This window comes from Hemicordylus capensis, chromosome 4 (genome assembly GCF_027244095.1).
Source record: "Hemicordylus capensis ecotype Gifberg chromosome 4, rHemCap1.1.pri, whole genome shotgun sequence".
Classification (NCBI taxonomy): Eukaryota; Metazoa; Chordata; class Lepidosauria; order Squamata; family Cordylidae; genus Hemicordylus; species Hemicordylus capensis.
Genome location: NC_069660.1, coordinates 147,219,381 through 147,291,469, shown reverse-complemented (window position 1 = coordinate 147,291,469; position 72,089 = coordinate 147,219,381). Strand labels below are relative to the sequence as shown.

Sequence of the window (72,089 nt, the reverse complement as noted above, 5' to 3'; positions counted from 1 at the left end):
GGGGATATTCCTCTGGGGGGTGGGGGCCTCCTTGTAGTAGGTGATTCGATCATTAGAGGTATAGAGAGAGGGGTTTGTGAGAGAGGGGCGTGTTGACTGCACAGTGACTTGCCTGCTTGGTGCGAAGGTTGCGGACATCAAGCAGTGTCTAGGTAGGCTCTTAGGCAGTGCTGGGGAGGAGACAGTTGTCGTGGTGCATGTTGGCACCAACGATGTGAGGAAATGTAGTCAGGAGGTCCTGGAAGCCAAATTTAGGCTGATAGGTAGCGTATTGAAGTCCAGGACCCCCAAGGTAGCATTCTCACAAATGCTACCTCTTCCACGCGCAGGTACAGTGAGACAGGCAAAGCTGAGGGGTTTCAATGCATGGATGAGACGTTGGTGCCGGGAGGAAGGGTTTAGATGTGTTAGGCACTGGGATACATTTTGGGGCAAGCAAGGCCTGTACAAAAGGGATGGGCTGCACTTGAACCAAGATGGAACCAGACTGCTGGTGCTTAAAATCAAAAAGGTTGCAGAGGAGCATTTAAAATGATGCCTGGGGAACAGCCGATGGGAGCTGGGCAGTATCCCGTTTGGCAAAAGCCATCATTTAAAGTGCGAGGGTGCAAAGGATTCAGATAAAACAGAAGGGGACAGAGCAGTACCGCATAAAGAGCAGATGGGAGACTGTGCCAGCTGGTCAAAGAGTCAAAAGATAGATAGCATACATCAGGTGAGAGATTCAGCATATAGGTGCTTATATGCCAGTGCCAGAAGCCTCCGAGCCAAAATGGGTGAGCTGGAGTGCTTGGTGGCTAACACAGAAATAGATATAGTGGGCATAACAGAAACATGGTGGAACAGTGAGAACCAGCGGGACACTGTTATCCCTGGGTATAAACTCTATAGAAAGGACAGGGAGGGGCATCTTGGAAGTGGAGTAGCACTGTATGTTAAAGAAGGCATAGAATCTAACAAGCTAGAAAACCTAGGTGGACTGGAGTCCTCCACAGAAACCCTGTGGGTGACAGTACAAGGCCTGAAAGGGAACGTGCTACTGGGGAAGTGCTATCACTCTCCTGATCAAAACGCTGACAGTGACTGGGAGCTGCAGCAGGAAATCAGGGAGGCATCAAGGAGAGGCAGGGCTGTAATCATGGGTGACTTCAATTACCCACACATAGACTGGGTAAATTCACAGTCAGGACATGACAAAGAGGTCAAATGTCTAGATACACTAAATGACTGTGCCCTAGAACAGCTGGTCTTGGAACCGACCAGAGAGAAGGCAACCTTGGATTTAATTCTGAGTGGCACCCAGGACCTGGTGCGTGATGTCAGTGTCATCGACCCTTTAGGGAACAGTTACCATAGTGCCATCAAATTCAGCATACATGTGGGGGAGAGAATCACCAAGGAAGTCATTTTGACAGACATTTTGAATTTCAGAAGAGGAAACTTTACTAAAATGAGGAGTATGGTGAAAAGGAAGCTGAAAGGGAAAATCAGGAGAGTCACTTCGCTCCAGAGTGCATGGAGTTTACTCAAAACCACAATACTAGAAGCCCAGTTAGATTGTATACCCAAAAAGAGGAAAGGTACCACTAATTCCAAGAAGATGCCAGCATGGCTAACGGGTACTGTCAAGGAAGCCATAAAAGGGAAGAAGACTTCCTTCCAAAATCAGAAGGCCTGTCCAAATGAAGAGAACAGAAAGGAACACAAACTCTGGCAAAAGAAATGCAAGGCAACAATAAAGGAGGCGAAAAGAGAGTTTGAGGAACATTTATCTAAAAGCATCAAGGGGAATAACAAAAACATCTTTAAATACACCAGAAGCAGGAAACTTGCCAGGGAGGCAGTTGGACCATTAGACAATGAGGGAGTGAAAGGGATTATTAAAGAGGATATGGAGGTTGCAGAGAAGCTAAATGAGTTCTTTGCATCCATCTTCATGGCAGAGGATACTGAGCATATACCTGTTCCTGAACCAGGCTTTTCGGGGATGGCGGCTAAAGAACTGAGCCAGATAGAAGTGACGAGAGATGATGTTCTAAACTGTCTGGAAAAACTGAAAACTAACAAATCACCAGGGCCAGATGGTATCCATCCAAGAATCCTCAAAGAACTCAAATGTGAAATTGCCCACCTCCTTGCTAAAATATTTAACTTATCCCTGCAATCAGGTTCTGTACCAGAGGACTGGAGAGTAGCAAATGTAACACCAATTTTCAAGAAGGGATCCAGGGGCAATCCGGGAAATTACAGGCCGATTAGCTTAACATCAGTTCCAGGCAAATTGATGGAAAGCAACCTCAAGGATAAAATTGTAAAGCATATAGAAGAACAGGCCCTGCTGGGAGTGAACCAGCATGGGTTCCGCAAAGGTAAATCTTGCCTCGCCAACCTTTTGGAGTTCTTTGAGAGTGTCAGAAAGTGTGTGGATCAAGGTTATCCAGTTGACATTGTATACCTGGACTTCCAAAAAGCTTTTGACAGAGTTCCTCATCAATGACTCCTGAGGAAACTTAGCAGTCATGGGATAAGGGGACAAGTACATGTGTGGATTGCTAACTGGTTGAAAGACAGGAAACAGAGGGTAGGTATAAATGGAGAGTTTTCACAATGGAGGGAAGTAAGAAGTGGGGTCCCCCAGGGATCTGTACTGGGACCGGTGCTTTTTAATTTATACATAAATGATCTAGAAGCAGGGGTAAGCAGCGAGGTGGCCAAATAGGCAGATGATACAAAACTCTTTCTGGTAGTGAAATCCATAACTGATTGTGAAGATCTCCAAAAGGATCTCTCCAAACTGGGTAAGTGGGCGACAAAGTGGCAAATGTGGTTCAGTGTTGGCAAGTGTAAAGTGATGCACATTGGGACGAAGGACCCCAACTTCAAGTATATGCTGATGGGAACTGAGCTGTCGGTGACTGACCAGGAGAGGGATCTTGGGGCCGTAGTGGACAGCTTGTTGAAAGTGTCGACTCAATGTGCGGCAGCTGTGAAAAAGGCCAATTCCATTCTAGGGAACATTAGGAAGCGGATTAAAAATAAAACTGCTAATAATATAATGCCCTTATACAAAACTATGGTGTGGCCACACTTGGAGTAATGCATAAAATTCTGGTCACCACATCTAAAAAAGGACATTGTGGAACTGGAAAAGGTGCAGGTGAGGGCAACCAAGATGATCAAGGGCCTAGAGCACCTTTCTTATGAGGCTAGGCTACAACATCTGGGGCTATTTAGTTTAGAAAAAAGATGACTGCGGGGAGACATGATAGAGGTCTATAAAATCATGCATGGTGTGGAGAAAGTGGATAGAGAGAAATTCTTCTCCCTCTCCCATAACACTAGAACCAGGGGTCATCCCATGAAACTGATTGCCAGGAAATCTAGGACCAGCAAACAGAAGTACTTTTTCACACAACGCATAATCAACTTGTGGAATTCTCTGCCACGAGATATGGTAACAGCCAACAACCTGGATGGCTTTAAGAGGGGTTTGGATAATTTCATGAAGGAGAGGTCCATTGACCTCAAGTGCATAGTCGGAGGGCTCTAGGCCACCTCTAGCCTTGGAGGCGGGGTGCCTCTGTATACCTGTTGTGGGGGAGTAACAGCAGGAGAGAGGGCATGCCCTCAACTCCTGTCTGTCGCTTCCAGCGGCATCTGGTGGGCCACTGTGCGAAGCGGGATGCTGGACTAGATGGGCCTTGGGCCTGATCTAGCAGGGCTGTTCTTGTGTTCTTATGTACCTTCCCCCAGACGATCACACCCACTCACAAGACCTGAGCTGCCGGGAGCAGCATGGAGCAACAGAGTCCGGCATTTGCTTTCCTAGCCTCCACATATCCCACAAACACAGTACCTTGTGGGGGTTCCTCCATCCAATGGGTGCTCTAGGTGGCCATCTCTGTGTCTCCTTGGCTCCATGGAGCCCAGGAGACACACAAGTCCAGAGCCAGGTTAAGCCCTTGCTCCTTTAACATTGGCTAAGAGGCTCGGGAGAGGAGTTAGGCTGGGTGGGAGCACTGGGAACTGCATGGACTAGGCTGCTCATGAGAACAGCCTCACTCTGTGCCTTTCTTTGATGATATTTCCTCTCATAGGTTAGACAACAATTCAGATGAGCCATTCCCCACATGATAAAGGCACATGCTGAGAGGACGTCATGACACGGGGGAAAGATTTCAGGACAGGCATACTGATGGTGTGTCCCCATCCTTAATTGTGTGGACTTGTTCAATTGGGGGGAGTATCATCCAAACCAACCCTCTGTCACCTCAGGAATCCTTGATTGAAGCACAGCAAATTACAGCATATAAACATTACAATAATACATGCATACATACTTACATACATACATACCTAACCAAGTTACAATGATTAGCAAACCAGTGCTTTGAGAGAAAACTATTTGTGATTTCAGGGAGCAGTAATTTGTTTATGCTTGGTTTTTTGGGTGCCTTCTTTATCAAGGGCCTGGTGCAGTCCATATGCGCATTACATCACGCGCATGGGGCATGGCTCAGGCTCTATAGGAGCCCAGAGAGCCAACTCCTTCCTCCCATGCCTCCCTCCCATGCCTGGGATGCCAAGAGCCCGGGCGAACTCTTTGCAGGTTATTTCAGGCAGCTCTGACTGCCCAATAGAATGTATTTCCCTTCTTCTCCCTCTCTGGAGGGAGAGAAAAGGGAAGACGTCCTGATAGGGAGCCGACCCTGTCTGAAATGAAGAGCTGAGAGCCCGTTCTGGCTTTCGGCAGCCCAGGACACGCCCCTTTACACATGACAAGGCATATGACAAGGGGGTGTAGCCTGGGCTGCCGAGAGCTGGAACGGGCTCTCTCAGCTCTTCATTTCAGGCAGGGTAAGCTGCCTAACAGCATGTCTTCCCTTTTCTCTCCCTCCAGAGAGGGAGAAGAAGGGAAATACATTATACTGGGTAATCAGAGCTGCCTGAAATAACCGGCAAAGGGTTCTCCTGGGCTCTCGGCGGCCCGGGCGTGGGAGGGGGGAGTTCGCTCTGGGCTCCTATGCAGCCCGAGCCACGGCCTTTCCCCATTGGCGGCCTGGGTTCTTTGAACCCTTTTGCCCAATGGTGGCTCCAACCCTGCTACCCAGTGCATATAGAATTGGCTGCCACAAAATGTGGTGGTGGCTACTAGCTCAGATGGCTTAAAAGCGGATTAGACAAATTCATGGAGGACAAGTCTATTAATGGCTGTTTGTTTTGATGACCATCGTAGAGGTCCAAAATGTCCCATTGGAGACCAGCGGGAGGCCGGAAAGGGGAGGAGGCTGCTGCAGACCCCTCCACAGCTGCATCAGTACCCTTCCAAGTCCCAGAGGTGATAAGTCTGCTATTTTAAAAAAATGTCCCTGGCACCCCCAAACAGGCCCTGAACTGGCTCAATTCGAGCCAGGCCAGGCTCCTCATTTGGGGTGCCAAAACCAAACATATCTGGTTCGGTTTCAGCCCAGTTTGGACTCAAACGTAACCGGACAATCCGGTTTTGTGTGCACCCCTATTTCCAGGTTCAGAGGCAGGATGCCTCTATATATCAGTTTGTTTATTTATTTATTTATTTATTTTTGCATTTTTATACTGCCTTTCGTTAAAAAGATAACCCCAAGGCGGTTTACAAAAGTTAAAAACATACAATAAAAACACAATAAAAACATCATGCTAAAAGTATAAAAACATATAAAAACAGGCATAAAACAATACAACAGATAAAAACATCCAGAAGCAGCAGTAAAAACGATTATGTAAAAGCCTGGGTAAAAAGCCAAGTCTTTACAAGCTTTCTAAAAGCCGTGATGGAGTCCGAGGAACGAATGGCCACTGGGAGAGCATTCCAGAGTCTGGGGGCAGCAACAGAGAAGGCCCTGTCCCGAGTGCACGACAGCCGGGCCTCTCTCATTGTCGGCACCCAGAGCAGGGCCCCTTCAGATGTCCTCGTCAGGCGGGCAGCAACCCTTGGGTGCAGGCGGTCCCTCAAATACCCCGGGCCCAAACCGTTTAGGGCTTTAAAGGTCAAAACCAGCACCTTGAATTGGACCCGGAAATGAACCGATAGCCAGTGCAGCTCTTTCAAAATGGGGATGATATGTTCCCAACGGGCAGCTCCAGATAAAACCCTCGCTGCCGCGTTTTGCACTAGCTGCAGTTTCCGGATATTCTTCAAGGGCAGCCCCACGTAGAGCGCGTTACAGTAATCCAGCCGTGACGTGACTAAGGCGTGGGTAACCGTGGCCAGATCTGCCTTCTCGAGAAAGGGACGCAGCTGGCGCACCAGCCGAAGCCATGCAAAGGCACCCCTGGCCACCGCCTCCACCTGAGCCTCCAAAAGCAGAGCCGGGTCCAGTAGTACCCCCAAGCTGCGTACTTGCTCCTTCAAGGGGAGTGCAACGCCATCCAGAACCAGTAAAATCTCCTCATCCCGATTGGCTCTCCTACTGACCAACAGTACCTCCGTCTTATCCAGATTCAATTTCAGTGTATTAGCCCACATCCAACCCATCACGGCCTCCAGCCTCCGATTCAGGACATCCACCGCCTCCCTAGGATCAGATGACAAGGAGAGATAGAGCTGAGTGTCATCCGCATATTGCTGACAACTCAGTCCAAGCCTCCGGATGACTTCTCCCAGCGGCTTCATGTCGATGTTAAACAGCATGGAGAACAAGACCGATCCCTGCGGGACCCCACAGGCCAACGGCCACGGGGCCGAGCAGTAATCCCCCAGCACCACCTTCTGGACCCTCCCCCCAAGAAAGGACCGGAACCACTGCAACGCAGTGCCTCCGATTCCCATACTCGCTGGGAAGTTGCTGGGAAGCAACAGCAGGAGAGGGCTGTTTGCCTACATGTTAACTTCTGGGCTTCCCAAAGGCATCAGGTCACTCACTGCTGGAAACAGGATACTGGACTAGCTGGACCTTTGGCCTGCTCCAGCAAGGACTTTCTTGTTTTCTTCACCAGCCACGGAGCTGGTAGGGGTGGCAGGAATCAGGGTCTGCCCAGCCCCCAGAAGTCCCAGAATGCCCTGTGTGGGCTTGCTGTTGCCTCCCAGTCGGGGATCTACTCATAAGACGCAGCAGTGTGGAGCTCCACCATGGTGACTCACGATCAACTAAATGAGGTTAGCGGAGCGCTCTCTCTGCTAACCTCGTTTAGGGGGGGGCAATTAAGTGGGCTAACTGCCAGGAGCTGCACAACTCCCAACAGTTCACACACACGGGGGAAACTGGGCTGGGCTCCCTTAGCCTGGTTTCCTCCATGCGTGTGAATAGCCTAATTGTATTATCCACAGATCCTGATTCATAGGACAAAATTCAATAATATTATTGGAACTCAAACATTTAGTGCTCTTAAAAGTTAAAAAGATTCACTAGCCCAGTGTTTCTTCTATATTATTGACTTTGTTTAAATAATATAAATTACACCACATTGAGGGCCAGCGATATATTTAGCATTATGTACTCGGCTGTGGTTGAAATCACTGACAGTACATTTTAAAGTACTTAGCACCCAGGAACAATTATATATAATAGCATGAAATTATGACTATTTTTTTAACCTAACTCTATCAGGCATCGGGGTTAGGATTGGGTGGTGGGTTTTTTGGTTTTTGGTTTTTTTTTTAAATTAGGGTTTCTTTAATTTTTTTGCAATTTGCTGTATTCATTTTAATTCAAATGAATCTGATGCACTTGTTCAAAATAACAACCAGCCAGCAACCAAAAACATAAAAATCTTGATTTTCTATACTGTTAACCCCTTACAGACTGCTACCAGTAATGTATGCTTCACAGTCAAGATGCCTTGCATTTGAGAAACCTACTTAGAGCAGAGTGAGTTTGCTTTCATATCACAAAATAGTTAAGGAATGAAGAAAGGGGGAATGTTGGGGGGGGGAATGCATTTACATTTGCATGTAAAATGCAAATCAAGGGCATAACTCCTGCCCATTAGACAGCTGCTAATGGAAGGGCACTCCATACGAGTTACTGAACCTTCCCATCATCCACCAGGCTCATAATCTACTCAATGTGCGTGGAGTGGGGCAGAAAAGATTCTTCCTGTGACCCCTGCTAACTTGGCAAAAAGGCACCTTTTACCATGGTGATTCTCTTTATTTAGCAGGGGGAGAGTAACTGGCCCTATCCACCCCCAGCACAGTACTTCCAGTGACTGTTGCTGGTGTGTATCTCATGTTTCTTTTTAGACTGTGAGCCCTTTGGGGACAGAGTTCCATCTTATTTATTTATTATTTCTCTGTGTAAACCGCCCTGAGCCATTTTTGGAGGGGTGGTATAGAAATCGAATAAACAAACAACCAAGACTGCCAATTCATTGGCCCAGTGCAAATTACACCCCCCCCCCGCATGCGCTGCATCTGCAGCAGGAAGGAGAAATGATCTCAGCAGTTCTTTAACTTTCAGTCACCTTCCTCTAGCCTTGTCTTCTCATTTCATTGAACTACTCCCTCTTCCCTGTCTTTCCTGCTTCCTTTGGCATGATCCTTTCTCAAGTCCCTGCATCCTGCCTCTATTCTACAGCTCTGGGTTTGTTCATTTTTACCTTAGTTTTTTTACCTAACTGCCTTCCCATCTTTAGAATCCAAGTATAGCAGGCAGTCATTGCAAGAGCCTTCATCCTCACCAGTTCCGCGGCACAACATCCCTTAGCATTTAACGATACAGATTGCCATTCTGTTTTTGCTGGATCCTCTTGGGTTCTCGATTAAGAGGAGAAGAAAAGAAGTATGTTATTTTGTTGATTAATATATCCCTTAGATAATTACCCAAGAATCTTCATTAGAAATGTGCCAATGTAGCTTTAACTATGGTGCCCTCAAAGTCCTGAGCAACACCTGCTTAGATCTCAGCCTTTGAGTCCAAGGAGGAAGGTGGAGGAGGGGATTTTTAAGCCAAAATTTTAAATGCCCCAAAATTAACATATAAATAGGAGCAGATGTTGCTTTCATAAAGGTTCTTAGTAACAAAAATGGCAGTCCCACACACTTGTGGAGAAGGCTTCTTTCTGGGATAATACCTTTTCTCCTTACCATGTTGTGGATGATTTGTACTACACCAGGGGTTATTCAGTATATATCTTATCAGCGCAGTCTGTCATTTTCTTTTCCTAGTTATTTTTGCTCCCTAAGTGTGAGCACTACCTTCTCTAGGGTCTGCTATGATCTAGAGTCACTTGACAGCATATTCCCATGTATTACAGCTCATTTTCAAATGCCAAATGGTTGAATTACAGCCTGCTAAGTGCAATTGGCTTTCTCTTGGTTCAGATTTTTTTTTCTTTAACAATACTCTGTTTCTGAATTAATGTCTTAGGACAGTGCTGGGAAATCAAGATATTCTTGCAGGTCTCTCTCTCTTTTAAAAAATCATGTTCATAGCCCCCAGTTCTATAGGGCCTGGTTCTCACAATAACTGTGATCCTAGTTAAAGAGCTGACCAGGATTGCTCAGACTGTGGAAGAGCTGGTTGTGAGCGTGCAGGTTTCCTGAGCAACTGTGGTCAAACTGCTGTGGTTTGACTGCATTTAATCAGGATAGATAACCAACATGTTGTGCTAGCACAAAGATGTTTCAAAAACTAGTTCCGCTAAATTGGGAGCTACCATTCCAGACTACTGTTGTGCTTTCACAGCAGGGTGCACTTGTGCAACCAAATGCAGAAGTGGACACCCTCATCTTATTCTGCTCTCATCATGCAAGTACAACTTTGGCATCCCTGCAGTCTTGTGTGTGCAACTTTGTTTGTTGTGTTAGCATAGCAGTATTCTGGAAGTCAGTCCCTGAGTATAGAGGGAAGACAACGTTTTCTTTTTAGCAAGTGAGGTCAACAGATCTAGTGATGCAAGTCACAACAGCAGGGGCTTTTACACACAGAAGGTTTTACCGCAAATTTATGGGGAGGCTTTACTGCAAACTTGAAGTTGTCCCTAAAAACGGACACAAATGGTGGATTTTTTTTTTTTTTTTTGCCCTAGATATAAATCAGGTTACACTCGAATGCATAATGAAAAACCTGAAATGTTTGTGAACTGCTGCCCGATAACTCGCAGGGACTTCAGGGTAAATCTAGTCAATATGTGAATGTACCCCTTCCATTCCGGAGGAGATGCAAGTTAAAGGGCTTCAAAAGCCCCGTGTGAAAAGCTTCCAGGTATATAAGGCTGGGACTAAATCACCCCTCCAGTTTTTCAGCCCCATTTACAGGTTATGGAACTTGAAGGGCATTTCAGAGATTTTCAGGTGCATATGTAAGATTTTTGGAAGCGGCAAGTGAAACTCACTAGCAATCCTCCCAGTTCCAGCCAACATTGCCCTCTCAGAATGTTCCTAAATACCCCCCCCCCTTTCTGGAAGCTGCCTTGCACCCACATGAGCAGATAGTTCAGTTTTTTGTATGATTTAAGGGCTGATTTGTACAATATGGCCCAATCAGTATCAGGACTGCAATGGCAGGAAAAAATAAAACCATCTCTCCCCCTCCCCCTGCTTTGCTACAGATCTGATCTAGATCAGGTACAGTCCAGTTGCTATTTACCAAATAAAACATAAGATGCACAACTGTTATGCATACAATAAAGGTCCTGTCCCTGAACTGAGGTCCCTAGTGGTGAAAACCCATGAAAATATATTGAAGCTGTCTTACACTACATCAGGCCATTGGACTATATATTTTCTACTCTGACTGACAACAGCTTCCCAAGCTCTCAGCAAAAGCAGCCTCCCCGTCTGCTTGCCCCAGTCTTCTACTTAAGCAACTGCCTTTGGGAGCTTCTGCATGCAGTATGATCTTTCACCATACACAGGCAATTCCTGTTCACAGAGGGATCTCATAGGGTCCAACAGTGCCCTGTTCTCCCTGCTCCTACCCCAGTTTCTCACACACAGACCGTTGGGCATGGGAGGCCAGTGCATGCTTCTCCACCTGATATACCCTCTCTGCTGAATCAGATGGTGTGCTATGGATGTATCACTTGACTGAGTGGAAGGGATGAACTATATGAGGATATTAGACACACACACACACACACACACACACACACACACACACACACCCCTAGTGCACAGCCAGAATGCATGCCAGGAGGGTGGGGGGAAAGAGGGCACTTGTGTTTCTTTTTAGATTGCTGTGCCAGCATGGGAAAGGATTGCATCCTGTCTTGTGTTTTCTACTCAGAAATATGCCTTTACTAAAAGAATGAAGGTACGCTTTGATGGGAGAGCAGCGAGGAAAATGTAGGAGCCGGGTGGGGGATGGGGGAGGGGGGATTTGAAGGAAGTTAAGCACCTTGCTTTTGTCTACAGTGGACAGAAAAAGAATATCAGCTCCTATACAGACAGGCTGAAATGGGCGGGGCGGGGGGGCAGACAGCAAAGCTTCACTCATGAAGCCCAAAAGATTTACTCTTCATGAATAACTGACCAGAATGAGGAGCGATAATGCAATTAATTAAGGATGGAAGCAGCAGCAAACCTTCCTTCCATCTTACATTAAAGCGATGCCATTTATAATTGCTTCAGCAGCTCTGTACTGTAACCATTCTTTTTCGCATGAAAGGAAACAACATTAAAGACTTTTGTTTTGCGGTGTGATCTTGCCAAGTGTTGACTGTTGCATCACATGTAAACAGAATGCACAATGGATTCAATATGTCTCTTTGCCTCTAATTGTGACCCAAAACCAGCTCAATATTTTTCCGTATTAATGTTCGTTCTTTATTAATGAGGGATGAAGCAGTGTTGCTGTTCCTGCTGACAAGACGTACACCTCTGCAGGGTATTTTTGGGGTCGTGTTTTTCTCTCTAGAAAACAGGCAGATAAATAAATAAAGATGCAAGCATAAGCCAAAGATAATGAAAAGAGAATAGGAAGCAGAGTGGAAACTCCAGTTGTGAAACCCAGTTGAATATTATTTCTTTTAATCTTGATGAAAAACACAGAGGCACATACAATGTGTGAGGAAAGGCAGTGAAGAAAGATCACACTGTTAATTAAAATGCAGAACCTTCTGTTGTTTGCCAATGACATATTGCCCTCGGGTAAAAACTTTAGCTTGCTCCATGAGGACCACATTATGTAACTACAATGAGTGGGAGTTCTGTAAAGCTCAATCTTCCATGAAGAAAATTAAAAGTACACCTCAAAGCCTGATTAACCCTTAGTCACACTGTGTGCTGTACTACAAAAGGGTAACTAGTTAAAAGAGAAGGGGGGGGAGAGTGGGTGGGGAGGGAGAGGGGGATGGAGAGGGAGGGAGAGGGAGAGTACAAATACAAGAGTATTTATATACCGCTTTTCAACCAAAGTTCCCAAAGTGGTTTACATACAGAGAGGGAGAAGGGGGGAGAAATATATTATGTATATTACGTAGCACCATCTTGCTACATAAGCGGAAGACCAGATGAGTGGTGGTCAACAGGGTGGGAGTAGGGATGTGCAAAAAATTTTGGGCACAGATCGATCTGTGTCCGAAATGAGCAATTTCGGGTGATTCAGGGCCGAACCGAATCAACCTCAATGTCCCTCGATATTTTTCGGGGCTGAAAAATTCGGGTGAATCGGCTCATAACCGATTTTGGGGGATTTTTTGAAGTTTTAGTGACTTTGGGGCATTTCGGGGGCATAGAATGGGATCTGGGCAAAAATAGTGGGTTGGGGTGGTAGTGCCTAATGGGTGCAGGCTACCACTCCAATTTCAGGGGGATAGGGCAAAGGGCTGATTTTTGGGAAATTTCTGAATTTTTCGTGTCTTTGGGGCAGATTGGGGCAGAAAGTGGGGCCTGGGGCAGAATAGTGGGGTGGGGTAGTAGTGCCTAATGGGTGGAGGCTACCACCCCAATTTAAGGGGTATTGGACAAAGGGCTGATTTTTTGGGAATTTTTGAAGTTTTTGTGTCTTTGGGGCCAGAAAGTGTATCTGCCCCAAAAGGGTGGGGTGGGGTGGTAGTGCCTAATGGGTGGAGGCTACCACCCCAATTTCAGGGGGATTGGGCAGAGGGCTGATTTTTTTGGAATTTTTGAAATTTTGGTGTCTTTGGGGCAGATTGGGGGCAAAAGTGGATCTGCCCCGAAAGAGTGGGGTGGGCTGGTAGATAGTGCCTAATGGGTGGAGGCTACCACCCACCCCCAATTTCAGAGTGATTAGGCAAAGGGCTGGATTTTGGTGAATTTCTGAGTTTTTTCTTCATAAGGTGCAGTGTACTAGATTGATATTCATAGTAAATGAGAGTGTGAAAAAGTGAAAGTGGGGTCATGAGAGTTCTTTAATTGAAAAAAATCTCATTTTCTATCATTGAATGAGAATTCACACCTCAGAAAATAAGGGAATAACATCGCTTCAGAAAAACTTCTGAGGTGTGAATTCTCATTCAATGATAGCAAATGAGATTTTTTTTCACCCCACTCTTTTGGGGCAGATCCACTTTCTGCCCCCAATCTGCCCCAAAGACACCAAAACTTCAAAAATTCCCAAAAAATCAGCCCTCTGCCCAATCCCCCTGAAATTGGGGTGGTAGCCTCCACCCATTAGGCACTACCACTCCACCCCACCCTTTTGGGGCAGATACACTTTCTGCCCCCAAACTGCCCCAAAGACACAAAAACTTCAAAAATTCCCCCCAAATCACCCCTTTGTCCAATACCCCTTAAATTGGGGTGGTAGCCTCCACCCATTAGGCACTACCACCCCACCCCACTCTTTTTGCCCAGATCCCATGCTATGCCCCTGAACTGCCCCAAAGTCACTAAAACTTCAAAAATTCCCCAAAAATCAGCCCTTTGCCCAATCCCCCTGAAATTGGGGTGGTAGCTTCCACCCATTGGCCACTACCACCCCACCCCAAAATTTTGCCCCTGGGCCCTTCCCCCCAATCGATTCAGATTCAGATTCAGATTAAATCCGAATCTGAACCGAATCAAGGGTGATTCGGGTGGCCCATATTTGGGCACAAAACAGAACAGGGGTGATTCAGTTCGGGTCCTGAACCGAATCTCCAAAAATCTGAATTGCACACCCCTAGGTGGGAGTGTAGAGAGGATAGGGAGGGTGAGAAGATGGTTGAGTGAGAGGATGGTGGAGAGGATGGTGCAATTAAGCAGCCAGTGTTTGGGAGGAGCAGACACAGTCAGGCAGATAGAAAGGATAGAATATCCCTATCCCCATTTGTGTGTGTGTATTCCTATGAATGCTCTTCTAGAAAAAACGTAGCAGTTGCTGACATAAGGAAAATTACTCAAAGTAGTCCCATTGAAATTAAAAGGACAATTTAGGCCAGGCTTACTTTGAATAATTTTCCTAATCACATAGGCCTATAACAATAGTGTGGCATTGAATATTTCATTTGATTATTATTTGCTGCTTTGAGTGTCCATAACTGGGATAGAAATCTGAAATATACATAATAAGAAAAAGAATAATAAGCCTGTATAGCACAGTTTTCATGCATGGCCAAAGCTCATCACAACATGATCACACAGAAGCTCTTACAATAGTCCTGTAAAATAAATTAATATCTCTGATAGTTGAGAATGTGGATGATCGGCAAGCTATAGTAATTAAAGTCAAGGAGCACAGTGAAAAAATGGGACTATGACTAAATGTAAAGACTAAAGTAATGACAACAGATACAGCAACAAGCCTCAGAATTGATAGTGAAGAAATTGAAGTGGTAGATAGCTTCTGTCTTTTAGGATCGACCATCAACAGTAAAGGATCCAGCAGTCAAGAAATATGGGGCAAACTAGCACTTGGTAGGGTTGCAATGAAGGCCTTGGAAACGATATTTAGATGCCATGACATGTCTATACCTACAAAGTTTAGAATAGTTTGGACAGTGGTTTTTCCTGTGACACTCTATGGATGCAAAAGCTGGACTTTGAAGAAGCAAGATAGAAAAAGTATTGATGCTTTTGAACTTTGGTGCTGGAGAAGACTTTTGAGGATACCATGGACAGCCAGGAAAACAAACAAATGGATCAAATGGAACAAATCAATCCAGAATTGTCACTCAAGGCACAAATGACCAGGCTCAAACTATCATACTTCAGACACATTATGCGAAACCCTAGCCCCCTTGAGAAGCCAATAATGCTGGGAAAAGGAAAGAGAAGAAGACGACCAGCAGCCAGGTGGATGGACTCAATTACGGCAGCAATGAATGCACCACTGAGAGACATAAAAGGCCAAGTTGAAGACAGATCATCAACATGGGTGGAGTGAAATGAAGATAATTCATTTCTCATCATTGCTGGGGCCTGAAATTGAGATTTAAATCTTTGTTAACCAGAGTTTAGAACTGTAACATGAGATCTGTTTGCAATACCAAGGTTCTACTACTGAATATATTAAGCAGGATATTAATATTATTAATAATGGTTCTGTACACCGTTTTTTCAACAAAAGGGGCCTCAAAGCTGTTACAGAGCAAATAATTTCCATTCAAGGGGACTCACAATCTAAAAAGAAAGACATAGGAGACACCAACAATGGCCAGGGGGATAAATGCTCTACAAGAATGAATAGGGACAGTTGTTCTCTCCTTGCTAAATATAAGCAAAGTACCACTTTATAATTGTCTCTTTACTCAATTAGCAGAGGCATAGTCATATAGTCAGTTTGTCCACATGAACATCTGGGGATGAGTAGAAGGGCAGGAGTGCTTCTATTCAATGGTAGGACCAAAACCTCTGTTTGTGTTTGCAAACCCAGCACCCAGATGATTGAGGCAGCAGCCATCTGCAGAACAGAAATTGGGAGCTCGGTCCCCCCCCCCCAAAGGAGGAGGAGGAGGAGGGTCTTTCCTTCCTACCTACGTTTAGATCTGGATAGAGAAACAGAGTTATGCTTCTGTGAACACCTTGGGTTGGAGGAATTCCTGTGGGTCCACGCAGTCATGGATTTCAGATCATACTGCCTCCCACCCTCATTTTGCTAGTCATGAGAACAGCCCTGTATACTAGGCCTGTACAGATTCGGATTCAAAAATTCATATTTCATCCAGAATTGCCCAAAATCTGTAAAAAAAAATAAAAAAATCAGTAAAGTTCCACCCCTATGTGGAGGAATCTGCCCTTTGCTTTCATGAAAAGGGGTAGCAGCATGCTCCTTTTACTCTCCCACTTATATATCCTGAATGGATGACTATACAGTTATGGAATCTGGCATGTGTGAAGTCCACATTGGCATGACTCTGTGTTGTTTTTTCAAGGCAATGCATAACACCTCTGATTTGTTGGAAATATTTGGGGAGGGTTAAATAAAAGGGCTAAAACTGACTTTTTTCATGCCAGAACTTTACAAAAAGTTCTAGAACTGAAGCCTTCCCTAGGACTATCATTCATTCATTCATTCATTCATTCAACACATTTCTATACCGCCCAAAATGCAAGTCTCCACCATGTGGAGGAAAAGGGAAATTACTTTGATTTTATATTCATTTTTGTCTTCCCCATTGCAGAAGCACACAGCCAGTGAAAATGAAAGTACTTTGAATGTTTCTGTTTTTGTGGTTAGAAATAATTTCTCACTTTCCATTCTAGCCATTAAGGGATTCAAAGGTGTGAAGTCCTTTTAATCGCCTTTAAAAGGCTTGCCTGTCCCTGCAATGGAAAAGAAAAAAATTAATATAAAATCAAAGGGATGTCCTTTTCCCTCCACTTATGGTCTATGGTCTATGGAAGGACTTCAGATCCAGAACTTTTTGTAAAGTTCTGACTTGAAACAAGACAGATTTCATCATTTTTAGCCATTTTATTCACCAAAATCCACCTAAAATGAGAGGAGTGACTAAAAATTACACGGAGTCCTTCCAATGTGGACTTCATGTCTGTCAGATTTCATAACTGTGTGCCCATCCTTTCCAGAAATATAAAAGGAGGGGGAAAGGCATGCAGTTACACCTTTTCATGAAAGCAAAGGACAGATTCTTCCACATGGTATTGGAATGATGGTCCAAGGAGGGTCTTTATTTTCAGCAGTTTTTCTAAATTTCTGGCTTGAAACAAGCACCCCCACCCCTGGAAGCTGCCAGACCAGGCTGTACGTTTAATTTAAGAAAAACAAAAACAAACAACCCTTATAGACACCATCCCCTTCAAGCCGGGCATGAACCAGGCCCGGTTCAGGTCTGGATCAATTTGAACCAAACTGGGTTTCCTGGTTCCATGCATACCCCTAAAAATAAGAGCTTGTCCATCTCTGATTGCTTTTTAAAAGACCCTTAAGACACACCTCTCAGGCTTTAATTAAAATTAATTTTAAATGATTTAATTGTTTAATTCTGTGAAATCATTTTGTTCTATTCTTTGAACTGTTTGTAATTGTTTTGTTCTGTGAATGTGTTTTAATTATTTGTTTTTATTTTTATATTGTAACTTGAATTGTGTACACTGCCGATAGATAGATAGATAGATAGATAGATAGATAGATAGATAGATGGATGGATATGGTGGTATAGAAATATGAAATAAATAAATAAGGCAAATAAATAATATGGGTCCCATCTAATTTGAATTAGCCTTTCTTATCTATACAGATGTAAAGACCTTCTTTCATTAATGAGAAGCCATTAGAACAATATAGCCATACAGATGGATAGTGTGGATTGAGTAAATTAAAAGAATACTTCCTCCCCAAAATTGATAAGAGAGCAGGAGGGCTAATTTAGATACCTTAAATTGCCATCATGGGAGAAAAAAAATAAAAGGAAATAAAAGGAAATCTTTGTCAAGGGAGTGACTAAAAACAATATGAAGTTCTTTAAGTGTGTAAAAGCGAAGTGATAAAAGATTGAAGGCTGAGGTAATTAGCTCACTGAGGGACTGGGAGGAAACCTAATACCAAAGGAACAGGATAAAAGGAGAGGAATTAAATTAGTTTTCCACCCCCACTGCAATTCATGAAGGAAATCTGAAGTGAAATGCCATAAATAAATGGAAACACATTTTCCAGAGGCTGAGGAGCGAAAATGAAAGTGCATCACCCCTGAACAAGCTTAAAATCACTAAAGCTGAAGATCAAGATTCAGGCCTTTAGGTTTCTCTCCCTTAATATTGGAAAGGAGCAGCAGAAGAAATGCCTAATAGATTTCTCCCCCAAGTTGTTCCCCCATCTTTTTTTTATGCAGACATCATACTGGGAAAATGAAGAGAAAGGACATCACTTTCACTACAGAGTAAAGAACCAGGCAGTTTGGAATGGCAGAGATTTATTTCAACGCAGCTTGAAAAATAATTTTGTGTATGTGTTACTGTAGATATGTGTGTGCGTGTATATATGGGGTTACACTCCCCCAGAAGGAACAGGTACGCAGCTTGGGAGTGGTCTTGGATCCAGGCCTCACCCTGGTATCTCAGGTGGAGGCTATGGCCAGGAGCGCTTTCTATCAGCTTTGGTTGACTCGACAGCTGCGTCCATTCCTCGAAGAGAATGATTAGGAATGTGCACGGACCAGTTCGGAGGCCATTCTAAAGGCCTCCAGACCGGTCCAGTCATGGGGTGGTTTTGGTTCGGGTGGGGAGTTTGCGGGGTTCCATTAAGGGCGGGGGGGGGGCTTTACTTACCCCTCCCGCGCTTTCCACACACTGCCGCCGTAATTATTGAAAAAATTGCTCCTCCGATGGCTGTTCTGATAAAAAAATGGCTGCCCCCTTGAAGCCCTGGCCCCCTCCCGCCCCCTTAAATCTCGCCCCAGGCCCTTAAATCTCGCCCCGATAACTCTTGAGAAGCGGGCGGGCGGTGCGGAGATGTCCTCCCGCCCCCTTCCCTGCTAGGCTGCAAAAGACTTTAGGAAGGCTTCTGCGTGCGCACGCGCAGAAGCCTTCCTAAAGTCTTTTGCAGCCTAGCAGGGAAGGGGGCGGGAGGACATCTCCCTGCCGCCCGTTTCCCTGCCGGTCTGCAAAAGTACTTTTACTTTTGCAAAGAACTTTAGGAAGTTACTTTTGCAAAGAACTTTAGAAAGACTTTAGGAAGCCTTCCTAAAGTCTTTTGCAGCCTAGCAGGGAAGGGGGCGGGAGGACATCTCCCCGCCGCCCGCCCGCTTCTCAAGAGTTATCGGGGTGAGATTTAAGGGCCCGGGGTGAGATTTAAGGGGGTGGGAGGGGGCTTCAAGGCAGCAGCAGGGGGGCAGGGCTTCAAGGGGGCAGCCATTTTTTTTATCGGAACAGCCATTGGAGGAGCAATTTTTTCAATAATTACGGCGGCAGTGTGGGGAAAGCGCGGGAGGGGTAAGTAAAGCCCCCCCGCCCTTAATGGAACCCCCCACCCCAGTGCCGGACCGCAGCTCCACGGTTCCGTGCACACCCCTAAGAATGATCTCAAAACAGTGGTGCATCAGCTGGTAACCTCCAGGCTCGACTACTGCAGTGCGCTCTATTTGGGGCTGGCTTTGTACGTAGTTCGGAAGCTTCAGTTAGTTCAAAATGCGGCAGCCAGATTGGTCTCTGCGGTAACCTGGAGAAACCATATTATGCCTGTTCTAAAGCAGCTGCACTGGCTGCCAATATGTTTCCGGGCAAAATACAAAGTGTTGGTTATTACCTTTAAAGCTTTGAACGGCTTGGGTCCGGGTTACCTTAGAGAGCACCTTCTTCAGTATGATCCCCATCACTCATTGAGGTCATCTGCAGAAGTCCATCTCCAGTTACCACCAGTACATCTGGTGGTGACTCAGAACCAGGCCTTTTCTGTAGCTGCTCCTGGTCTATGGAATGCACTCCTGCCAGATATCTGCAGTTTAGGCTCGCTGACGGCCTTTAGGAGAGCCTTAAAAACTTATTTGTTTGGCCTGGCCTTCCAAGGTTTGTAATGTTTTGTTGTTTTAAAAAAGTTTTTTAATTGGTTTTAAATTGTTTTAATTGTTTTTGAATTGTTTTTATATTGTTTTTAGCACTGTGTTTTGAATTGTGTGTTTTTATGTCTTTTTCAAGTTGTTTTACACTGCCCAGAGCCTCTGGATGGGGCAGTTTATAAATGAAATAAATAGATAGATAGATAGATAGATAGATAGATAGATAGAATACTATATATCAACTAAAGCAATAAATATTTGGTTTACAGGATAATTATGGGTGTGGAAGCTCCAAATGTGCTCCGAAACATGAGGAGATTAGATGGCCCATTATGTTCACACCATGGGGGCATGAAACCTGATGTCCTGTCTGAAATATTATACTGGCTTACAAAATCATAATCATGGAAACACAATTTGGCTAGGTCCTCCATGCTCCAATCCACTACCTAGGCTACAGCATCTGGGGCTCTTTACCTTGGAAAAGAGGCGACTAAAGGGAAACATGATTGAAGTGTATAAAATTATGCATGGAGTGAAGAGGGTAGATAGAGAGAAATTTTTCTCCTTCTCTCACAACACTAGAAACAGGAGTCAACCCATAAAACTGAAGGTTGGGAAATTTAGGATGGACAAAAGGAAGTACTTTTTCACATAGCTCATAATTAATCTATGGAATTCTTTGCTATGGTATGTGGTGATGGCCACCAGCTTGGATGGCTTTAAAAGGGACCTAGGCAGATTCATGGTGGACAGATCTATCCATGGCTACTAATCTGGTGGCTGTGGGCCATCTCCAGCCTCAGAGGCATGATGCCTCTCAATATGCAGGGAAGCAACAGCAGGAGAGAGGGCATGCACATACCTCTTGCCCGTGGGTTCCCCAGAGGCATCTGGTGGCCACTGTGTGAAACAGGATGCTGGACCAGATGGGCCTTGTGCCTCATCCAGCAGGGTGTTCTTATGTTCTTATGTACCTGTGTAGTCTGAAGGCAATAGAAAAATCTTCAGATTAGTGTGACAGCAATGTTTAAGAAGATTTTGGTAGCATGTCCCTCTGGCCATATGGTGAGTGCTATTACCAATGCAGCCCATACAGTTAGTTGGGTGGAGGGCGACCAGGTGAAATAACATGACAGAATGTTGTTTTACCCTCCCACCCATAATATACAGGCATCCCTTGCCTGTACAATACACACACACACACACACACACACACACACTCTGGCTGGCATCCAAACTAACAAAGTACATGCACAGTATGCTGCATTCCAGACTAAAACAGTGCAGGTGCTCACATGGGCAATATTTGCCTGTCCCCCTTTTCCTCTTAAATGTTTAGTGCCATCCAAAAATATGTCCCTAAGGGCTGCACAACCCTTAGGACTAGACACACCAGATAATATTGTGGCGATAATGAACCCATCACAGTGAATGATTGTCCATATTTAACAAATTTAAAAGGTGCAACCCTAACTTGAAAAATAGGAATCTTTAGCAAGGAGGAGCAGGTACAAGGTGATCTGTGCTATAGGCATTTATAGGCTGTATATAGGTCCATTTAATTATTTAGAGCAATCATCACTATGTATCATTATTATTTATTTACACAGTCAGACAGGTGTTATTGACTGGTTTGTTTTATCCAGACATCGAGTCCTTCCCAAGGACCTGGGATGGCTGGATTTTATTGTCAATGTTTTTTCTGTTGTTATAGATATCGTCGCAGAATATAGGCTGTTCCCAGTAAAGTTGTTTTTTGTAATTGGCTGATGGTGATTTCTGTGGCCCCTATGGTGTTGAGGTGCTATTCAAGGTCTATTATTATTATTATTATTATTATTATTATTATTATTATTATTATTATCTGACCCTGCACAGAGCATCTGTGTGCTCTTTGGGGCCGGCGGTTACCTCCCCGCCACACACACCTTCTGCCCCAATCTCCGCTTCCTAACCACGGCCGGCCCATGCCGGGCCCAGCCGCCTCTCCTCCCCACTGCCACTTCTGCCCCCCCAACTTTCTTTCCCTCTTCCTGGGCCTTGCTTCTATGGCTGGGCTGGGCCTGCCACTGCCTCTGGCCTCTGGGAGTGGCCCGCCATGGCAACCAATCCTCCTGGGTGCGCTTCAGCCAATCAGGTGCCTCCGCCGTCCAGCCAATCAGCTGGGTGCTGGGACACACATTCCAAGGCACACCCAGGAGAATTAATAATATAGATTATTATTATTATTTATTTGATTTCTATACCGCCCTTCCAGAAATGGCTCAGTGCGGTTTACACAGAGAAATAACCAATAAATTGTTATTATAAATTGTATTATAATATTTAAATTATTATATATTATTATAAAATAAATTGTTGAACCAGTAACCTAGTAGGCCTGTTCATGAACACAAAAGTCGAGATTGAGTCCAACCCAATCTAATTCAACCCTGCAAATGTTGGTTTGGGATCCTTTGGACCATTCTGGATTTAAGGGTTGGAATTTGGATTGGATTCAGGATTGGGGTCAGGATCGGATCAACCTTAAGACATGTTTTTAAAGTAACCAGTATACTCACTGGGAACCTGGAAGAACCTAACACCAGAGAGTCGCTGGGGAAGTGATGTTATATCAGAGAATCTAAGGCAAGGTAATGTAACATCAGAAAATTAGAGGAGAAACTCAGAAATTGGCCACTTGTGAATCAAAATGGACTAAAAAAATTTACAAAGCATTTTAAAAAGGAGATATGCACAGGCCAGGAGGCAGGCAAGCAGGCGGGCAGATAGAAGGCAGGAGATGGGTTTCCCCCGCCGCCAGCCGCAATTGCTAAAAACACTCAAAGAATAGACTTTCTCGCCACCATTTGGAGCTCTGGAAGGCTCTGTTTCTTCCTGAAAAGGGTTGGAAAGCTCCAATCCAAACTCGGCTGTGGAAGTTCATGTTCAGACTCTCTCCGAACCCCCTCTGATCTGAGTAAAATCAGACCATTTCCAATTTTACTGACCAGAATTTGCACAGGCCTATAAGCTTATACTAAGCAGGTTATACTTCAAAAACTCTTGCATGTTTCATTTTGGAAATTCAGTAGGATTTCTTGGCACCTCTTTGTGTGTATCCTCCCCCCTTCAATTTATGAGACTGCTGGCCACAGGAAGTGTTTAATTAAGGTGTTTTAGAAAATTGCTGACAGCACAAATTCTACATGAGTAGCAAAGTGTGCACAGCCATTTTCAATAAATTCTTTATTTGCAGTCCAGCAGTGGGCCTCTCCCCTTCTCTTTCTCAACAATGGCTCAGAACATTGTGCTACCCTGCTGCATTATTTCCCCTGCGTCTACTTTCATTTCTGTTTATCAAGACAACAACACTCCTGTGTACTGTCTTTTCACTGTTTTGCGGAACTGCTGTACAAATATCTGTAGCCTGCAGAGGATCTTGGTGTAAGATGTGAATTAACGCCTGCCCATCTGTGTCAGGCTTTTCTTACTCTAGAAGAAAATCAAACATGGATTGTGTGCACCATCTCTCTTTTCCTCTTAGGAGCAGTAACAGTAACTGAGCTTACACTAACAATGACTACCAGTTGACTTCTGTTTATACTTCAGGATATCCATGAAATCACTTTGTGCGGAGGATGTCAAAATATATGAACAAGCCCCAAGTGTAGTTGGTTCTTAGAAGGGAACTCGAAATGTTTTGCATATCCTTATTGATGCTATCATGGTTGAAATGCATTTAGAATGCCACAAAGGTGCCTCTTTGTTCTGCTAATTGAGCAAAGAGCCACCTTTCAAAGTGGTGATCTGAAAGCCACTGGCCCTATTCAGCCCCAGCACAGCATCCCACCAATGGCTGTTCCAGGGTTCTTCCTTGTGTGTCTTTTTAGATTGTGAGCCCATTGGGGACAGGGAGCAATCATCTTATTATTTTCTATGTAACCCACTTTAAGAACTGTTGTATAGTAGCAATTGTAGTATTCTTCCCATGTAATTACTCTATCATAACAACTATCTACCTAATTTTGTACCAGGTGTTGTCTGATCCTGCTTAAGCACATCTGGTGGGAAAGAAGAAGGAGGAGGTGGAGACACAAGAGCTGAGGTTGATGGGAGCTGCAGTTCAACATCAGCTGGATCTCCAAGTTTGCCTATCACTGCTCTAGACCCAGGGGCATAGCTATAACTGAACGAAAGGGTTCAAAGAACACGGGCCCCCAGCTCCTGAGGGCCCTCCAGCTCCATCCCTCCCTATTTTCTTCATTATCTCCCTCATTCTGAGGGGCCGCCAGAGAGAGGGATGAACACGGGCCCCCTCTCCCCTAGCTACGCCCCTGTCTAGACCTCTTTATCAGAATTTATGCATATCAGTGCTGGGCCATAGGCTGCCAAGCCAACTTGAGTGACTACAGGATCAAGGGCTAGCACTGGTCTATGGGATGCCCAAAAGTTAGTCTCAACCAGACTCATTCTCAGAGAAACCCCCAGGTCTGATTGGAAGAACCTATAGCTAGGCAAGGTCAGAGGGAAGCCATAGGCTATTTGGGAGGAGAGCCATATTGGAACTGGATAAGGATAGTATGGCTCCTTTCACTTTTCACTCTTCAGACCTCTGCCATTAGGAGGTTTACCCCAAGGGGCACCCCATATGCAATCCAGAAGGTTCATGGCTGGAATCCCAGCTGATCCTGACAATGCCACAAGCTATTCTTGGACATTCTCATCCTTTTTCTCTGCTTCTGAAATATTCTCCATGAAGATTTCTAATCTCCTTTGCACACCCAATTCCCCTCATCATTCATTTTCTGTGCATTACTTGTTCACTTTCTTTTCCCAAAGCAGTAACAATTACTGTGACAGTCATTATTTTTCTTCACCAGTTACAAACTTTAAATCCTGCCAAGAGGATGAACTTCAATTCTGCTACCTACAACAAGTTTAACACTAATTAAACTTCAAAATATCCTATGTATATTTAATTGCATGAAGCTTTCTCGATCTCCAGCAGCCTGCCCTGGATTAATTTACATAATATCTATGTTACGTTAAGAAAATATGTATTGTCAGCAGGAAACAAGCTTTAATGGGAAGAATGTCTTTCTTTTTCTTTTTCTGAAGTATTGCATCTTGTATATATTCTTTCAGATAAGGCTATGAAATGATAATGGTTATTTCAAATACAAACTGCGGTGTAAAAATGTGCATAGCAAAGGAAACTTAAAATAGCAACCAACCAGTTCTCAAGGGTCTGTCTGTAGTGTCTCCTTACAGTCTTCTGTACAAAATTCAAGAAACTGGTTTTAATTTGTAAAGGCTTTAGTAACTTGGCTCCAATCAATCCTAGGACATTGGTTTTCCAACTTTCAACCTCCAGGGCACTATTTCCACATCAGCTCATCTTCCAAGGTATCCTTTATGTCTGCTTTGGGATTGCAGTGCATTGTTGAGGATTCTGTGACATGTCTAGGGTGCAACACCATGTGGGGGACCCTTAATAAGCCTGTTTGACTTCCCTGTTGCCCTGCTTGAATGGAGGTTGTGATCAATAGCCATAATAGTCTTTTTCATTTCCCCCCACTTTCAATATTGCCAAAAGACACTTTTAAGGTGTGTGTTATTAGCTGCTCACAATATTTTGTCTCTCCCCACCTCTCCACAAGTCCTGAATGTTTTAACCAAGTATATGTGGGGGTTTTGTCCAACGTTGTGTGCAAAAGCCCACTAGACTGGTTTTCAGACTTGAGGGAACTGTGCAGTTCCTGAGCTAACCCACAAGACACAGTTCAAGGAAGTGCCTGAGACCTGATAACAAAATATCTGAGTAATTCCTGAGCCTGTGTGAGGAAAAGCTTCATGACCCAGCTGAACAAAAACTCAGGCAGAGTTGTGACATATGGTCTGTAAGCCTTCCTCATAGCCCACATGACTGGTAACCTCAGTCTAGCCTATCCTACAATCATAGGGTTGATTTCCAGCCCACTGGTCCTCTTCCCATGTATGTTTGGACTCCACTCCATCATACATAGTCAGTGATGTGCACGCTCTACTCAGAGACCAGTATATGGCTGCATTCATATGTAAAGTGGAATGCAGCCATATACAGGGTTCTGCTCCCCACCCCACCCCGCTCTCCTGACCAAATTCAGATGTAATGGAGAGCACTCTTTCTGCAGTCAATCATGGCCAGAGAGAGGAAGGAGCTTACTCCCTCAACTCTGATTGAAGGCAATACAGTTTGCAGTTCCAAATTTAGAAGCTTCACAGGCTGCTTTGAACCTTGGGTTGGGACAACAAAACTCACTACAACTGAGGGTTCAGGTTGGAGTTACAAAAACAAAACTTTGGGTCAGTTGCCTTGCAGAACTGGAGTTTCCTGCATTCAGACATAACGGCAGGACAACCTCTGGCCCCTTAGGCTCTGGTTTCATGTTACATGCGAATTCAGCCCTGTCTAAGCAAACTGTACAATTTTTCTTTGGAAATCGTCAGTACCACCATATCCATAAAGAGAGAAAATATGGCCATGAGTCATCTGTATTTTGAATGTATATGACCCATCTCATTTTATAGATTGTGGGGATTGGAGTCTGAATTTTGATGTTAAGGTACTATCAAAGGCTACTTTTTGTGGGAAATAGCTTGTATTGCAATAGATACAGTAGCACCTATTCCTATATACATGTGTTGGTACCTTTTTAATGAGTCCTTATGTGCATTGAACATTTTTCATTACAGCAGCTCTTAGCAAGCTGCTGTGTTACCATGATGACAATGCAATCACTATCTAGGATAACCAGGACTTACTACATGAGGTGGCTTCCATTTTAGTACTTTTGGCTGTCCCAACAATCTTTAAGTAGCATATCGCTTATTAAGTCATAATTCTTTCAATAACATTCTATTCTTCTGTCATGACTATTGTAGTCACTTCCATTACTTATTAGTGGCATATCATCTTAATAATTATTGTTGATTCTTTCAACATTGCCATAAGCAAGTAAATGTCTAAGTTTATTAGGATATGGCTTTTAAAGCCATTTGGTTCTCATATGCTCATTTCATTCATGATGTTCAAAAGAATCAAGTAGCATTTGTTTCTGCTGTAGAAAGCCACTAAAGTCTACACACATATTTGGACTGATACGTATTGATAGACTCTGTTGTCATGATACTAGATTATACAAATCCATTATTTATTTTCCCAGAATATAAATGTTGTCATACTATGTTTGTTTGGGATGTGTTAACACTTGTAGTGTTCTTTATCCAGACACTGTGAAAACAACCCTTTCCAGAATGTTGTAAGCTACGTCTTCTGTCTCCCAAAATGTTACCAATCAAATGAAGATGTCTTGGAATTCCTTGCGTTTGTTCATTAAATCAAAACACAGTGGGTGGCACCAACTATACCAGCCCTAACACAAGAGAACGCCCACCCTGACATCACTGAAAGATATACTGACACACTGTTGGGGCATCCTTCAATCATGTGAGAAGACCATTAATCTGAATTGCCCGTCTACACATGCTCCAAAACCCTGTTCAAACAAGAAATATAATATTTCCAGTAAAGGCATGCAGTCCCAATAATGTTTTCTTGATCACAGCTGGAAGGGTTGCAAAATCTAGGGATGTGCACAAACTGAGGATGTGCGCTAACTGAGGTTCATGCACTGGTTTGGCACTGCGGGGAGAGAAGCAGCGAGTGGGAGAGCCAGCGTGGTGTAGATGTGTAAGGTACAGTGCACCTTACACATCAATGTGTAAGGACTTGCTCTCCTCTTTTCTAAAGATCCCACTCACCACTCCCCTTCCTGTAGCACCAAACCAGTGCACAAACCTTGATTCGTCCACATGCCTAGCAAAATCAAATCCAAGAGTTTCCTGGTTTTTCCATTCAGATTGTCAAGAGAAGCACTTGGTTCATGCCAGGAAAATATGCTAATAGAATAATGATAACATCGGTATAACCAGATAAATGCAGTGCCACTGTGTCATCCTTCTGAAAAAAATGCATGTGAAATATGGGTCAAGATAAGATTCATCTGCATAGAGGGGCTTTGCCATCCAAAAACCTATTTTATCCCAGTCAGACCCTCTTGAGGCAAAACAAGCACCCTCTGGGCACTGCAGGGTATTGTTTGGACATATTATAGGCAGGGGCGTAACTACCATTAGGCAAGGGGAGGCGGCTGCCTGGGGGCCCCCATGCCTCGAGCCCCCCCCCCAAGGCAAGTCACATGTGAAGTGAGTGTGTGTGTATCAGCAAGGGGCCCATTTTAAAATTTTGTCTCTGGGCCCACTCCAGCCTCATTACGCCCCTGATTATAGGCATAGGATCTTTTCCTCTTTTCTACATAGCTTTTATTGTCTTACATAATCTACTATAAACATTATAATACAGAGGTATGGTATAGAAGACTCTTCTTTTAAAAGAAGAAAAAGGTTTACATTGAAAAGGCTTGCATCAAAAGAACAACTTGCCATCACAAAAAAGGCTTGCATCAAAATAAATGCAAAAAATGCAAAATAAATGATTAAAAAGATCTTATTTAAGAATAAACAATAATAATAAACAATCAAGACTCAAAAACCTTTTCTTTCTTTTGATCTGAAATGATACTTGGAACAATATTTTGGCCCCAAAAGGCTAAAGGGCTATTCCCACAACACGAGCTGCCTGGGATAACTGAGATAGCTTGTGTTGTCTGGAGAGCTGGGAGCCCTGTGCTCCCAGCTGCTCCAGGTGAGGCTAGCTCAATACTTCTAACTGGCTTTTTACCTAGGTGCAATGAACCATGGTTCATCTGGGCAATCACTGCTGGGTAGAAGGCTTCCCCTTGGCCTGCCACCATCTTGGTCAGCAAGCCAGGGGGGAGGAGTTGCCACACGATGAGCAGCTGCTGCACTGCTGGTGCACTCTGGGATATGGGAGGACTTCCTCCTGCAAATTCCAGCTTCGTCCTCTGCATGCTGCTGCTCTTGTGGGTGCATGGCATGGTGGAGGCAAAGATGGCCACCACTCATCTACCAGGGACAGCAGGTGAGGTCCTGCCTTCCCCACAGCCTTCCCAAGCAGCAGCTGGAGATCATCTACACAACTTCTAACTCTAGATTGCATACAAAAGATTATTCTTTAGCTCTTCCTGGCATTTCAAAAAGCATACCGAAAAAGGAGGAGTATAATTCAAAGCTGTTGTTTCTAGCGGTATAAGAGACTGGAGGCCCTTTCACATAGGTACACATCTGTATACAGGTTACAGTCATTCACATGTTATGCCGAATGCAGGTACAGAAGTACACTTCCTGTCTGTACCATGCAATTGAAGAGTGTGTATCCAAGTTGACTTTTAAAATGAGCACATGTACACTCATTCATACAAGCATGTGTATGAGTGTACAGTCATCTGTACACTCGTACAGCATGATGTCTGAACTGGGCTTGATTCCATCCTGAACTGGTGACTAGTTCATTCTGCTTCTTTTATATTTTAAAGTTCATTTCTTCAGCGAGCCCTAGGTTGGCCGTTAGTTTGCCCCGTCAGCTTATGATTAAAGTCTCTCTGTGTGTGCTCTGGAGCACTTCACCTAAATGGAGTATTTTCTTTCCACCTGCTCCTTCCCGTTTCAAAACAATCCATTTAGTTTATGGTATTAGTCCTTAAGATATTCCTCCCAGTGGAGACAGAATTATTGTTTTGGTTATTTACGTTCTTTCTCCTCATTAAGATCAGACCGGTCTATTATCAATGGCATGTAGGCACAGAGGATATTCTGTTTAGCTTCCAAGCAATTCCAGCACAAAACTGGCTCCTCTCATGACAAGTAGGAAGGCCAGATTGGTCCAGAGTTGCATTTTTCCACAACACATGCAAAGTCATATTTGATTCAACTTCTTTCTGATTTGAGCAAAACGGTTCGAGTAAGATTGTTCTCTAATTTCATAATACTTCTAATCCTTTGAAAAATACTGTTCCCTCCCTTCCAGAATAGTCAACACTTTGTGTTGCCAGACACTTATGACAGCAGTCATTTATTGACATCATTGTTCGTGAACTCAGGGGAAAAAAATCACAGGTAGTCTACTAATTAGACCTTTAACAATGTAGACAGCAGCAATACCACATACATCCCTTTCAGATTTCCTGACAATTTTTTTCCGTGATGACATCATTCGTTTAATATCCATTCATTATTTTGTGAAAAATGCACATTGCGCATTCAGAAACAGGCCATTTCACCATTCCTCTAATAGTAGCCATGATATCTATAATGTAAGCTCCTACAAATGACACTAGAGGAAAATCTGTGACAGTTCAATCTGAAAGCCTGTCTGTGATACAATGAATGAGCAGGTATTTGGATTGAACAGTTCTTGTCATCTGTCAGCATGAACCAAGTTTAAAGGAACTGGCCCTAATGGATAGTATGTTGTGTTCTTTCCACCCACAGCCCTTTTATTTCATAGCTATAGTTCTCTACCTACAAACATGGCAACATTGTCTATTTCCTTCTCCCAAAGACAAGTAAAAGCAGCTGATTAAGATTACATTCAGACAGTGGCATAGGAAGCCGCCAGCAGGGGTGAAACCTGCCGGAGGTGGAACCTATTTGTGTTGATATAGGGACACATGCTAGTGCACATACGCCCAAACTACACCCCTGCATCTGACACCAGATGCAGGGGGTGTGACCAGGCACAGGAATGCCTGCCACCACTGAGCCCAGTTTCTGTGGTGCTTCAGCCAGTGCTGGGAGTTCAGCATGGCTGGGAGGGACTCTCTCTGCCTAAAAAGAAAGAGAGATGTGATTCCAGTCAGGCAGGGACCCCAGTGCTGGCTGACGCACCTCATGAATGGGGCTGAATGGTCCTGTTCCTGCATCTGGCCATGCCCCCCACATCTGATGTTGACATAGGGGTATGGTTAGGGCACGTGTGTGCTAGCACGCACACCTACATCAACACAAAGAGGAGCCTCCACTGGCAGGATGCACCCAGGAATGAGAAGTTGATGAAGGAAGGAGACACATTCTGAAATGACAACGCTAGCCATGTTCTGCGTCCGTAGCTACTTTAATGAGGATCTCAGAGGAGAATACCGGAGCTTTGTCTGGATTACAGTAATTTGTGCATGTGAGGCTAACTTGCTAAAAAGCAATAGTTTTACAGCGGGGATTTGAATTTTATAGGCACTCCTTTCTCTATATTGTTTATGTCATGTTGTTTCCCAGAAAATGTATTGGTGCATTTGCGCTGAAGTCTGCTGCTGTTCTGTAACTGCTCCTTAGGGGTAGAGGTGGATTGTTAACATTGTTTACCAAGAACCTCATTATTTCTCAGAAACAGGATAACAGAAAGAAATACAAGGCCTGGTGATGTGTGTGTGTATGCTTAAGGGACAGGTAAAAACCTGAACTGGGATCACCTTGGGTGTGGATTAGTATGAAGCATCTTTTGTTATAGATTTTGGAGAGAGTGATCTGAATGCAGAGGCGGAGCCACCATTGTGCAACCAGGTTCAAAGAACCCAGGCTGCCATTCTGGTGGATCCGTCCCTGCATCCCACAGACACGCCCCCAGGTCTGATGTAAGATGCAGGGGTGTGGGCAGACAAGGAAATGGGGCCACTCCACCCTGTTCATGAGATGCTTCAGTCAGCTAGGGATGTGCAGAACATTCCACGGTCAGAACATTCCAATTTGAAACAGGCTGTTTCAAGTGTACCGAGCTTAGAACAGAACACCTTTCTCCTGGTATGGCCCGTTTCGAGTCAGAACATTCCAAGCATTACGAGCACCATTTTTTAATCCAACATGGCGTTCTTCTGGATGTTCTTCTGGACATTCTTCTGGACATTCTCCGCACATGCACAATGGCCATTTGTGTGGTCAGCACCATCGTACAAATGGCCACCATGCGTATGTGCTGAGGCCAGAAAATTGCCATTTTGATCCAAAATGGTGCTCAGAATGTTCTGACATGGAACAGGGTCATTCCGTCAGAACAACTGGCTTGACTGGTTCTGATGGAATGTTCCATGGATTTAGCGTTCCATTCCGCGCTTGGAATGAAACGCTAAATCCATTTTGTGCACATCCCTGCGGATAGTGCTGTGTTTCCAGCCTGACTGGAAGTGTGTCTCTCTGCTTTTTGCTCCTGTATTTAGATTAATCTCTCCAAAATCTATAACATAAGGTGATTCATACTAATTTACACCCAAGGTGACCCCAGTTCAGGTTTTTACCTGTCCTATAAGCATACAAACACAACAAAAGACCTTGCATTTCTTTCTGTTATCCTGTTTCCAAGAAATAATGAGGCTCTTGGTAAACAATGTTAACAATCCACCCCTACCCCTAAGGAACAATTACAGAACAGCAGCAGACTTAAGCACAAATGCACCAATACATTTTCTGGGAAACAAAATGAGACAAACATTATTGAGAAAGGAAATAGTTAAAGTGCCTATAAAATTCAAATCCCCACAGTAAAACTATTGCTTTTTAGCAAGTTAGCCTCTCATGTACGAATTACTGTAATCCAGACAAAGCTCAGGTATTTTCGACTGAGATCCTAATTAAAGTAGCAACGGAAACAGAACACTGACAGTGTTGTCATTTCAGAACGAGTCTCATTTCTAGTAGCTGCTTCTTCTCTTTCTGGTATATAGTTTTCTTATTTAGCCAAGAAAATAGCTTGGTTCAGATGATCCATTTTCATCCACTCCTTTGATTACACTAGCCATGTGGGCTAAACTATACGTTGCTTTAAAAAAAAAGAGCCGTGAGGGCCCCAGTCTGGTGTGGACTGTGAGTGGAGTGAAGATATAATTATTTGCCCTCATCATGGTTTTTATCAAGATGCCCCCTCCTCCCCATGCCTGCTATTTGCCCTCTAGAAGGAAACTGCCAGTAGCATCAGTGGGAAATTTCCCCACTTGACATATACTTCACCTTTGTCTGAATTATAGTAACTCATGGTATACAGGTGAAACTTGGAAAATTAGAATATCATGCAAAAGTCCATTAATTTCAGTAATGCAAATTAAAAGGTGAAACTGATATATGAGACAGATGCATTACATGCAAAGCGAGATAAGTCAAGCCTTAATTTGTTATAATTGTGATGATCATGGCGTACAGCTCATGAAAACCCCAAATCCACAATCTCAGAAAATTAGAATATTACATGGAACCAAGAAGACAAGGATTGAAGAATAGAACAATATCGGACCTCTGAAAAGTATAAGCATGCATATGTATTCAGTACTTGGTTTGGGCCCCTTTTGCAGCAATTACTGCCTCAATGCGGCGTGGCATGGATGCTATCAGCCTGTGGCACTGATGAGGTATTATGGAAGACCAGGATGCTTCATTAGCGGCCTTCAGCAATTCTGCATTGTTTGGTCTCATGTCTCTCATCCTTCTCTTGGCAATGCCCCATAGATTCTCTATGGGGTCAGGTCAGGCGATTTTGCTGGCCAGTCAAGCACAATACACTGTATACTTTTCAGAGGTCCGATATTGTTCTATTCTTCAATCCTTGTCTTCTTGGTTCCATGTAATATTCTAATTTTCTGAGATTGTGGATTTGGGGTTTTCATGAGCTGTACGCCATGATCATCACAATTATAACAAATTAAGGCTTGACTTATCTCGCTTTGCATGTAATGCGTCTGTCTCATATATCAGTTTCACCTTTTAATTTGCATTACTGAAATTAATGGACTTTTGCACGATATTCTAATTTTTCGAGTTTCACCTGTATTTTAAAAAGAAAGGTTAAGCCTTTCAGTGCTAATGATTGGCTTAGCGTCATGTTTAATGTGAACCTTAACGTATTTATTTCTTCATTCATTCTATATGGCACAGAAGAGCTTTCAGTCTCTTTTTGTAGCCATGTGTTTGTAATGCAGTCAGTCTTTTTCTGGATAGGGGTAGGCACAAACAGTTCAGAATGAACCAATTCACCATGAACCAGGTTGGTTCATCTGGTTCAATTATATACTGGCAGAGGAGCCAATGGGGCAAAGCTACCATTGGTAGCTCAGGAAAGGCGGCCAGTCCATTGGCAGTGCAACCCCCTGATCTGAGGCTGAGGAGGAGCAGGAGGAAGTCATTCTGTTTGTTCCTTGGCCTTCTCAGCTCTGGACTGAGGGTGATGGTGGTGATGGCCCCAGCAGGAATCATCATCCCTAGTACACTACCAAACTGATTCAGGACCAAGATCAGCGTTGTGTGGGACCACTTTGAGCTCCACCTAGGTGACCTGACACATGCTGCCTGTACTCACTGCAGGGCTCAGGTAAGCAGGGGCAAGGACTCTAAGCATCTTGGGATGTCGGTGATGCACCTGCAACTGCATCATCCAGGGATCCTTGCTCCTGCTGGCAGCATAGGCTGCCTGGTGTGCCCTTGACTAGCAACAGCAAGGCACATGCTTCTGCTCTCAACCAGGGGATGCTGCCAGTTGCACAGTGGGTGCAATTGGTGGCCAAGCAGCCTGGTTGACCAGAGTCTCATCCCATTGGAGAGATGATGGCTCTTGACAACCAGCCATTCCAGGTGGTGAAGAACATTGGCTTCTGCTGGCCACTCTGACTACTCGCGCCCATCTACATTCCCTCAGACACCACTTTCAGCAGGCGGGTCATGCCTTCCCTGTACCAGGTGTGCAGGGAGGTTGTGTCAGGGCTGCTGGGGTCAGCAGGGCCTGACACAAACATGTGTCAGGCCCTTTGTGTCCAGGCCTAACACAAAGGGCCTGAGGGTGAGTGACTCACAGTTACTCACAAAACCCAGGTGGGCTGTGCTGCAAGTGAAGCCAATGGAAACTGACCACATGGCAGATGAGCTGTCAGTCGTCATCAAACACCAGCTAGAGGAATGGCTGCCTAGGCAGCCAAACCTTCACTGAGGGTTCCTGGTCACTGACAATGGTGCCAACATGTTGAGGGCAGCCCATCAGCTGAAGTTTATGTCTATCTGCTGTATGGTGCACACTCTGCATTTGGCTGTAATGGATGTGCTTAACCTTAAGGAGACTAAGGCCAGGCAATGTCAAGACCTCCTTCCTGAAGGCCCTGTTGCTGCCATCGCTGTTCTTGTGGAGAAGTGCTGCAAGATAGTAGCCCACTTTCACGGGAGCAAAAAGGCTAGGCATATGCTCAAGGAGAGGTGTTCCTGATCCCTTGGGATATTCTAGCCCCATGGAACTCCACCTTTCTTTTGCTCCTGCACCTGCAGGAGCAAGAGGTGGCCATCCACATCCTGACAAGGAGGTGTGGCTTGGGAGTGTGCAAGCTGTCCAATGCAGACTGAAAGCTCATTTCCAAGACTGTCTTGACACTCAAGCTAGTCCTTGTTGCCACAAGCCACTTGTGTTCCAAGACGGCAACACTAAGCCAGGGTTTGCCCGCTGCTCTTTTCCTGGAGAAGACGATGGGTAACCTTGCTGACCACTGGAGAAGCACATACCCTGGCAGGTCGTCTGAGGGCGGGAGTGACGAAGAAGCTCAGCAACATCTTGGGTCAATTGGCAGAGCATGTTTTGTTCTGCCTATGTGAGCCAGCTATGAAGAGCAATGCTGTCACTCCTGGTGAGGTGCCCAGGTGGAGAGCCCTCCAGGTTTAAGAGGTTAGGTACGCCGAGGAGAGGAGGTTGTGTCTGAACTAGAAGGAGGGTGCTGGAGGACCTACTTCTAGAGTGCACTCCACCTTCAGCAGCAGCATCACCACCACTTCCTGGGCCAGCAATGTGGTGTCCCTGGCAGTGCCAACACAGGCGATAGCTCTCCCTAGGCATCCCACTGAGTGGTTCAAATGGGGGTGCCTTGGCACTTTGCCAGGGGTATGGGAGGAGACCGCTGAGCCCTGCAGCAGTGCTGAGCAGTCTGTTACACAGCACCTGCAGGAGCCAGTGGCAGACCCAGAGCTGGAACTGATCCAGTGTTGGGCAATGCAACACCAAGTCTGGCTGGACTTGGCAGTGGTTGCCAAATGGTTCCTCTCATGCTCACCAAACAGCGTCCAGAGTGAGAGGGTGTTCACCATAGCTAGAGATGTGGTGGCACCCGTTGCTCACATTTGGATGCTGGCATAGTGGAGCAGCTAGTCTTCCTGAAAGCCAGCCTCCACCGGTTGGGCTATCCTGAGCTGGATGTGGAGGGTGAGTGACTCATGCTGAAGGAATAGGGAACTTGCGTTTTTCAACATATACATATTTACCATATGTAATCACATTATTTCAGTCTTTTATCATATAAAGTGCTTCTAGGCCTGGAACCAAGAATTCCTATATGACCTTAGAAACAGTCCAAATCTGTTTCTAAGCTGACAGTAGTAAGCTGACAATTTGCAAATTTGCTTTGCTGGCTCATTGCAGAGAACAGGGCTAGTGTTGGCTATGGGTCAGGTAGAATGAATTCAGATGGAGTATATGTCATTAATGCAAATCTGATACCAGTACATGGCTTATTTTCTAATGAGTAAGGCCACAATAAGAGATTTTTTCTGCTGAGCGTTGGCCATTAGGTAATGGTCCCTGACTGATGAAATAATTAGATCCAAATATACAACTATGAAAGTCACCAATTCATAATTCTTGCACACAAGGCAATATTGATCAATACCTAATCATTCTAAAATGACATCCTTCTAATCAAAATGGGTGGTATCTTGTAATTAGATGTGGCCTATCAAAACATGACAAGTACTCCAAGCCATCTGCTTGGGGCGGGGTGGGGAGCAGGGGGAGGACATTCCCCTAAAACCAGGCATTATAGAAGTTTGGACCACAGATTAAATTTTGAGCATTTTTCCTCTACTCTAAACCTTTCCCCCTTCTTTTTTCATTTTTGCCTTTTCATCACTTCGGCCCATACCTGGCTATACCTCTGTTGATTTTTCTCTTAATTTTCTCTAGCCAGACCCCTGGATATAGTTTTTGATTTTCCTTTCAATTCTTTTTCATTGAATCTCCGATTTTAAGTTTTATCTTTTGTATTGCTGAGACTGCTATGCTGCGACTGATTTGCAGGCTGATTCAACATATTTGGTGAGATGTCCTCTGAATTCCTTAATATGTTTAAACCTCTTAAGACTTGCTCCTTTAACCTATTTCTAATGTAATTCAAATAAAAGGTTAACTAGATTTCTGGTGTGTGTGTGTGTGTTGGGAGAACTTTTCTTCCCAAGTAGCACGGACATGCACACACACACACGTAACAATGACCCATGAGAAGGAGGAGGATTGGTGCCCTGACATGTGTCAGACAAGCAGGCGATCAGCCAGGGCCCAGCCAATCTGAGGCCTTGGCTTATTATCCAGACAGGAAAAGAAGAAACAAGAGTTCTCAAGGAAGTTTGTGGGGGTTTTTTTGTTTGTTTTCTGATTATAATATTCTTGCTCTGCTATTGCTTATTGTTTTAACTGTCTGGTTTTGCTGGATCTCAGAGGGACAGAGGCAGAACTTGAGTGCCTGCCTGCATGTCTTCAGTTGCTGTGGTTTGGTCTGTTTGTTAGATGGTGGTGTTGTGACAAGAAATGGACAGTAGCCACTACTGTGAGTAACATTTTCTTGGTAATTGCTGTGAGGTGAGCTCCATGCCTGTCCTTGAGACTCCTGTGCTTCACTCGGTGCTCTGGTCTGCAATGCAAGAGTATTCAGTCAAAATGTGGCTGAAGAGGATGTTGTTCTGGTTTAGCTTATGGCTATGCTTACTAAGGGTGTGTGCTGCTGCTGCTGCTGCTGCTGCTGCTGCTGCTGCTGCTGCAATAGAATCATAATTGTGTGTCAGTGTGTGAGAGAGCAACTTGTGCCAATGATGCACCGCAGGCACCTGGCACTGGGTCTGGCAGGGGATTCTGGGTCAGTGATTCTTTTTTGTACCTTGTTTGGAATGTACCCTGTGTTCTGTGTTGGGAGGGACAGATGGAGATGATATGCCTTTTGCACTGGTTTGTGTGACAGTGCACTGTTTCACCCATAGGGAATAATGGGGAACTTGAGCAACCCCATTATTCCCTGTGGGTAGCTCCCTGGGACACCAAAGCAGGTAGGGTGGTAGGGCAGGATGCGTGCTACCTACCACCCAACCCACAAAACTACTGGCCAATCACATAGTTTTTAATGAATTTTTGATTTTTTTTTCCTGAATCAGTAGCTCAACCCTAACCCTAGTAGGGTATTTGAGATAACATTTGTTGAAGCATTTGTTCTTTTCTTCTGTTCTTTTTCCTCTCTGCAGATTTAATCAATTAAATAGATATTTATATAATATATACTCTTCAGTTTCCCAGGTAACAATTCATTACTTAATTATCTTTTCCAGATGGACACCCTACCACTAATTTCCTTCTGATTGCAATTTCTGTCCTTGGTTCTCTATATAATTTCACTAGTCATAGAGAGACCTACAAACAAAGATTTGGCTGATTACTTCAAATCAATATGTGAACTTCAGTTTTCCTCACCCCTGCCTCTGTTGCCCTTGTGAATCTCTCATTTCTGCTCATTCTCTTTTCCTGTTATTCTTCTCTTCTCAGATTTCTTGTTCTGGCTTTCTCTTCTCCCCCTCCTTCTCTTAGACTCCCACTTCTTCCTTTTAGTTTGTATGTGTGTATGTATGTGTGTATGAATTAGGGGGTGAGCACAAAACTGTTTTTTCCAGTTCAGTTTGAATTTTCTGGTTCAAATTTTCCCATTTTGGGCCTGTTTCGGGCCTTCTCCAGCCTGTTTTGGGCCTCTGTGCAGGGGTGGAGGCTATTTTTTAAATTCCACATATGTGCATGGGCCATTAGTGCGACCATGCAAATGTGTGGTCCACACGAATGGCCTATGCACATGCTAGGTTGTGCACGAAACTGGTTTGGCACTCCCTTCCTGGAGTGCTGAACTGGTTCTGTCCACCGGTGTTCAAACCGGTTCGGAGGGCGTGGGGTTGCTTTAAATGACAGGGAAGGTGCTGCCTATCTGTCAGCCCCAGACATAAAGAGTGTATGCAACTAGGTCAGTTATCGTATTTGGATCAAGCAATTGCTGGGACTTCCTAGCTCCAAATTGAAACAAATGGCTGATTACTTTGGCAGCTTGAAAGACATCAGCCATTTGGTTCAGCCCTTTGTATGCAATCAACCATCTGACAAGAGGCCCTGTTTATGCAGTTGGATCCCTACTGTTATAAATAACACCACACAGCATATGAAAAAGCTTAGCAGTAGATAATCACCACTTACAACATCCCTGGCCTTGCAGTATACCTGAGTCTGAGCCAGTCTCCAGTCTAAGTGTTGTTATAACCATCATTATGATGAGAATGCCATCCCAGCTGGCTAATCCCTGTGCTGCTGAACTGAAGCAGCAAAGAACAGCACTACTAACCTACAGGCCGCCAGTCATACTGCTCAGCAAAGGACCATAAAAGGGAGGGAGTCAGCCCAGGGCCTAAAAGGAGATAATGGATAGAATGTACAAGTGAGAGATGCAGATCAAAAAGGAGAGAAACCATATCTAGGCTGGAGAATTCAGCCCAAGAAAGGTGATAATGGGACCAAAAGAGATTGTCAAGAACTCCGAGGCTTGAACCAAGAATTTATGGCCTGATGCTGGGAACTAGCTGGGATTGTCTGTGCTTAGGCCTCAGCGCATGGAGAAAGGTGACTGTGGACTGTACTGTACAGGTCCATCCTAATGGCTGCCCTTTCCCAGCAGGTGCACTCACAGAGATGGCTGCCATTCTGCCACATATACGGTTCACTTCACATTAGCTTTCCCCCACACAGTTACATACATAATCGGGTAGAGGAATTTGGCAGCGCAAAGCAGCCCTCAATTAAAATCACGGATGTGACAGTTTCTCATATTGAGAGAATGGCTAAGACAGGTCCTGACAGCAAACAGGCTGTCGAGGCTGGCTGCTCTTTGTCTCCATGCTGCAGACTGTGCTGCCTCAGGCTCAGACAGCCACAACTGCTGTGCCAGTAGGAGGAAAGCAGCTCCTCTTTGTCTGGAACACTCGTGTGTCTCTTCAGGGTTCTTTCAGAGGTTGAGCCTGCTGGCGGGATCAAAGACTCTCAGGCTGCCTTGCCGTGTGGAAAGCTGAGAGGAGCGGATGACACACAGCCTTTTAACCATCTCCAGCACCAGTTCTCAGCAAAAGGTCATACTCAGCCAGCCGAATTTGGAGAGGATTCTGATAACTGTTAAATAAACGGACCAAAAATAAATAAATCCTAGGCATTATCTCCTTCAAACAGCAGTTTTCAAACTTCCTGCACTAAAGGGCTGACATCCTGATTAATGCAGCACCGGTACAATGGGGGAAGCACATGTGTAGCACCACCAGAACTTCTGAAGAGTCCCAGAATAATGACACAACAACACTAGTGCGTGTGTGTGTGTGTGTGTGTGTGTGTGTGTGTGTGTGTGGCGGGGTGGAGTGGAGATGAGCCCCTGGTGGCGCAGTGGTAAAACTGCCGCCCTGTAACCAGAAGGTTACAAGTTCGATCCTGACCAGGGGCTCAAGGTTGACTCAGCCTTCCATCCTTCCGAGGTCAGTGAAATGAGTACCCAGAATGTTGGGGGGCAGTATGCTAAATCATTGTAAACCGCTTAGAGAGCTTCCAGCTATAGAGCGGTATATAAATGTAAGTGCTATTGCTATTGCTATTTCAATTATTTCTACTACTCCACTGAAGCCCTCTGTATCACTTGAAAATATGTCCCTGAGGGCTGCACAACCCTCAGAGACATATTTTTGAGTGGCACAGAGCGTTATTTAAAAAAATTTTTAATGGTTGTAAAGTTTTAACTTTTGTTGTTGTCCTTTTGTTTTAACTAATGTTTTGCTTTTCTGGTTTTACTTTGTTGTAAACCACCCAGAGACTTAAGTTTTGGGCAGTATAAAAATACATTAAATAAATAAACAAACAAAAAACAAATTTTGCTCCCGCTGCTGAGCCAGCAGTGCAGCTGAGTTAGTTGAGCATTTCAGAAGAGCCAGTGCTTCATTAGTCAAGCTGTCAGCCAGGGAACCCCTTTCCACAATTATGTATACCGTTACGCATCTTCCTAGAACCCATCTCTGTTGTACAAGGTTCTGTGGCACAACGTAGGGTGCCCTCTCAGAACACACAGGCCATTTGCCAAGCCTGTTAGGCCTTGCTGTTTGTTTACTATTATAACCTCTTTTCCACTTAAAAAACCCCAAAGTTATTCACAATACAACACATACATGACACAACAGTAAACAAGCAACTTAAAATATCAATGATAAAACAACTTTAAAACCACAGGGTCAAAATTTGTCAAATGCTTTTTTAAAAAAACAGACCTTAACTTGTCACCTGAAAATGACCAAAAAGGGAGCCAGATGAACCTCCCTGTAGAAGGCATTCCACAGAGAAGTACTGTACTCGTAAGTGCAGGTGCACAATTCTAAGTGTCTGTGCATGTGCACAAGACCATTGGTGCTTTGCACAAGACCATTGGTGCTTTGTTAGACACCTACAACAGCCCAGGCTGACCAGAAACAACTGTGTAACCATGCACAACATGTGGGTTATTTTGACTTTAATTTACTTATTATTTCTGAGGCAATCTGAGTGATATCAGTGCATGAGATACAAGTTAGCTGATATAGTGTGGTGCATCAGAGTGTGAGCTGCGGTCCAGGAAGTCATTTTTTAATTACACTGCATCCACCAATACACTAGAAGCTTCATACAGCCTCAGTCCTCTATCTGCAATATGGATGCTGATAGATAGCCACTTCCAGAACCAGTCTTTCTACCCACATCCAGCAGCTATGCTACATTGTTCTGTAGGAGTCTATATTGGTCCCCATGCTCTTTAACATCTACATGAAGCCACTGAGTAAATTCATCTTGAGGACTACTTTTCCCTTTTCTTTTTATCTGATTCTAGGGAGGCTGTGCAGGTTTGCTGACCTGAGATTGCCAACCTCCTTGCAAAAATATATAACTTATCCTGACAATCAGGCTCTCTACCAGAGGACTGGAAAGTAGCCAATGTAACACTGATTTTTTAAAAGGGATCTGGAGGGATCAGGAAATTACAGGCCAGTTAGCTTAATGTTTGTTCCAGGCAAATTGATGGACAGCATTTTCAAGCATAAAATTGTGAAGCATATAGAATAACAGACTAGGGATGTGCACAAATGGATTTTTTTGATTTGATTTGTATCCAAATTGAATCACACCCGATTTGTTTTGGGTCTGGATCTGGACAGCTAGCACAGGGGCGATTTGTTTTGTCCACAAATCTCCCAAAACAGGTAGATTCTAATACAAATCATTTCATATCCAAATTGATTTGCACAGAGAGCAGGCACAGGCAGTGATTCTCTCAGCAGCAGGAAGGAGGTGGGGAAAAAAAACTCTTCTGTTTTCTTCAATCGGGAAAGCAGGAACAAAAAGCAGAGAATCCACTCCAGGCAGCAGGCAAGGCAAGGCAAGGCAAAGCTCCTCTGGATCTCTCTCTCTCTCCTCCCATGAGGCAGAAAGGCAGAATTGTAGCACATTTGAAAATCCCTCCTTTGGACTACCTCACCCTTGTCCCTTCTTTGACCTTTCCCCTAGTCAGTGCAGGGTCAGTCACCCTGTCAACACAAGATTTGAATGGAAACAAGCCACTCTGGAACCAGGGGTGAATAGTCAGCCAGTCATTGCATACTGTAAGTCAGCAATCTGAAGCTTATTTATGATACAATACAGACAAATTAATGTTAGTAAGGTACATGTACTACTAGAAGTCCTTCTGTCTTTTTGAGCAGTGAAATAGCAGTCAGAAGGGTCCCAGTCAGTATCATGACTGCGGCATATGGGGAGGGGGCAATTCAAGTAAACACATTTCACTGGACACATGGGGAGTGAGGGAGGAAAAGCAGCAACTGCCATGCATGTGAAGAGGATGGTTGTTACCTGTATTGCCAGGTGTCACCAGGTGAGAGTTACAGCTCATTTCAAGCCCTTGAGAGCCTGACAAACAAGACCTCCCATCTTAAACGGTAGAAATTTCTCCCCGTGGGAATCTGCTTTCTCCCCTTCCTTACAGTCTTCCCTAAACAAGTTGCCCTTCTTATTCAGGCCTTTAGGTCCAAGTGTGTGTGTGATTAGGGATGTGTAAACAGGTTTGAATTAAAACCAGTCCTGGGCGGGGGGGTTCGAACAAAACCAAAACCGAACCTACCCACAATGGTTTGAAGCTGGTTCGAATTCAAACCAAACAGGCCAAGCTGGTTTTGTGCACATCCCTAGGGGTGATCTGTGGTAAAGAAGATATCTGGTTAGGCAGTTCACAAGTTAGCCCACTTGCAGCTGACATGTTTGCCTGTCTGTCATCTTGGATCGGGGTAGATGACATCATCAAAAACCCCTGCTAACTTGGCAAAAAGGCACCTTTTAACGTGGTGATTCTCTTTATTTAGCAGGCGGAGAATATCTGGCCCTACCCACCCCCAGCACAGTACCTCCAGTGACTGTTGCTGGTGTCTATCTGATGTTGCTTTTTAGATTGTGAGCCCTTTGGGGTCAGGGATCCATCTTATTTATTTATTATTTCTCTGTGTAAAGTGCCCTGAACCATTTTTGGAAGGGCAGTATAGAAATAGAATTAATAATAATAATAATAATAATAATAATAATAATAATAATTCCCCGTAGGGACTGTAGCTCAGTGGTAGAGCATCTGCTTGCATGCAGAAGGTGAAATCTGACGTCCAATCCTTAGTAGCATCCTCATAGGGCTGGGAGAGACTCCTGCCTGAAACCCTGGAGAGCCACTACTAGACAGTGTAGACATTGCTGAGCTAGGTTGACTTAGTTTCTATGACACTTCCAGTATCGCATGGTTTGGCTCCAAAAAAAATTAAGGTCTAAAGAAAAATCACAGTCCCTTAACTATTTCCTTCCTCAAAAGGATGATAATGGCACACTGTGTAATATGAGTGTAGGAGAAATGGGCATGAAACAATAACTTTAATTTCAGTTATTTCATTTTAGATTTAAATCAATTGTCAGACTGATAGGTATGAATTGTAGGTGCAGCAGTTTGAAATCAGTTTGGAATGTCTGGACCACTTTTTAAAATTAGCATTTGAACCAGAACTGGACCAGAGAGTTAACAACACCCTGCTGAAACTTTCCTAGAAACTACTCCTGATTTTTTTAAAAAAATAATCGTTCGGCTTCCTGTTGCAAATTCAACACTAGTGTAAATCTACCTTTAGGTATTAACTGAAATATATCTGTCCTTCATATCCCTTATATCTCGATCTCTTAAAGTAATGTTTCTCCAAAGAAGCCTGTAACATTTAGGTTAGGAATTAGGATTGAGCATGTGTTTTTAATCTATCTGGGGAGAAGGAGTGCTGAACATAAGGATGTGTGAGCCAGTTCACATTGTGGTGGGCTAGACATTAAGCCAGCCTGGTTTGGACGGTCCGAGTTCGAACTGGAATGGGCCCCCAAAGGGGGGAAGAACTAGCTTGTGGGCTGGCTCAGGAAGTATCGTTGTAAAGAGGAAGCTGGCTAGGATTCCCCTTAACAAGTAAAGGGGGGTTCCCTAGACTAAAAAGTGAAAAAGTGAAAAAGGATTATTTACCTTTCATTTCCCGCTGGTGGGGACAGCAGAGGCAGCCGCAGCATTGATGGTGACATTGGAGGAGGTGGGACGGGGCTCCTCCAACCCACCTGCCGGCCTCCCAAATGACATGCCAGGCCAGCTGCATCCTGGTTCAAGACTCTGTGCACATGCAGAGGCCTGAATTGGGCCACAGCAGGCCCAGCTTGTCAATTGGGCGGCCAATGGGGGTGGGTGGGTTGGAGGAGCTACTGCCACCATTTCTGATGTTGTTGCCGGTGGCAGGAAACTATAGGTAAATATTCCCCTTTCACCACCACCCACTTCTTAGTCTAGGGAATCCCCCTTTCTTGTAAAGGGGAATCCTAGCCAGATTCCCCTTTGCAAATATAACCCCTGAGGAGGACTATGAGCCGGCTCGGCCAGACCAGACTGAGTTCAGCCAACCCAAAGCACAGAGCGGGCCAGGTCGGTTCAAATCCAGTCTGGATTCAAACCAAGCCGGCCAAACAGCCAACTTGCAGACCCCTAGCTGAATGTTAAAATAAATTGTTTAATGTTTTAAAGTTTTATTTTTGTCATTTTAGCTTGTTTATATATATTTTTTAGTTTGATTAGATTGTAAACCACCCTGAGATTTTATATAGGGCAATATATAAATGATGCAGACAGACAAACAGACAGACAGACAAATAAATAAGTATAATAAAATAAAAATATTAACTCCTATTGTGGTTCTTCCATTTGGTTACTTACTGCTGGGATGGTGACAATCTGTAAATAGTACCATAAGTATTTACTTGCAATATTCAGGCACTTCTCTTGTACTTGCTGCAGCTTTGTATACAGCCAAACGAAGATGCTACAGATCCCCTTATGCAGATTATTGATTTTGAGAGCTATCTTTTTTTTCCCCTATGGGGAAGAGAATTTCTGCACACTTAGTGATTTTGCTAGTAGCAGATGGACATACACAGTTTTTCCAATGACTCCTTTAAAGAATCTCACAGAAATTGAGGCAGATGGCAAAGCAAATTGCTTTAATTTTAATAAAAGCTTTCATTTACTCTGATTTTAGTACTGGCAAATAGCTGTGAGTCACCTAATGTGCAGATGATTAGGATTTATCTTTCCTAGGACTGGACAGCTTAGGGGGCTGGCACTGGATATCCAGCCTTTGGCACATGAAGCTGTCAGTCTGAGTACTGCTCAGGCCAGATGATGAATCACCACAATCCGACAGCTCTTTTGGTGGCCTATATGGTGGGTGCTGTTCCTTCCATTTCCTAATATATAGGCTTCCAAACCTAGAAGAATGTGGATGGCATTCTATTTATTAATTTTGGACATTTGTATACCGTCCCATAGAAAAAGTCCCAGGGCAGTTGACAATATAAAACCATTAAAACATTAACATAATTAAAATAATTTAAATATGAATTTAAACTAAAAGCCTGACTAAACAGGTATGTTTTTAGGTTCTTCTTTAAAACATTCAGAGAAGGAGAAACTCTAATTTCATTAGGAAGCATGTTCCACAGTCCTGGGGCAACTCTAGAAAAGGCCCGGTTTTGAGTCGCCACCAACTGAGCCGGTGGCAACTGCAACTGGGCCTCCACAGATGGCCTTAAGTTGACTGCTACAAAGGAATCTGAGTGAATGTGGGTGTTATTCTCCATGGTCCAAGTTTATCTAGGGAGATGGGGAGATGAAGTGGTCAGGTGCTCATGCCAAAAGGGGGGCAAGTGCCTTGGGGCAGGGAGAAAGGTGACAGACATTATACTGGCAGACAGGCAGAAGTCCAATGATAGAGAAAGAGTAGGAAGACCAATAGTCAAGACATGCAGGAACAGAACCTGATAGTCTCCACATCTGCCAAATTGCCCAGATGAGGGAGAATAACAGATTACTTTAAAAGAGACAGAGCACAGGATTGAGCATAGATAGATAGATAGATAGATAGATAGATAGATAGATAGATAGATAGATAGATAGATAGGATCTTTATAATGAACACAAGAATAGCCCTGCTGGACCAGGCCCAAGGCCTATCTAGTCCAGCATCCTGTTTCACACAGTGGCCCACCAGATGCTGCTGGGAAGCCCACAGGCAAGAGCGAAGGGCATGCCCTCTCTCCTACTGCTACTCCCTTGCAACTGGTATTTAGAGGCATCTTGCCTCTGAGGCTGGAAGTGAGCTATAGCTCTCAGACGACTAAAGGACAAGAAGTTTGCAATTTCAAATTGTATGCTAGATCATCTCATGGTCTTCTAAGAACAATCCAAACATAGCTGTATGTTTATCAATAAAAAGTCCTCAAAGCAAGAGGAATACTCATACTTAAATATTATTATTACTCCTCTTGTTTTGAGGACTTTTAATGAGATTTTAAAATCACAAATGAAATAATGAGCACTTTTTCACAATCCTGTGAGCAGGCTTGAGGGTGGGCAGTGGGGAAGAACATAAGAAAAGCTCTGCTGGATCAGGCCCAAGGCCCATCTAATCCAGCATCCTGTTTCACACAGTGATTTCTCCCCTAAAGAGAAACCAGCCCCTCAAAATCTCCCCTTCCTCCTGTTTGTTTGTTTGTTTCAAGAAAAAAAAAAGGGTGGTGGTGGTAGAAAAGCTAGTTTACCCTCTCAGGTCCACTGTTCCTCCGCCACAGTAGGCTTCAAACTCGCACAGTAGGCTTCAAACTCGCACAGTAGGCTTCAAACGGCTTACCTTCCCCACAGACAATCCAGAACAGTTGCTGGGTGTGCGGATCGTGTGCCCAGATGAGCCGTTGCTGCCTCAGGCAGCACAGAGGTTTGGGGGCTGGGATGAGTCATCCCAGCCCCCAGAAATCCCACAGTGCACCATGCAAATGCATTGTATATTATGGGGCTCATGTCTCAGCACTGGCTGGGATCAGCCAGTGCTGACACATGGCCACTCGTGCCCTTAACTTTGGCTAACCAGCAGGCTCCCTAGGTGGGTTTGCTAGTGCTACCAAGGGAGCTTCTCACCGGCAGCCAAGCCTGGGCTTAGCTCCCCTAGCCCGGTCTTGGCTGCTCGTGAGAACAGCCTCAAAGAATTAGAAGAATAAGAACAAGATATACAATTCTAAAACCATCATCATACCATTGCTTCCACTTTCCTGTTATAAGCTTCTCTCTCTTAAAAAGCTCATCTTAATGTTTCAAGATATCCAAGTATAAAAGGAAACACTGATTTTTCTGTAACCGCTGAAGTGCTTAGATTAGTACCGTCTGTGTTTATTAGATCTATTATTTGAAAGGTTAAAGAAAACATGTGCCCAACTGAGAATTCAGCACTGCTCAGCATCCTACAAAATCCACACAATAACCCAGGTTAGAATCTGCTGTTCTGAACTGAATTATTTCAGAAATATGCCATTCAGCCATAATAATGGCTCAGCAGGCTGAGTGTTATTCCAAGAAAAGAATGCATACATGAGAATGATTGCAATTACCTGATTTATGGATTCTGCTGTTATGTGATGTCTTCACATTATGTTTCTAGCTTCACAAGCACACATTCAGTTCCCTAGGGCTTTTCACTTGAAGTCAATAGGAATGCTTGCAGTTCACTAAAGTGAAATTTCATAAAGCAAAACATTGGAACATATTATTTGGCTAAGAACAATCCAGCAATATGTACTTAGAGTCTCGGTGGGTACACACCATCATTTGACCTCATATTTGTTGCCATGCCTGCCTGTCCCCATTGCCCCCCAGTGCACCCCAGTGCACCCCACCCCCACCCTATTGAATCTTGGCTGCATCAGTGTTTCTGGTGACAAGGAAGTCTCTACCTAAGTGCATTCCCCTGATTTGAAGAAATGGGCCATTCTGGCCAGGTTTTTCTTAAGTGCCCTCAGGTCATTAGTGTGTCCTAAGCATGCACAGCAGGTGACAGAGTTGACCATCAAAGTACTGAGACTGGAATGCAGTTTATCTCTCTTAATGAGTGGACACCCAGATAAGCCAAGGAATCAAAGACAGATTCATTCCCACAAATAAGATTCATTGGCCGCCTTTGCACATAACGGGAAACTACGGGTCTAATGAACACACAGTTTGCCCTCGTTCCTCCTGCCATGCTCCAGACAATCTGATCTGAAAGTGATGGTGGGGGGCGGGGACTGGCTCCGTGGGCTTCCTTTGTCCAATAATGGACAGCCACAGTAGCCAACTGGAGACATCAAGAGAGAGGAGCTTCCTATCCTCAACTCCAGTTAGAGACGGTGACAGACTTTGGACAACATGACATCACTTTCTAACTGGTCACCGCCAAGATAGATAGATAGATAGATAGATAGATAGATAGATAGATAGATAGATAGATATCAGGCAGCATAAAAATATGATAAATAAATAAATCAAATAAATTATCGCCTGCAAAATCGAGGAAGAACTGAAGGTTCACTTTGAGGTTTGTAGCCAGGAAACTTTGTGCCAGGAAACTTTGAGGTTTGGTCTTGTAACCGAGGGTTCCCATCTTTGGACGATCATAAACCCAAACATGTTGCATGGTTGTCTCCAGGTTGGTGTGTTGTATGAAGGCAGCCTTAGTTTCAATTAAATGAACCATGCTGAAAATTAGTGCCCTTCTTCCTTGTGCACTTGTCTTCCTTGGGAGATCACCGATTTAGCCTTTTGTTTTAAGAATAATGTCTAAGAGAACACCCATAGGAAATTAAATGAAGCCTCCCCAGGAAGATAAAGTAATCACCACTAAAGAAATTTCACAAGAGAGCAAATTCCCTGTCCAAGTGTAAAACCTATTCATCATACTGATTGGATTCAAAGACCAGAGCATCATGCTTAGATTAATCTCACCAGCTGAGCTTCACAGCCATAGTGATAGCCACCTTCAAGCTATTCAGCTTATCTGAATTCTTCTAGAAATCACAGGCAGCCACTAGAAGGCATCAACACTGGGATTAGAATTCTAGAAGGTGGAAGGTGCTTAGCTCTCTCATGTCTGACTCCCAAAGAGTTTAGTCTTCAGGATATAACCCCCACTTCTTAGAGTTAATAATTTGTACAGCAACACCTAGAACAGTCCCATGTCATGCTGTTCCCAAGGATTGAGGTTGCTGTCAGTACCCAAGGTTGGGACTGGGAGATTGGTGATTAAAATATATGGATGTTGAAATAAACAATATATTTGTGACCCTTTGATTTGTTTTAAAACCTTTATTTACTTATTATGCTACCACCATCAAATTAAATCCTGATTTAATTTACATAGTATCCTGGATTTACATAGTATCCTTCTGGAATGTCTGAGAGCGTTGGGGGTGGGAGGCACTGTTTTACAGTGGTTCCACTCCTACCTCTCGGACAGATTCCAGATGGTGTCAATTGAAGACTATTGCTCCTCAAAGTCTGAACTTAAGTATGGCGTCCCCCAAGGCTCCATACTTTCTCCAATGCTCTTTAACATCTACATGAAACCGCTGGGAGAGATCATCAGGGGATTTGGAGCTGGGTGTTATCAGTATGCTGATGACACACAGATCTACTTCTCCATGTCAACTTCTTCAGGAGATGGCATAACTTCCCTAAACGCTTGCCTGGAAGCAGTAATGGGCTAGATGAGGGAGAATAAATTGAGACTGAATCCCGATAAGACGGAGGTACTTATTGTGTGGGCTCAGAACTCCAGAGATGATTTTGATCTCCCTGTTCTGGATGGGGTCACACTTCTCCAAAAAGAAAATGTTCGCAGTCTGGGAGTACTTCTGGATCCACACCTCTCCCTGGTATCTCAGGTTGAGGTGGTGGCCAGAGAGGCTTTCTGTCAGCTTCAGCTGATACTCCAGCTATGTCCATTTCTTGAGATGAATGACCTCAGAACAGTGGTACATATGTTGGGAACCTCCAGACTTGACCTTTGCAATGCGCTTTATGTGGGGCTGCCTTTGTACGTAGTCCGGAAGCTTCAGTTGGTACAGAATGCGGTGGCCAGGTTGGTCTCTGGGTCATCTCAGAGAAAACACATCACGCCTTTATTGATAGAGTTACACTGGCTGCCAATAGGTTTCTAGGCAAAATACAAAGTGCTTGTCATAACTTATAAAGCCCTAAATGGCTTAGGCCCTGGGTATCTAAGAGAACATCTTCTTCATTATGATCCCTACCGCCCATTGAGGTCATCCAGAGAGATCCATCTCCAGTTGCCACCAGCTCAGCTGGCGGTCACACGGGGATGGGCTTTCTCAGTTGCTGCTCCAAGACTGTGGAATGCGCTCCCTACTGAGATACGATCCTCCCCATCTCTGACAATTTTTAGAAAGCATTTGAAAACCCACCTCTTCACCCAAGCTTTTTCAGTTCTTTAAAATTTTAAGGTTTTAATTTGTAGATGATTTTTAAATTGTTAAATTGTTTTAAGTTTTTGTGTATATTTTACTGTTTTATGCTATTGTTAACCACCCAGAGACGAAAGTTTGGGGTGATGTACAAATCTGATAAATAAATAAATAAATAAACAAACAAACAAACAAATAAATAAATAAATTGGGTTTCTAACACTAACTTTGGCATTGTGGCCAAGTGGTAATGTGGAAAGCAGTTGATTTTTTTTTCAAGTTCCAAAGCAAAGAAAATAATGTGATGCTTGTACAATAGCTTCAGTGATTTCTTATTCAGTACAATGTAGGGTCAATCGCGTAATGGTTTCTGGGACAAAGTAACAACCTTAGAATTGGCAGGACTGCATACCATCACCGCACATGTGCTGCACGTGCACCCTGGCCATTTGCGTTTCCAGGTCATGTGCAGTGGTGTCCAAAATGGCTGCTGTTAATGGGGGAAAGGCTGTAACTGCCCTTAGAGGACCAGGGGAGATTAGTGGGGGGGGGAGACTGTGGAGACTCCCCCACCTCTGCCGCACCAGGACCCCAAGGCCTCCAGACCTGCCAATGAGTCATTACACACACATATATACACACACATATATATACACATTAGAACCCCAGAGCCAGCCCCAAGCCAGCCAGGAAGTTGGGGTTCAGCTCGAGGTTGAGCTAGACCAGTTTGATGGCAAATTGGCTCGATGTTGAGCCAGTTCGCACATCCCTAATAGCCAGACAAAGTTACTCAAGAATACTACTAAAGAGTTACTCTAAAGGACTAGTTAATTTCAATGAGGTTTCCATTGAGTAATTTAGTCACGATGTCAACCAGAGATCCCATTCATCTGTCTCTGTTATGTCTCTTAGAGGACTCTTGAGTCTTAAGACTGGCTATAACATGTTCCATGCATATTCCTTTATGGTATTTTCTCATGGAGGAAAAACATTGCATCATAAGAGACTTTATGTTTCTTAAATGTAAGTTCATTACTTCCTGTTGTTTTTGCAAAGGGGAAAAACAAGTATTTATAGGAACATGATTTACTGTAGATGTAAAATTTCCTAACAGTGCTTCAAGCTAAAGTGATATCTGGAGCTGGTGATAAAACTTTAAGTAAAATGACATAATTAAAATGTTAGTGAGGGATGAATAAAAGATATATGCACCCATCCCTGTGCATTCGGCTGGATGGTGCTACAGATGTAGTGTACCTAACAGACATACGAGCTGCCAAAATAAGATGTAAATTCTGTCTTGCTGCATAAATGATCGAATTAAATCTTCAGAGCAGGATTTACTGGCAAGACATTGAAATCAATCTCTTTAAAAGGCATTTTAAGGACATAAACAAGTGTTGTAGATACCCTGGGCAAAATTAAACATAAAAATGTATTGCCTTTGAGGAAGAACAAAATAGTTTCTTGCAGTGAACAATATTGCAATGTCTCAGCATGAGTCTAAAATTCTATTTTGGCAAAGAAGCTTGCGGGGAGGGGGGCCACTCTGAATGCATTCATAAGAAGCTTCTGCCCATGATAATAGGGGTTTTTAGATTCTGGATTGAAGACATATACATTATATAGAACTGAGGAAAAGGCTCTATGCTGTTTGTTTTGTTTTTTAAAATTCTTGCAATACAGGATCATATTTTTCCTAATGTTAGCTTACTGTTATTTACCCATGCTGGTTTTAAAAAACAAGGAGCGGGAACAGGAAAGCAAACAGGAACATGTTTCAGCTCTGTCTACTATATCCATGACATTGAGCAGCCCCATGAAATAAAAGGGACTTCAGTAATCCAAAAATCTTCAGTTTAAAATGAGAGTTGAGATACTCTACATTTTTACTTGTGCTCTAAAAAGAATGGAAATTGCAAGTTAAGGTGCCTGTCTTAACTTATGCACCATATAAGCTGTAAAGACTTTGTACAGTCTGGTATATGATGATGGCTTTAGAAATAAGGTCCACACACTCACACTTTTCCTTGATCAGAGAAGCATCAGGCAGAAATTCATCAGGGGCATCTCTAGGAAGTGATTAGGGAAACTGTACCTGTTAAATGTCTGCCTGGATGCATCCCTCCCCTGCCCAATGTTCAGCTGAAAGCCCAAGGCAAAATATGGGTGCATGGAGCCTTGTTTCTAAAGCCATCATCGTATACCAGACTATACAAAGTTTTTACAGCTTATATGGTGCATAAGTTAAGACAGGCACCTTAACTTGCAATTTCCATTCTTTTGAGAGCACAAGTGAAAATGTAAAGCATCATAACTTTCATCTTAAACCGAAGGTTTTTGGATTACTGAATTTCCAGGTGTTTTAAGAAGGAGAATCTGATTAGACACTATGGAGAGGAGCTAACCCAAACACAAGGTAGAACACCAAAAACTTTGTAAAACCTTCAACTAAGTTAAAGGCACACTCCCCACTATGGCTGGATTCAGTCATAGTTACAGTGTGATCCCACCTCGTGATTATTCAGCAGTGAATAAGGATACAACAAGAAGCAGGTAATTTGTGTTCAATTTAAATCTGTAGTACTTCATTTTTTCTTTTTCTTAAAAACACACACACAACAATAATTAAAAATAACAAATGCTTTAACAATCATGCCCCAAACTACAAATTCTCTTCTCAGAAATTTCCCATAAACCTCAGTTGTCCTGCTTGATTTAATTTCCTTCAGGATGGTGTTAGCAAAATAGTGGTAGGCCTTAAGCTAATCTGACGGAAATAATGGGCCTTAACCCTATGACTTTTGCCTTTTGACTATATATAGTGACACATACTCTGCTTTATGAGCTCCCTAGAAAACAACAACAACAAAAACCCAAATTCTTGTAATCCCAGCTCTTTTAAGGGATGGAAACCTATAGGAGCCCTTATATCTTCATCTTTGCCACCTTCCTTCATTCAGGACATGCAGGCCTTGATCAGCATCCTTCTCCCCACCTTTCCAGGGCCTGCTCTCTGGCTACAGTTTGGCCCTGAGGAGCCGATATGAGCTTTTTTGGCTTTGGCTCTTCTTCCTCTTTTAAAACTGTTGTGGCATGTTTTAATAATAGTTTTTAGTGTCTGTCTCTTTTCCTTCTGCCTAGAAAGTGGTATATTTTAAAAGTTGTTCACAAGTGACATAGCCTCTGAGCATAGACAGAGTAGATTTCTTCCCTTTAACTCTCAGTCTTCCACTTAATGGTTAATGGCTGATAGGATAATGGCTTACTTAAAGTAGTCACATTGAAATTAAAAGGACATTAGGCATTTCTTAGCATGTTATTGATGATAGGTTTCCAGGCAAAATACAGAGTGCTGGTTTTAACCTATAAAGCCCTAAATGGCTCAGGCCCTGGGTATTTAAGAGAACCTCTTCTTCATGAACCCCATCACCCAATGAGATCATCCAGAGAGCTTTGTCTCCGGTTGCCACCGTCCTTCTCTGTTGTTACCCTGAGACTGTGGAATGCCCCCCCTACTGAAATATGAACCTTCCCATCACTGACAACTTTTTAAAAGCACTTTATCTCTTCACCCAAGCTTTTTAATCTGACTCTGGTTTTAAATTATTTTAAAGTTTTTATTTTCTGTGTTTTAACCTGTTTTATGTTGCTGTAAACCGCCCAGAGACAAAAGTTTAAAGCGGTATACAAATCCTATATTGAAGGAAGGAAGGAAGGAAGGAAGGAAGGGAAGGAAGGAAGGATTATCCTGAGTAAATTTCCTCCTGATTTCAGTCACTGAGACTATTCCCACGATTGATGGAAAGTGGGTTAAGGGAGCTTAGCCTACTTTCTGTTGATCGTGGGAACCACTGGACTCGTAGGCAAGCCCGGTGCTCCCAAGGCAGCTAGCCTGCCTAGAACACCCTCCCCTTAAATGAGGCTAACAGAGCAAGCACTCCGTTAATCTCATTCCTTTGCTCGTGTGTCCTTTGCTCGTGTGTCACCGCAGAGCAAGTAGACCCCCGACAGAGAGGCTGCAGCCTGCCTTCCGGGCTAGGGGGGATGTCCAGGATGCACTGCACACTCTCGTGGGGCATCCTGCAACTTCCAGGGGCCATGCAACCCCCGATCCCCGCAGCCCCCACTGGCTCCACAGCAGAGCCAGCAGCCATGTGGGTGGCCGATCCGGCTGCCCAGCTACGAGCAGCTGCTTGTCTGCGGAGAGAGTGGGCTAAGCCCTCTCTCCCCACAGAACCCCATCAGGTGCTTCACATGTGCTGTGTGAATCACCTTACTATCTTTCTTGCTGTATTCTCTACAGAGGAGGGATTATTGGCATTTGTGTTTGAAATATACTAACAGATCTTATGTCCTGTGGGACACTTTTGGTTAATGTCAGATTCTTTGAGAACAATCTCTGTGCTGGGTGGGGTGCTGGTGAGTTTACCTCACAGGATTTTTACATCCAATACTTTATTAGAGTCACAGACCAGTACAAAAATAATACTTACATATAGAAACCCATCAAGGCTGTAATACTATAGTTACACTTTAATACAATAGTTACAAAACAAAACATTATTTTGCACTCACATATTTTTAAAGGACCTTTCCATTATTCTCTCCTCCCACAAGACCATTTTCCAGGGATTGTTTAACTGTTCCCTCATTATATGGAAGCAAGTCCCACTGAGTTTAATGGAGTTTACTTCCTTCTAGGTGTGTACATAGAATTGCAGGTTCAGTTGTCAAAATGCTGCTGGAAAGGGCATGTATATTCCTGCCCAGCACCCTCTTTCTCACATTTCTCATACTTCCAGAAAGCTCCAAAGAAGTACAGCAAAGAAATGCCAGAAACCATTCCCAACCACTGCCAACAAACTATGATTGTGATGTCAACTGCCCTTGGTGTTGCTGACCGCACACACTGCGCCATGCACAGATTCTTGGGGGGACTGCTGTCACAGCAGGAAGCTGCATGCAGCAGCAGAGAGCAGGTAAGGACCTGCTCTCTTTTGTAAAGATCCCGTTTGCCGCTTGCCCCCTTCCCAGTGGCACCAAACCAGTTCAGACCTTGTACACAGACCTCCGAACCGAGCTTTGTGCAGATCCCTGTCACCGAGACCTGACCCTCCCAGCTTCAGAATTCTCAGTGGCAGACTCAGTTATGCTCTTAGCTAACTTTCCCTTAGTTATTTTCCCTGTTATTATGGAGATTTTGAACAACAATTACTCAAAAAAACACTAGATTGATGTTTTTCAAATTAGCAAAAGGCACCCCGGTATGGACCTGAATTTGGGGGGAATGCTAAAAAGACACCAAATATTTTAAAATATACATTTTCTGTCCCCTAGTTAATGTGTGTATTATTTCAGAGAGATTGGGTGGATGCTTTTGACCAGGGGCGTAGCAAGGTTGGAGTGGGCCCAGAGACAAGATTTTAAAATGGGGCCCCCCCCCCCAAAGTCCAGGGCCTCCGCACACCCCAGGCCCCCAAGGATTTAAGTCTGATATTTCAAAATAAGTATGCTGCCTGGAAATACATTTCACTGAATACACACATGCACACTTCACAGTATATAGTGATATACATTGAGTACTATATATTTGTGCTACTTTTAATGCCTAGAACACACTAGCAACACTAATTATTAAAATGGCCCCCTCGCTGCAGATTAGCCAAGGAGACTTTCAACCATGCAGGGTGAGCCTATGTTTGTTTTCTCAGAATTCTGAACAAATTCAGTCAAGTTTGATTCCAGGAGGTTTTTCACAGGAGGCTTTTAAAGCCCTTTAACACACATCTCCTCTGGAATAGAGGTGCTGCATTCACATGTTGGCCAGATTTACCCTGAAGTCCCTGCAAGTTATTGGGGAGCAGTTCACACACAAGAAAAATAAAATAAAATAAAAGCATAAGACATGCTTCACAGTTCTCACTCAGACCTTCTGGGTTGCAAAACAACTTGAACATAAGTGCATTTATAAATGAATGAATGAATAAATAAAATTAATAAAATACTGTTCCAGAAGTTTTTGCAATTTTCTGCCATGAAACAAGCCACTTATAGGACTTTTTAGATAGTTTTTTTTAAGCCAGCAAATTTTCCAAGCTGTTTAAAAATAAATATTCAGAGACTTCTCAGTCCCTCCCCCCAATATCAAAGCCCTATGGCAAGCAGATCCCTATATATCCGGGTGGGGAGGGGTGGGGAAGGTAACCACAAAAGGGAGTTCACACTCTACCTGGCAGCAGGGGGTCTTCTGCTGCAGAGAACAGTGGAGGCCACTCTAGCTGCCTCCTCCTTGCTGGCTTGGGCCCTACTCGAGTTCAGGCTTCACAGAGGCCTACACCAGACCTCCGGGGAAGCCCCGCCCACCCGCCGATCAGCTGAGAGGCGGGAGAAAAGGAGCTCTTTGCAGCTTGTCTGCTGCCTGCATTGCCGGCCAGGAGAACAAGCTGGAGAGGCGGCGAACAGGGCAAGTGACTGAGAGGCTATGGGGCTGGGCAGGGGGCAATGGGGAGTCACGTGAGGTGCCCCTGGGGTGCCCCTCCAGGCAGTGGGGCCCCCAGACAACTGTCTCCCCTTGCCCTATCTTTGTTACGAGCCTGCTTTTGACTTCAAGGTTTATAATGGCGGAATGTTGAAACCACTCCTCATCTTAACTTATACTGGCATGACCGTGCCAGTATAATATCATAATCTGCACAAGGGCTAAGGCCAGAGTTACTGAAGAATGAGACTCAACAGAATAAGGAATGGAGCAGGGTGGAGCTTCTGGGCTGGATTTCTAAATGGCCAAGACAAAAAAACAGAAAGTTGACAGAAAAAGAGAAACCCAGGGGCTGGACTCAGGGAAGCAGTCCTAATCAAGGTGAGAAACACTTCTGGAGTAACTGAGATTGCAACCAGGTAGACTAGTCCATCATAGCAGGCAGTATGAGGGAAGCCAGAGAAGTCTGTCCAAGGAGCACATAGTGGGAACCAGGAAGCTGAGATGGCAGGCTGGTCAAACAAAGGTGGGTTTTTGCTCAAAGAGTGAAGACTGCACATATTTTTAAAACTCTAGTGTGGAGCCGTACCAGGGACCTAGAAGAACAATATGGCCTCATTCTTCTTTCGCTTTGTAGTCTTGAGTGGCTTACTAATAGGCACACTAATGCACAGGCAAAGGGACTTTGAGTTCAAATCCCACTGGATCAGTCATGAAGAATAGTTTAGATACTGTTTGCTTGCATAGATTTATTTATTTAATTGTATACCAACCTGAGAAAATTATTCACAATTAACCCGGACCTGCACAATTTGCAACCCACTAAACCAAATGTGCTCAGCAATCACAATTTTTGCATAAATAGAAGAGCCCCTGGTGGGCTGCATTCAGTTTGGTGATTCACAAATTGTGCAGGCTGAAACTAAACATTAAAACATGAAATTAGTACTAGTGGTAATTCATCCTGGCTTCTAAATGCCAAGAAAGAAAAAGTTCTAGAAAATATTGAAACAACAATTTTATGACTTCTACTACAAATCTTCACCTGATGTGGGGTAAAAATCCTTCTTAAAATTTGGCAGGGCAATACAGACCACCAAGCTCAGGGAGAGAAAACATATCCATGGGCAGTTGGGTAAAAGGTATGAATTAACTGTGTAGATCCAGAGATGCACATTATGATTTCCTCACACATCTATATTTGATGTAGTAAAATTCTCTTTATTACTTGGCAGAATGGAAAAGAAAACCCACAGAGCAGATGAAACTTCTGGGGTGAGCTCTCCTCTGGGCCAATTTGTGTAGAGAAGCTAAAGAGGAGATCATGTTCCAGAGATGCTAAAGAAGGATCAATGGAGTGGCTGCACATCCTAAATGTGTTGTGGCTGACTCATTAACAAAAGCAGTGTATCCTTGAAGACCCACTGAGTCCCTTCAGCTGACTGAGGCCTGTGCCATCTATAACATAATGGAAATTTGCCTTTTGAAAATGCACCTTGTAGGTTCTAAAAAGAGTTTTTTGTAGAGCAAATCCGAGACTTGACAATACCAGATGTTGTTCCAGAAAACAAATAATGCCTGTGAAAACAAATAATTATTTCGGAATGCTATGCAGTGTGGATAATTCAGTGCTTCTCTGTTGTCACCTATTGCGCCTTGACCCTTAGCTGAGTTATTTCTGACATAATGAAAAAAGAAGATGGGAAAATGTTCTCCTCCTCTAAACCAAGTAGAAAGTGTAGAATATAACTGGAGTGATGTGTAAAAGATATAGACAGCATGCTAACCCCTGGTGCGCTTCTCCCCATCATCTGCAGCATAATAAGACTCAGAACTGGTATCCAGTCAAATAAGCAGCATTATTCTTTGCAACAAGCTTCATTATTGCAGCACCTGGCTTGAATATAGTTTTTTAAAAACTAGTTCCTTAAATGCAGCTTTTCTGCCTTTCATTTAATGAAGCCAAGGAATGGCAACACAGAGGACAAAAACAGCTGAATGCACATAATCATCCCAGAACTTCACACTGCGATATATTATCTTGATGCTGTACAGCAGCTGCACTATATTTAGTTTTAATGTCTTGGAAACAGCATGGATTTGGCGTTATGCATGCACCCGTCTCCATAAGAAAGCATTTTTCATTTTCTATAATTTTCTGTTTTTCACAGCCAGCTCAAGAGAGTTTTGCTCATTTGCACGCATACAAAAACATATCCCCATTTGCTTCCCAATAGGCAAGAAAACCCTCTAGTGAGTAGAGCAAGTGCCAAGAGTTTCCCCCTGACTTCTTTTTTTAAAAAAAATTCTTTAAAAAGAAAATAAAAAGAAAATCCTGATATATATTCTATAAATCCAATGATCAGGGAAAATACAAACCTATTTCTTTCTGAAGTGTCTACAAGAATTATAGGAAAAGGTTGTCCATGCCCTTCCTTATTTAACTGCCTATTGTGTGAATAGCTGGTGTTCACTGTAGATGTTGCTTATGATATGTTCAGTCAGAGGGCTTAACGTTGATGAGAATTCCACAGAGAGGTGAAAAACTAGTCTCTTTATTTCTGCAGATATGTTCCTTTCTCACATTCTGACATTGCCTGTTTGGCAGTTTTTATTTGATGGGACTGTATATATGTGCAAATTTTATCTGCCCAGAGTCATGAGGAAAATCATACTGTTCACTACTCAGGAGGACACGAAAAACAAAAAAGGAGCAGTGTTGCTTTCATAGTCAGAAAGAATAAAGCAATGACAGTACTTGGGTACAATGCAGTCAGTGACTGACTAATATCAATTAGATTTTGTGAACAACACTTTAACATGACAGTTCTTCAAGTCTATACCCCAACGACTGATGCAGAAGAAGAGGAAGTTGTTGAATTTTATGGTCAAGTTCAGACTGAAACTGACAGAACATGCAAGCATGATGTGCTGCTGGTGGCTGGGGATTGGAATGCCAAAGTTGGAAATGGTAAGGAGGAAAACACAGTCGGACTGTATGGCCTAGGAAACAGAAACGAAGCAGGAGAACGACTTATTAGTTACTGCCAATCCAATTATCTCTTCATTGTTAACACATTTCTCAAACAACCCAAGCAGCGCCTGGACACCACCAGATGGAGTACACAGAAATCAAATTGATTCCATTATTGGTGCAAGGAGGCGGAAGAGCTGAGTTATGACAGTAAAGATGTGGCAAGGGGGCCGATTGGAGAACTAATCACGAACTGCTCATGTGCAAGTTCCAAGTCAAGCTAAAGTGGAAAAACAAAGCTATCCAGTTCCCACAATATGATCTTGAGAATGTGCCCTTCATTTTCAAGGAAAACATCAGGAATCACTTTGAAGTTCTAAACCTCATTAATAGGGAAGCAGAGGAACTGTGGAATGAAATTAAAGGAGTTGCTAAGGACAAATGTGAAAAGAGACTGCCAAAGACCAAGAAACAGAAGAAAGCAAAATGGATGTCAGAACAGATGGACATTGCCAAGAACAAGAGAGAAGCCAAAGTCAAGAAACATAAAGACCTCATGAAGGAACTTAATAGGGGATTTCAGAAAGTTGTTAGAAGAGACAAGGAGTAGTAATACAATGACATGTGAAAAGACCTTGAGGATGGAAATAGACACAGAAAAACAAGGAAGGTTTTCCAAAAGATCTCTGAACACAGAAGGAGTTTCCAACCTCGAATTGGTAAGTTAAGGGATACCAAAGGACAGATAGTAACTCATTCAGAGAAGATCAAACAGAGCTGGAAGGAGTATACTGAAAATCTGTACAGCGGGGATGTCAGCATCCAAGATACTCTAGCAGATATTCCTTACTTGTAAGAACCTCTAGTACAGGAAGATGAAGCTAGATCAGCACTTCAGTCATTACCAAGTCAGAAGGCTACAGGAATTGATGGAATATCTACAGAAATATAGCAGGCAACCGAAGAAGAATCAGTCAAGGCTCTAACCAAACTATGCCAACAAATTTGGAGAATGACACAGTGGCCAACAGATTGGAAGAGGTCAGTCTACATATTCATACCAAAGAAAGGAGACATAACAGATTGCACAAACCATCGCACAATATCCTTAATTTCACATGCTAACAAAATAATGCTCAGGATCACCCAATGCAGTTTAGAGCCCTACATGGAAAGGGAAATGCTGGGTGTCCAAGCTGGTTTCAGAAATGGCCAAGGAACAAGAGACATCATTGCTGATGCACTCTGGATAATTGAGAAAGCCAAAGAATACAAAAAAAGAAGTCAATATGTGCTTTATTGACTATAGAAAAGTCTTTGATTGTGTAGAACATGTCAAGTTATGAAATATTCTTAGGAAAATGGGTGTCTCAGAACAGCTCATTTTTCTCATGAGAAACCTATACACAGGACAGGAAGCAACAGACCAGAAAGAACCTAGTGAAACAGACTGGTTCCAGATCGGCAAAGGAGTAAGACAAGGCTGTATACTTTCTCTTTATTTATTCAATTGATATGCTGAACATATACTGAGAGATACAACGACGACAACAAATATTTATATACTGCTTTTCAACAAAAGGTTCCAAAGCAGTTTACATGGAGAAATAATAAATAAATAAGATAGATCCCTGTCCCCTATGGGCTCACAATCAAAAAAGATAGACACCAGCAACAGTCACTGGAGGTACTGTGCTGTTGGTGGATAGGGTCAGTTACTCTCCCCCTGCTAAATAAAGAGAATCACCATGTTGAAAAGGTGCCTCTTTGCCAAGTTAGCAGGGGGGGTTGATGATGTCATCCACCCCGATCCAAGATAGCGGACACACAAACATGTCAGGCACAAGTGGCTAACTTGTGAACTACCTAACCGATATGAACCAAATTAGCTACAGCTGAATGGAAACATAGGGATGCCCCAATGGTGTAGTTTGTGATGATGACACCCATCCCAATCCAAGATGGTGGATGCATAAACCTTTGAGGCACAAGTGCACTAACTTGAGGACTCTCTAACTGATTTGTACCAAATTTGGAACAGTTGTAGTGAGCAACACACAGGGATACCTCAATGGTGCAGTTTGCAATGATGACATCCACCCCTATCCAAGATGGCGGACACATGAACATTTGAGGCACAAGAGATCTAACTCAGGGACCTTGATTTGCACCATATTTAGTCCAGATGTAGAGACACTGAAAGGAATGTAGTCTGATTAGTTCTTACTAGAACAACTTGTTTTCTTGTTCAATTCAATGGAGAAGTAGAGTGAATGGGGAAAGAGTTGTGCATATGGAAGTTCTGGGTCTGCATCAGATCTCATGGGCCCACTGGATTGGTACAGATATGTATGTATTTGTTTGTTTCGGCCCAAGGCCAGCATAGGTACGGATATGTACTGAATGCTAAGCAGGTTTAAATCTATTGAACCTATTAATATTTCTAATTTTTATGCTACCATAGCTCAGAAAACTAGTGAACTGTTGCCCTTGTCCAGAGGTTTCACTCATAATTCTTAAAATAATTATGATTCAGAAGGGTATAATTTCTTTGTATAATTATTCTAAGCAGACAGTTCATTTATCTGGGCAGAAAAGAAAAGAAAAATAATGTTAAGTGTCAAGGAAGCTTTGCTGTATTAAGGGAGTTCATTAAATGAGGAATTGTCTGTATACCAACAAGCACCCCAAGTTGTCTTGCATTGTTTTTAAAAAGTCGGCTTGTTTAAGGCCAACTATAGCACTTGGAGACAACAGCCATAGATCACAGGCCTGCCATGGAAACCAGAAGATTTGACTTCCGAATCAAATCATTGCTCTATTGCACAGCCCTAAAACCTAAGTGGGAAATAATAAAAGACCACAATGGTCTTGCTTCTGTTTTGTGTTGGTTCATGACTCCAATAATTTTTAGTCATAAGAATGGAATTATATTGCTGACTTGGAAAATAAGACCCAAAGAGAATTAGACCCCAGGATTTGATCCTAAAATATATCTCTAGCAACTGAAATCACTGGTGAATAAAACATAGTTGCTAATGTATAATACATATACTCCATCTGGAAGGGGGAAAAAAGTTAAGGCAGCATCTAAGGGTAAACAATAGGATTATAGCTTAAGACCCAACAGGACATTGTGGTGCAGCTGAATTTCAGAAGGTCATCACAGTTTTTTAATTACACACTCTTGCTTTCCTATAATGAAACTGTGTATTTTAGAATCTGCTTGCAAAGGAAAAGTTTGCATCAGGTTAAACTCAACACGATACAATCTTGCTGTTATAAAACCTCCATTACATTGTTCAGAGGATAAGGAGAAAAGAAGGGGCCTATGAAAGACAAACTTTCAAGCAACCTTGATATGTTTTCAGTATGAATTCGGGGTGTTATGATGTTGTCTGTGTTTCTGTATAAGTTTAATGGCATTCTTTCTTTAATTTGGCAGACAGTGGACAGTAGTATTATTATTCAATATTACTACCCAGCTGTTACTTAAAGGACTACTTAATTTCAATAGAACTTCCATAAAGTTATTTGTTCAGGAAGTCAGCCATGGTAAAGAAAGATTGAGAAGACCTCAGAAGGCCCTTGGGAAACTACCATGAGTGTGATTTGAAAGCTGTGATATCAATAAAAGACAACTCACTGGACTGTTGTTGGCTCACAGCATTATAGCACAGCTTGTAGTAGTTTAGGCTGCGTTTAGAAGTTGTTACTTCTACACAGAGTTACAGAAAATGCAAACACTATATATGGCCTCCTTGAAGTTAACATACAGTAAATAGATATCTTTCAAGTTCCTTTCATTTATGAAAAGGAATCAGACAAAGTTGTCCATTTTTGGCCCTATTATTTGTACTATGTTTAAAACCCCTATCAGCAATCAAATTAGAAATGAAAACCATATAAAAGGGTTTGATTCTTTTTTTAATGTATAAATTGTATAAATGCAGACCACATAGTGCTAACAATTCTGTTCTTTTACAATCAATAGAAAAATCTATCATGTTTTATTGGAATGTGAACACATGACTGATATTAAGTAGAATCCATATGTTTTGGTAAAAATAAAGTGCTGAAAAAATTGAGAGAAAATTGATTGAGGAGAAAATATCCTCAGTATAAGATGTCAGCAAAGCAATACCTTAGAGCAATGCGAAATAAAAAGAAAGTGGAACTGTATACAAATAATTATGGAAAGATTTACACCAGAAAGAGGTTGTTACTGAACTTGTATCTCTCAGCATTGATTATCATTGATTAAAGTGGTGGTTTTACCAGAGCTGGACTTCCTGTTTACCAGTTAAGTTAGAAACCTCTGAAACATCTACGACCAGGTACCAGCAACAGCCACTCAAGGGATGCTGTCCTGGCGTTGGATTGAGACAGTTGCTCCCCACACCTGCCCAGTGCTAATTCTAATAGAATCTCTACTCTAAAAGGTGGCTCTTTGCTCGGTTAGGAAGTAGGGGTGTGTATGGAACTGGCTGTTCCAGTTCGGTTCAAGTCTGAACTGGTTCTGAACCGCGGTGTGTGTGGTTTGCACATTTTAAAAAAAGAAATTCCAAATTTTTTTACACTTAATCCCTCTGGAGGAGTTGTCTGAGGCAGCAGGGGGGTCCACGGAGATTCCCCCTCTCCCCACTAGCCTACCTTATTTAAGAAATCAGCTGTTCAGCTGCTCCTTAGCTGCTCTTCAGCCTTTCACCCTTGGCACTGTGGCCATTCTGGAGGGCGCCATGCCTGTGCTGATTTCTTAAATAAGGGAGGTTGGCTGAGGGAGGGGAACCTCTGTTGAGCCCCCACCGCCTCGGACAACTCCCCCAGAGGGGGTAAGTGTAGAAAATATTTTTTAATTTTTAAAACAACTCACAAACCTCCCCTGGACTGAACTGAACCATGGGGGAGTTTGAGGGGGTGCTGGACCAAACTGGCCCGGTCAAATCCAATATGGCAGACATGTGAACTTTTGAGGTGCCAGTGCACTAACCTGAGGATGGTCTAACAGATGTGAACCAAATTCGGTACAGTTGTAGTGAGTGATACACAGGGAGACCTTAATGGTGTAGTTTGTAATGATGTCATCCACCTCAATGCAAGATGGTGGACATGTGGATATTTGAGGCACAAGCAACCTAACTTGTAGACCTCAATTTGAACCAGATTTATTCCAGTTGTCGTAAAAGTAGGCAGATTAGTTCTTACTTGAACTACTTGTTCCTTTGTGGGATTTCAGGTATGCATACATAGGAAGCTGCCTTATACTGAGTCAGACCATTGGTCCATCTAGCTTGGAATTATCTACACTGTGTGGCAACAGCTCTCCAAGGTTTCAGGCAGAGGTCTCTAGACCTATCTGGAGATATCAGGGAGTAAATCTGGGATCTTCTGTATGCAAGTAAGTAGATGTTCTTCCACTGAGCTATGTCCTCATCCCCTAAGGGGAATATTTTACAGTGCTCCCATCCAAATGCAAACTAACATGGACCCTGCTTGGTAAAAAGGACGATTCATGCTCACTACCACAAGACAAGCTCTCCTGGTGTTTACTAGGGTCATTACACATTTGGAATCCTGCTAGGGAAAAGCAGTTTGAGAGGAGGCCATTTTGAATGGGAAAATCTCTGTTTGAAGAGGGCGACAAGGCACTACAGTTCTTTCTGCCAGTTTCCTCCATGGTCTTGTTATCCCTTGCTTACATGGTAAAGCAAACATGTCTCCAGGTGTGCTGCACAGGACAGTATGACAGGGCAGTAGAGTGAATATGTGGAAGGAAATGTGCCTTTTCATTTGCTTGACCTGGAGACTAAAAGAGCAACAGCCAATTTATATGGTAAGAAAGAACTAGCAACCCTGAAATTTAACTGTAATGGCCTCTCACAACGAATCTTGGGAGTTGTAGTTTCTTGAGTGTGCTGAGAATTTTCTGTTTATGATCTCCTTTCCCTTTCAAATAATCTTAGGGTTGAATGGGGAGATGGGATTACTATTAAACTAGTTTGAGTCTGCAGTGCACATATGCCCTAAGGGTCTAAAAGAGACATTAGGTTTTCTAAAGCCATGAACAGAATGCTGAAATTAATCACAAGATGGCATTAAGTTTTAATGGAATTTATTATTTCACTGTAAAGCATTGCTGTGCTTTGTCCTGAAATACCTTTCCTTTCTCCTCTGTCTAAATGTGAAATATTTTACACCTGCTGTTGAAAGAAGCATTAAAATGTGGTGTCACACCAGTATTCTAAAGAATCAACACATTACAAAGGAAACACAAACAATTTAATTTATAAAAGAGATTATTTAAAGAGAAAAGAGTGTTGGAGGCAGAGAGAAACAGCTCCACGTGATTTTTAAATCAGTCCCAAATGTACAAAAAAAGGAATAGAATGTCAGCATAAAGTGCGTTAATGAAAATGAGTAGAGCAAGAAATCATGCCATACAATAGAGCTTCAGTAGCATCCTAGCTTAAGGGACTAGGGATGTAAGCTAGGAAGCTCTCCATTCAAGTCCCACCTCCACTATGAATTCAGTAGGTGGTCTTAGGCAAGCCACTTCTCAGCTTTAGCCCCTCATGTGCAATGTGATAATATTATTACAGGGTAATAATACTGAACTACTTTACATGTAAGGATTGTTAATGTATCTAAAGCACTTCAAATGTACTAAATTGCTATATGCATTCTGACAGTCTCTTTGATCCTGACAGTCTCTTATGCACTGTCCACTTGATGAAAAGGCTGCCAATATATACATGTATCAGCAGCGAGAAAATTCTACACATGAAGCAGCACATGTGAGAGAGAGAGAGAAGGGACTGAGAAGCTTCAGTGAGGGACTGGATTGTGCCCTAAGTATAATTATTTATCTCAAACACTTAAAAAAATAATAATTTCAGCAGTTGCTTTCCATGCGTATGCTAGTTTCTTTTATGTTCTTTGATATTGTGTTGCACATCATTATATTTTTGCTTAAGATTTTTGAGTCTTAACTTAAAAAATTATAAAAAATTAAGCACAGCTCTTCCATTGCAATCAACAGGATGCAAAGCAACTGCCCATGTGAATATACATCTTTCTTTCTTTCTTTCTTTCTTTCTTTATTTATTTATTTTTGCATTTATATACCGCCTTACGTTAAAAAGATAACCCCAAGGCGGTTTACAAAAGTTAAAAACATACAATAAAAAGACAATAAAAACATCATGTTAAAAGTATAAAAACATATAAAAACAGGCATAAAAACAAAACAGCAAATATAACAAATAAAAACACAGAGAAGCCGCAGTAGAAAACGATCATGTAAAAGACTGGGTAAAAAGCCAAGTCTTTAAAAGCTTTCTAAAAGCCGTGATGGAGTCCGAGGAATGAATGGCCACTGGGAGAGCATTCCAGAGTCTGGGGGCAGCAACAGAGAAGGCCCTGTCCCGAGTGCACAACAGCCGGGCCTCCCTTATTGTTGGTACCCGGAGCAGGGCCCCCTCAGATGTCCTCGTCAGGCGGGCAGCAACCCTTGGGAGCAGGCGGTCCCTCAAATACCCCAGGCCCAAACCGTTTAGGGCTTTAAAGGTCAAAACCAGCACCTTGAATTGGACCCAGAAACGAACCGGCAGCCAGTGCAGCTCTTTCAAAATGGGGGTGATATGTTCCCAACAGGCAGCTCCGGATAAAACCCTCGCTGCCGCGTTTTGCACTAGCTGCAGTTTCCGGATATTCTTCAAGGGCAGCCCCACGTAGAGCGCGTTACAGTAATCCAGCCGCGAAGTGACTAAGGCGTGGGTAACCATGGCCAAATCTGCCTTCTCGAGAAAGGGACGCAGCTGGCGCACCAGCCGAAGCCATGCAAAGGCACCCCTGGCCACCGCCTCCACCTGAGCTTCCAAAAGCAGAGCCGGGTCCAGTAGTACCCCCAAGCTGCGTACTTGCTCCTTCAAGGGGAGTGCAACCCCATCCACAACCGGTAAAATCTCCTCATCCCGATTGGCTCTTCTACTGACCAACAGTACCTCCGTCTTATCCGGATTCAATTTCAGTTTGTTAGCCGACATCCAACCCATCACGGCCTTCAGCCTCCGATTCAGGACATCCACCGCCTCCCTAGGATCAGATGACAAGGAGAGATAGAGCTGAGTGTCATCCGCATATTGCTGACAACTCAGTCCAAATCTCCGGATGACCTCTCCCAGCGGCTTCATGTAGATGTTAAACAGCATGGGGGACAAGACCGATCCCTGCGGGACCCCACAGGCCAACAGCCACGGGGCCGAGCAGTAGTCCCCCAGCACCACCTTCTGAACCCTCCCCTCAAGAAAGGACCGAAACCACTGCAACTCAGTGCCTCCGATTCCCATACTCGAGAGGTGGCCCAGAAGGATACCATGGTTGATGGTATCGAACGCCGCCGAGAGGTCCAGCAGAACCAACAGGGACACACTCCCCCTGTCTAGTTTCCGGCGTAGGTCATCCACTAGAGCGACCAAGGCAGTCTCAGTCCCATATCCGGGGCGGAAGCCAGATTGAAAAGGGTCCAGATAATCCGTATCATCCAAGACCCTCGGCAGCTGGGACGCCACCACACGCTCTATCACCTTGCCCAAAAAGGGGAGGTTAGACACAGGTCTATAGTTGTCCAGGTTGGAGGGATCAAGGGAGGCCTTTTTTAATAGAGGTCTTACCACCGCCTCCTTAAGGGACGATGGCATCCTGCCCTCCCTTAATGAAGCATTAACGATCACCTCCAACCATCTACCTGTCCCCTCCCTGGCAGCTTTTATTAGCCATGAAGGGCAAGGGTCAAGAGCACACGAAGTTGCCCGCACACTGCCCAGGATCTTGTCCACATCCTCAGGCCGCACCAACCGAAAAGAATCCAACACAATGGGACCAGATGGTACCAAAGGCACGTCTGCCGGAACTGCCAAAACTCTGGAGTCCAGGTCAGCACGGATGCAAGCGACTTTATCTGCAAAGCGACAGGCAAACCGATCACAAAGAGCTGTAGATGGCTCCTCCCCCATTGTCTGGGTGGATGTGTGGAGCAAGGTTTTCACCACACGAAACAGCTCTGTTTGTCTGCACTGAGCAGACGCAATGGAGGCAGAGAAAAACCATTTCTTCGCCGCCCCCACCGCCACGGAGTAGTCCCTAAAATGGGCTCTAGCCCGTGTTCGGTCGGATTCGTGACAACTCTTCCTCCAGCGTCGTTCTAGCCGTCTGAGTTGCTTCATCGCCCTAAGCTCCGAGGAAAACCAAGGAGCAGAACAGGCTCCACCAAGCTGGAGAGGGCACTTGGGGGCAACCGTGTCAACAGCCCGGGCCATCTCTCCATTCCAGAGATCAACCAAGGCCTCGACAGGGTCACCAGCTCTGGACAGTGGAAACTCCCCGAGGGCCATCTGAAATCCAAGCGGATCCATAAGCCTCCGGGGGCGGACCATCTTAATCGGCCCATCACCCCTGCAGAGGGTAGACGGAGCAATCAAACTAAACCCCACCAGGTGATGATCTGTACATGACAAGGGAGTGGTCTCAAATTCCCCCACCTCCAGATCATTTATTTCCCGGTCGGCAAAAACCAGATCCAGAGTGTGTCCCGCCACGTGGGTAGGGCCCGATACCACTTGAGACAGACCCACGGTTGCCATGGAGGCCATGAAATCCTGAGCTGCACCCACTAGGGGGGCCTCAGCGTGGACATTGAAATCCCCCAAGACAATAAGCCTGGGGGAACCCAAGGCCACCTCCGAGACCACCCCCGCCAGCTCAGGTAGGGAGACTGAAGTGCAGCAGGGTGGTCGGTACACCAGCAGAATCCCCAGCCTATCTCGGAGGCCCACCCTCAAGGACAAACACTCAAAATTCTGAGATTGCCTGACCGGGCACCTGGAAACAGGGAGGGTCTCTCGAAAGATGACCACAACGCCTCCTCCCCGACCCTCGAGGCGGGGCTGCTGCACGATCTGGAAACCTGGAGGACAAAGCTGAGAGAGACCAACCCCGCCCAGCGCATCCAACCAGGTCTCCGTCACGCATACCAGGTCAGCACGCTCATCCACAATCAAATCGTGGATGAGAGATGTTTTTGCGTTAACTGACCTGGCATTCAGCAGCAGCACCCTAATCCTCGAAGGCGTGTTCACAGAGCTCCGTAGGGTCAGAGGGTTGGGAGAAGGGCCGGAAAAAGGAACAGGCCTCAATTGCCTGGACCGTTTTCCCCTGTAACGGCCTGCCCAACTCCCACCGCCATATCTCCCTCTGTCCGCTACCCGTGATATTTCTGCCCCCACTCCAGACCCACTTTTTCGCTCTCCCAGACACATCCCCCCAGACTAACCCACCACAGCTTCTTGGCTTAATTTAAAACCAAGACCAGACTTATACAGTCTCTGCTGACTTCTTGCTTGGAGGAAGACGGATCTTCAAGGCAGGAGGAAAAGGTCTTCAGGGCCCCAGGCAGCTTGCCCCACAGCTGAGAGCCACAAGGACGAGAGCCCCTGGGCCAGCCCCAGCTTTAAAGCAGCAGAGGCTGAGGGTAGATGGCACACACCTGGAGAAAAGGTGGGGCAGAAGCCCAAACACAGTCACTGCCTTGCCCAAGATGTTCCCTCTTCCCTTCCCTTATGATAATCTTGGCTGGATTAGATCTCAGGTTTGGTTTGCATGTTGAAACCATTTTGACACCTGATCTTGCATGATACACTCTGCAAGATTGGCTCAGTACCTGGTGAAAGTAAAAGCTACAGAAACAGAAGCTAAGGAGAACAGGTAGAGGCATTGGAAGGTAATCATGTGGGATGAGGGAATGTATGTGTGCAAGCTTGAATTTAAGATCCAAAGAAACTTGAGCTGGACAGTTTTGTAACTTATCTTTTGTTTTGTGCTGTGCACTGTTCTTGTTGAAGCTGGCAGCCTGCCAGTTAGGGGTATGCACAGGTGGGCAGCTGACCTCTTCCATCCTAGAATGAACCCCACGTCTTCCATGTCAGCTGCCTGTTCTGAACAACCCATTCATGCTGGCACATGATCACTTTCCAGTCCTCCAACCCGCTTTGCCCCTCATCCACAGGATCAATTTTCAGGAGTGCACACAATTCCCAAATCCCAGCTGGCCACTCTTTCACCTTACATTGGATAGTGAGAATAAGCTTTCAGGGGAAAAAATGTGCAGTAGGAAAAATACGCAGGCTTTAAAAGTCAAGACCAACACCTGGAACTGAGTCCAGAAACAAACTGGTAACCGATATATATGATATAATATTGGAATTTTGTTCCAATTGGCATGCTCCAGTTAATACTTGGCAGTCACTTTTTTGGCCAATGGAAGTGTCATGTTTCCAAAGATAGACCTATGTAAAGCACATTACAGTAATCTAACCTGGAACTTATGCCAAATACATGTGAACTAATTGCATCTGTATCTAAAATTATAGAAATGTATTTAAGATAGGTATACCAATGGCTGCATCTGGTCACTTCAATTAGGAACCATTCAAATCATACCTTTGAACTGCCTATGGCATATACAATATTCTAATTTTCTTAATCTGTTGCCTTACTAACTGATCTTACTAATAGTAGTAGTTGTAATTAATCTATACTTTGAGATAAATCATCTCAGATAAGCAGAAGAGTGCTCCTAGGATTCTGCTATACCAGACCACAGGTGGCAGAATCACATCTAAATGCTTTTCCTTATCATAATTTCCTTGTAAAATGTTGCAGAGAAATTATTTATCCTCTATATGTCATTGTACAGGAAACAACTTTAACTGAGAAACAAGAGTTTGATATTTATTACTATCTAAAACATAGGTTAAGAAAACAATAAACAGACTAACAGTCTCTTATGCAGAGGGAGGAAGAACCTCTCAGTTTAAATTCAGGATAGAAAGTAAGGAGCAGACAGACAA

The 72,089-nt window shown here is 43.8% G+C and overlaps 1 protein-coding gene and 1 long non-coding RNA gene across 2 annotated transcripts; both read right to left on the bottom strand.

The window, feature by feature from the left end:
- Window positions 1-5,589: 5,589 nt before the first annotated feature.
- On the bottom strand, window positions 5,590-8,670 carry LOC128325025 (uncharacterized). The gene is made up of 2 exons (XM_053250371.1): window positions 8,578-8,670; window positions 5,590-6,554 (listed from the first exon to the last, which is right to left on the bottom strand). The coding sequence occupies exon 2, from the start codon at window positions 6,512-6,514 to the stop codon at window positions 5,756-5,758; it is 759 nt and encodes a 252-aa protein (XP_053106346.1). The 5' UTR covers window positions 6,515-6,554; window positions 8,578-8,670; the 3' UTR covers window positions 5,590-5,755.
- Window positions 8,671-37,159: 28,489 nt separating this feature from the next.
- On the bottom strand, window positions 37,160-57,061 carry LOC128325027 (uncharacterized). Its single transcript, XR_008307225.1, has 3 exons — window positions 56,961-57,061; window positions 47,882-47,998; window positions 37,160-40,000 (listed from the first exon to the last, which is right to left on the bottom strand). It is a non-coding gene; the product is annotated as an uncharacterized LOC128325027 (long non-coding RNA).
- Window positions 57,062-72,089: the final 15,028 nt, after the last annotated feature.

Bases quoted from the DNA above. Each gene is read 5' to 3' on its own strand.
- LOC128325025 (XM_053250371.1), bottom strand. From the start codon at position 6,514: ATGGGTTGGATGTGGGCTAATACACTGAAATTGAATCTGGATAAGACG.